Source organism: Rattus rattus, chromosome X (genome assembly GCF_011064425.1).
Source record: "Rattus rattus isolate New Zealand chromosome X, Rrattus_CSIRO_v1, whole genome shotgun sequence".
Classification (NCBI taxonomy): domain Eukaryota; kingdom Metazoa; phylum Chordata; class Mammalia; order Rodentia; family Muridae; genus Rattus; species Rattus rattus.
In genome coordinates this window covers 101,902,039-101,974,127 of record NC_046172.1, presented here as the reverse complement: position 1 = coordinate 101,974,127, position 72,089 = coordinate 101,902,039, and the positions used below count along the sequence as shown (strand labels likewise).

Genomic DNA, 72,089 nt, shown 5'->3' with positions numbered 1-72,089 from the left:
ATTAGTGACTCATGAATCCTTTGTCCTGCGTCAATACTACAACTACTGGACAAACTCAATTGAAAAAGAAATCAAAAGAGACATTTCTGTAATTTAAATTTGGCAACATTAAGACTTTTATATAGAACATAAAGAGCAAAATAGCCTTTATTTAAAATTTCATGTCTCCTTTTCAAGGATCAACTTCGATAACTGAAAAGGCTGAAATATAGTATTAATAGCACATTTATTAAGTTTCGCTGTAACTAATAAAACAAATAGTTACTGACTGCTTGGGTTTTAGCAATTTGGAGCTTAGGTTGCTCTATTAGCAGTATACATCATAATCCTTCTTGGTTAGAAGTTAGCTGAGCGACAAAATTAGCATAATTGGGAATACAAATTAGATCAGAAATATTTCTCTGTCATGGTATAATGTGGTCCCTAGGTGACCAATAGAAAGATTATCTGGATCCATTTTTGCAATCAGTTTTGGGGACAGCATGAAATAGATCTTCATGGACAGATTTCAGTGATCCAAACTGTTTTTATTAGTCTTCCTCTCAAGTTAGACAGATATAGGCAATGGCAAAGGTCAGGAAGGTGGTCTCATGAAAGCATGAGTAAGTTTTCCTCTCTTGAGGGTCATAGATATTTTCATGGCTTTCCAATCAGCCTAGCAGAGAAGATCACTGGGTTGTCTTGAAGAGAAAGTATTTGAACTGATGTTGGCTCTTCACAACCCTGAACTGCCCCCCATCCCATGCCTGGCCTGTCTGAAATGGATGAAGAACATCAGGGTCACCACAGCATTCCACATGGACAGCCTTACTCCTTGTGGGATTAATTAAGTTTAAGTAGAACTGATGTGTGGGGCATGCTTGTGGACTCCTCTGCAGAGGTGTGGGATTTGCAAGCGTTCTATTCCTCAGAATCAGTGGCTGCAAGGCATGAAGGAGCCAGAGTGGAGCTGGGCCTGAGAGGTTCAACTTCAGTTTGAACCTGAAGTGTTCATGAGTTGGGAAGGATCCTGCTTAACAGCGAGCCACTTTTGTCAGAGTGTTTGTGTTAATTAGTAATAGAGAGTACACTTGCCTGGTGTGTGTGTTCTGGGTTGGGTGTATTTTCAGAGATTTGGTGGATCCGTCTTCTCTGTCCTTTCTTCTTTCGGTAAGTTCAGTTTCATTCCTATTGGAATGCTCTCTTGTGATGATTACCAAGTTGGGCACCTCTGCTTAGGGCCTTCAATCCATTGTTTTCAACTGACCTCACTATCTGGTACTGCATGGGCCCTTGAGTGGGCATATCTGTTCCTGACTAGGAGACCTAGGTACTTCTGCCCTGATATCTGGGGACTAAGAACCCTTTGTAGGACAAGTCATTTTCCTGAGGTTCTCTGTAATAGCATGGTTTGTATATGCTCCAGCCCAGGGGGTGGCATGATTAGAAAGGTGTGGCCCACACGTGGGTGTGTCACAGTGGGTGTGAGCTATAAGACCCTCTCCTACTGCCTGGAAGACAATGTTATTGCTTCTTGTCTTCAGATGAGGTATGAACTCTCGCTCCTCTGCCATGCCTGCCCACCTGGATGCTGCCATGTTCCTGCCTTGATGATAATGGACTGAACCCCTTGTGAGCCTGTAAGCCAGCTCCAATCAAATGTCTTTTATGAGTTGCTTTGAGTCAGCCCAATTAAATGTTCTTTATAAGACTTGCATTGGTCATAGTGTCTGTTCACAGTAGTAAACCCTAACTAAGACACTGTGGTTCCCTAATATATTAGTAAATGGAAATATCTCTTGCTTTTCTGCCCCTACAAGACTCTTTTGTCCCCAAACTCACACATAATTTTCTTTCTTTCCTTTCATCTTTCCATTCCATCTCTCTTTCCATTCTCTCTCTCCTTCCTCTCTCTGTCTCTTCTCCTCTCTCTCTCTCTCTCTCTCTCCTCTCTCTCTCTCTCTCTCTCCTCCCATTTGTCTGTCCATTAAGCTGTCTCTGTAGCCCAGTCTGGTCTTGAATTCACTAGCCAACTGATGATCCTTCAAGAGCCTCTGGCCTTCACCTCTTGAGTGTTGGGATTATATATGTGGTTCACTAGTCCCGGGTTGTGACACTGAGGAATGTCACCGAACCATGCACCTTGGGTTCCAATGGAACTCCATCTCAACTCTCCCTACATATAAGCTTACCAAAGGTGCTTATGATTCTGGAAACAGCAGACTACAGACTAGTCCAAGAGAAAAATTCCATGAGTTTAGCAAGGCTGACTAGATATTGGGATAAGAAAGAGGAAAAGCAAAAGTGACCCTGCCTCAGCACGATCTTACAATTCAGATTTGTGATTAGTTATAGTTCTAAAATGCTAGAAAGGAGTCCACAGGCTATTAATCCCTTAGCTAGACTGTCTGGATTGGGCAAAAGTTCATAATAGTCTTGAATGCCCTTACCTCCATGGAAAATAGGAAAGACAAAATGATGAGACTTGGGAGGTCATGGTCCTTTTTAGTGTGACCATTATCATCGGGTTAATGGATGATTTATTTGTTGTAAATTCTCAAGTACTAGCTCCCACATGTTGACTCTAGATGTTCTGGATGTGACACCTAGTAGGCGTGTCCCAGATGCATGCGAAATTTGCCTTAATCCACAGCTTATGGAGACACATTGTCCTAGAGCTCATAGTTGCTGTTCATCAAAGTTAGACCTCCATTTACTCTGAAGAATACTTACCAAAAGCTATCTGTGTCTCTACAGATTAATGTCAATACCTAATATTATAGGATCTTTTCACATCAAAGTTGCTGGAATCTTTGACTAGACTCATTTACAATGGTTCCTAAGTCCCTCTTCTTCATCCTCTAGTCTGGACACATGAGGTAAAGATAGTAAGAATGTTTTTACCAATGGGAGCTGGACTATGAAGCCAAAGAATTGGGCTCAAAGGCTACTACTGTGCTCTGCAACCTCAAACGTGTTATTGAATATTTCAAGTCTCCTTAAGTATTTGGCTCCTCCATCTACCATTGGGCTGTTCTTTGTAACAATGTGGTAATGGTCTAGAGGAATAACAACTAAGGACTATTCATATTATTGAGCTTACTATCTGAGACCTTGTGGTTATTATCCTGTTGGTGGCTGCCAAGGTGAGGATGTTGTTTATCCCTCCCTGAAAGGTTTATGTTTGGACACTTGTTTCCACAGGGCTGAGAAGTGGTAGGACCTTTAAGTGGTAAGTCCTACTTGGTGGTTCCTAAGATATTGGGGAGCACTCCACAGGAGTAAACACTCTTCTCCTGGAGTGAGTTCTGAGGAGAGCACATTGTAAAAGCATGAGTGTGAGTCCTGAAAAACATTTTTTTTACTTCCTGTCTCAAGATGTAATTTCTACTTATTCACATGCCTGCCAGGTGATGTGGCCATGTAAGACCCTTAATAGAGTTGACCAGATGCTATTTGCCATACTTTTGGATCTTTAAATGAGAGACAAATAAACCTCTTTTTCATCATTTTTTCATTTATTTTTTGAAATTATAAATTTCTCCTTCTCTTTCCTCACACTGTACCTGCAATAATACCCTAGTACTCTTCCAAATCCATGTTTCTTTTTTTTCATTAATAGTTGTTATACACATATATGGATATGAATATACATATATTTCTAAATATAACCCTTTCCGTCTGTATAATGTTAACCCAATGTATTTTTTAGGGCTGATTGTTTGGTGTTGGATACCAATTAGCATGCTGTTCCCAAAGAAGACTCTTTCTACACTCTTAGTATTCTTTGGTTTCCTGTAGTTCTTTGTGTAGGGTTGAGACCTCCTGGGATTTACCCAATTGACAATGACATGTATATTGTTGTCCTTGTTCAGCTCTGTGTCATGGTAGTGAGACTTCATGGGTATAGCCTCTGGCATCCCTAGGAAACAATCTCACAGCAAATCCCTGATCCCCTGGCTCATAATCTTCTCACATCCTCATGTACAATGTTCCATGCACCTTAAGTATAGTAGTATTTTGTAGATATATCCACTGGGACTGTGTTCCACAAGTCTGTATTTTGATTGGTGTGGTCTTCTGGGATTGTTCTTATGTTGCAAAGCTTCCTTGATGAAGGGTGAGGACTACACCTATTTGTGGGTATAATTAGGGATTATGCTGTTTAGTAAAGTGGTGATTGTAGATTCTCCTCTAAGATCCAAGACTTCCGTAGCCTTGAGTTGTTGGCTAGATTTTCAGTACCAGGCATGGCATCCCTCTTGTTGATTAGGTCTTGAGTCCAGTTAGAGAGCTGTTGATTACCAGCAAAGTATGTATGCCACTTTTGCACAATTAGAGTTATTGGACCTTGCTGTTTGTTATCTTGGCTCATAGGCATCCTAGCTAACAAAGTAGGTACATTGGTTATTTCTTCCTTTGAAGCTTGTATAGTGCTTTCTGGTACCGTGGAGAGCTAGTCCTCAAGGAAGAGGCATTCAGGTCAGATCCAGCTCAGGATCTCTGAGCCCTGTGTCTGAAATGCACACTCTCTTCAGCAATAGGGACTTATCTTCCACCTCTTTGAGGCAAACCAAGGGCAATAGCAATAGGCTGCTTATATTAACAAGTGTCTGAGACAACCCTGACCAACCACTCAAAAGATTTGCTTTCTCATGCCTGGTGTTCAATTTCATTCCATTGGTCACCATGTCAGTTTTATCATTACTATATTGTTTTTTATTACTATGGCTATTTGTAATCTATAAATTGAACTCTGGAGTGATAATCACCCAGGATTGATCTTTTGTTTGGGATTGTTTTTGGATGTCCCAAGGCTTTTGTAGGTCCATATGAATTTTGGGATAGATTTTTCTATTTCTGTGAAGAATTAGATGGGAATTTTGATTGATATTACATTGGATCCTAAATAGTTTTTTGGTAAAATGGTTGTTTTCACATAGACCTTCACTTCCTTGGGTTGGTTTATTCCATTTTTCTTTTCTCTGAGGCTAATAGTGAATGGAGACATGTCCATGTTGTTCTCTGTGTATTTGTTAGTGGTATACCAAAAAGCTGTTGATTTGTGCAAAGGTGCTGTATCCTGTCAGATTGCTGAATTTGTTTATCATTTACAAAGTTTTCTGGTAGAATTCTTGGGATTTCTATAGTATTGTGTCATTTGCAAAAGAGGGATAGTTGGACTTCTTTTCCTCATTTATATCCCCTTAATTTCCCATTCTTGCCTTTGCTTTAGCCAGTAAGTACTTCCAGCACGATATTGAAAAGAATGGATATTGGATAGTCTTGCCTCATTCATTGAATCCAGGGGATTGCTTCAAGCTTTTCTCTATTTAGCATGTTGGCTATGGGTTTCTCATATATAGCTTTTATTATCTTGAGGCATGTTCCATCTATCCCTATATTCTCTTGAACTTGAATCATGAAAGAATGTTGGATTTTGTCAAAGCCTTGCTCTGCTCCAGGGGCAGGAAACCATGTCACACTGTCCCTTCAACATGGGCATGCTGGACTTGGCAGTTTACCTTCTCAAAGAACCAGCTTTTTTTTTTTTTTTTTTTTTTTTTTGCAATCAGCAAGAGGGTTTATTGTCTGGATACACAGGTACCTGCGGGCGTCTCAGTCAGCTCGGAAGGACTGGCGTGCCCAGCAAGACCGGGGAACGGTTTTTATAGGGTTCTGGGGAGCAGAAGCAGGCATATAGAAGCAGATGCATGGTTACAGGGACTTGATTGGTGGATTCAAATGAGTCGCGGATGCATGGTTACGAAGCAAAAGAGTACGTGCAGGCGGGGTGTCTGGAATGTCAGGGGCTAGGGGCTTATCCCTTCCTGCCAGATGGCCTATGAGTCAGCACTGAAACTTGGGCTAAAGAACCAGCTCTTATATTTGTTTTTAAAAATGGTATTGTTTTTCCTGTTTCTGTTACACTAATAACTACTCTGATTTTCACTATCTTTTGCCATTAACTGGGTATGGATTTGTTCTTGTTCTTCTAAAAGTTCCAGTTGCATCACCACATCATTTATTTGTGTTCTTTCCTTTTTTGTTTGTTTAATGTAGGAACTGAGAACTATAAATTTCCCTCATAGACAAGAGATTTTTTTGTGCTATGTTTTCATTTTCATTTAGTTACAGGAAGCTTTTTCAATTTCTTTATTGATTTATTCTTTGGCCCATTCATCATTCAGTAGTGAGTTGTTTAATACGTTTGGGTAGAATATCCTATGGATATCTGTTAAGTCTATGTGATATATAATGTCAATTAATTCTGATGTCTATTCTTTCCAAATGACCTATTTATTGGAAAAAGTGGAGTATTAAAATCACCTACTATTAATGGATTGTTGTTAATCTCTTTGGTGGATGTTTAGGATAGTAATGTCTTCTGTGTTAATTGTTCACTTGATTAGAATGAAGTATACCTCTTTATCTCTTGCAATTAGTTTTAGTTTGATGTCTATTTTGTCAGAGTAGGCTATTGATGTATGCTTGCTTCCTGGTCTCATTTGTTTGGAATATTTTTGTCCATCCTTTTATTCTAAGACAGTGTCTATCTTTAATGCTGTGTTTCTTACAGAGAACACATAAATGAATTTTGTTTCTTGATCCATTAGTCAGCCTTTGTCATTTAATTGGGAAATCGAGGCTATTGATATTTGAATTTGTTATTGAAATGTGTGTGTTAATTATGTTCATCCTGTTGATTTTTGGCACTGTGTTCTCAGTGATACTTTGTGCTTTCATGCTTATGGCTCATTATTTCTTCCCATAATTTATCTGCTCTGTTCATTTTCTCTTCAGTGAGAAATAATAATACTTGTATTTTCTTTATGTTTGGTTTGCTGAATATAAAAAAACTTTTAAAGTATGTTTATGTTATGAAAAGTTTTTCTGTCTCCATCAGTATTGGAAGATAGTTTTAATGAGTATATTAATCTAGGCCTCCATCATAGTCTTTAAGGACTGGGAATGCATTGCTCCAAGCTCTTCTGGTTTTCAAAGTTGCCATTGAGAAATCAACTGTATTCTGATGGGTTTTCTTTTATATGTGTTACATTTATTCTTCTCTTTCAGATTTCAATACATTTTCTGTTATGTAGAGTTTGTGTTTTAACTATGATATGCTATGAGGATGTAGATATTTTCTTATCAAGTCTATTTAATGTTCATTATACTTCTTATATCTACATAGTTATATCTTTCCTTAGTTTAGGAAGTTTTTTTCTATGATCTTGTTGAAGAACCGGTCCATCCTATTAAACTTAGGATTCTTCTCCCTCATCTATGCCTATAATTCAAAGATTTTTTTTTCCTTTCATGGCATCCCACATTTCCTGTGTGTTCCTTTCTTATGGTGTTTTAAATTGTTCATATTCCATGCTTATTTGGTCTAGATCCTCTTATTGATCTTCATGTCCTAACATTGTATTTTCTGATTCTATGTCCTATTTGTAAGACTTTCCTTCAAGTTTCCTCGTTGAATTCATTTGGGATTTTCAATTACATCTTTCAGTGTTTCCATCTCCTCACTGAATTCTATTCTCAAGTCCTGTATTGTCTTTGTCATTTCCATTAGTCTTATGATTGTTTTTCTAGGTATCACTCAGACATTTATATTCCCTAAGCTATTTCTCCTTAATTTCCTTGAACTATTCCTTTCTGTCTTCTTTAAACTCCTTAAGTTCTTTGATGAAGTTTACAATTGTTCTTTTAAATACTATGCCCTGGGTTCATCAAGAAAATTGTCATTGGCAAACACTTCTACAAGACTGGCTTGATAGTTCATACTGTTGGTATTTTCATGATGAAATCTTGGCACATGGACTTCTTTTGTTAGTTTTCATTCTGATAATAGCAGAGCAGGTCGGGGCAGAATAGAGGAAATATAGGCAAGTTAGGCCTAGAAGTTGGATGACTTAGATGGAATAAAGTCAGGTGGACAGAGGGGACTGGACTGGTGTACATGATGTGCTTCCTGGCCCAATCCTGGAGTGTAGGAGTCGATCTGGGAAGGGCCTGTGATTTGGAGAGGATCTTGGCCAAAGCCTAGAGGTCATTTGTGGTGTAGGCAGGGAAGCCAGACTAAGCTCATGAGCTCAGTACCATGTGACTAGAGGAAATCAACAACAAAAAAGAAAGTAACTCTTCTTGTTAAAAGTGCTGTGAGATGGGGCAGAAGTCAAGGCCTTGTCCTTTCATGGAGGTAGGGTGTTATTTATGTGCAGAAGAGAAAGCCAAGGAGAATCTAAACCCACTCTGAGGAAATTATTTTCCCAAGGCCTTTCTCATTATCAAAGCAAATCTAAATTGAACAGCTCAAAGTAATGAAAGTAATTCATAACCCAAAAGCCAGAAGCAAGGTTTTTATAGTTTGATCTATTTACTTTATATGTATAAACACATACGTTTTTATAAACATGCATAGAAACTATGGGAATTTTTTTGTAGGCTCCATAGTTTTAGAAGCAGTGGCCCCAGCATGAGGGAAGATCCAGGGACAGGAAGGATGTTTGGAGGGATAGAGGAGTGGTGAACAGGAAGAGAGGTTTTCTTACCAAAAGAAAATGGGACATAGTTTTGAGAATCAATCTTATATATCCTCAGATAGCACTGAATTTGTTATGTAGCCAAAGATGACCTTGAGCTTCTGGTATCCCTGCCTCCAGTGCCTTAGTTACTATAACACAGACATGCAGTTCTGGGGATCAAACTGTGTTTCATACCTGCTAAGCAAGCACCCTACACACTGACCACATCTTCAGCCTATTATTATTCCTTAACAGACATAATCATATTGCTGTTCTTATTTGAGAATGTGATTTTAAATGGCTATATGATATCCTATCATATGCATGTTTCACAATCTATTTGTCAAAACAAGAATCCTCACTTTCACTCAGTATTACACTAGTGTGCAGTTTTCTGATTCACAGGCAAAAGTAAATATTATCACTGAAAAATATAACCAACCTAGGAGGCTGGTGAGATTGCTTGGTATGTAAAGCACAGTAGTGCAAGCCTGGTAATCAAGGTGTGAGCCCTCAGAACCCACATAAGTGTGGAAGGAAAGAATCAGTCCCACATATACTCTCACACATCACACACATGGTAATGTTTCTAACTTAACATTTACCCTGATAGTTATCTTGTTTTAACTTCCATTCCTCTGTGGCTAGGAAGATGGAGCATCTTCTCAAGTGTTGTCTGTTTGCAGCTTTTCTGCTTTGATTCACCTATTCAAGTCTTGGATGCAGTTCACTCATAGGAATGGCTATTGTCTCTTGTTGTCAGTATTTGGTAGAAAGGATATTATCCTAACCCATATACTTCAGGGTACAAATATTTTCTCTTGGTTTTGCTGTCATGGCCATGCTTAACTTTTTGTCTGGAGTTACTTAGATGATCAGAAATAATAAATTTTTATATATTGAAATATCTTTTTCACTGTCATTTTTTAGTTGTGTGTGCATATGTGTGCGAGTGCGTGTGTGTGCACTCACGCGCAAGTACTGCTGGGGATTATTTCACAGCCCTGTGCATGCCAAGCAAGTGTTTGTACCATAACATCCCCACTACTATGATCTTTGAGATAAGATATGTAGCTGCCTATGTTCAAATGGGATCTTCTGTAGTTTAAATTTTAACCTATTTAAGCTTACTTGCATTTATTTTACTGCTGTGAAGTTAGGTGTCTAAACCTATTTCCCCCAAAATAAGTAAACTATTGTTTTAATAGCTAAGCATTCTTTTCAATGTTCTACTCTTTCCCTACTGACTGAAGATAACAACAATTAGCAAACTACACATCAGCCAGGCAGTGATGATGCGTGCCTTTAATCTCAGCACTATGGAGGCAGAAGCAGATGAATCTCTGAGTTTGAGGCCAGCCTGGTCTACAAAGTGAGTTCCAGCACAGCCAAAGCTACACAGAGAAACCCTGTCTCAAAATAACAAAAAAACAAAACATCAAAAAAATCAAAACATCAAGGCTGGACCCCCAGTATAGGGGAATGTCAGGGCAGGAAGGGGGGAACACCCTCATAGAAGAAGGAGGAGGGGGATGGAATAGGGGGCTTATGGACAGGAAACTGGGAAAGGGAGTAACATCTGAAATGTAAATAAAGAAATATCCAGTAAAAAATAAAACTGAAAAAAAAACAAAAAAGAATAAATAAAAATAAAACCACATCATGCTGTATGGTTTATCTGTTGAACTGTTGGTCTACTAAAATCACTGAATGTTTGATTCTAGTTTTATAACACATTTCAATAAAAGCACTATTTTATTACTCACCAGTTCTCATTTTAATTCATCCAAATGTGGACTTTTAACTTATCATTTAATTTTATATATGATGTGTGTGTGCTCTACATGCCATATGCGCATGTCTGTATGGGTCTGTGTACCAGCAGAGACTAGAGGAGGACCTCAGGTTCCTCCTCTAGAGACATGGTCTCTCACCTACCCTGCTTCCTACCATTTCAACAGCCCACTGTTTCACCAGCAAGCCCAGATCCATCTGTCTTTTTCCCACAGCACTGGAGTAAAGGCACACAGGATGGCCTGGATTTTACATGGGTCCTAGGGACTCAAATCCAAGTGCTCATCCTTGCATTGTAAGCCTCTTACCCACTAGGCCATCTATCTCCTTGGCCCAGATTGTTTTTGTTATTTTGTCTTTTTTTTTTTTTTTTTTATTGAGCTGAGGACCGAACCCCGGGCCTTGTTCTTCGTAGGCAAGCGCTCTACCATTGAGCTAAATCCCCAACCCCCAGATTGTTTTTAAAAATGACACATAACTATACATAATAATGGGGTACACTGTGACGTTTTAACATATTTTGCTGTACATATGTAGTGATAAGTTCAGAGCAATTGATTTATCTCTCTGCAGCATGAGGATTCAAAGTTCTCCCTTCTTGTTTTTTAATGTTCAAAATTGTAATTTACAATAGTTATCCCACTCTGCTACTGCATTAGAGGATACTTGCCCTATCCAACTTTACCTCTGTGCTCTAAAATCATGGTCTGTCCATTCTCCTCTCCCCAAACATTTCCAGGACTCTAGGAGCCATGACCTAATATCCTACTTTCTGTGGGAACAACCTCTTAAGGTTGCTCATATCAATGAGAACATAAGGCATTCTTTTTCTATGCCAGATACATTTCATGTAACATAACCTCCAACTCTACCCACATTGCCGCAAATGACTGAGCTGCATTTTTTCCTCTTTCCACTTTAAAAAAAAATAGTATACATGCAGGTGGTTCACCATGTGAGGGAGCTGTCTGTGGAGGTCAGAGGAGGGTGAAGATACCCTGGAACTGGAGTTACGGATGCAAGCGAGCTGCTAATGTGGACAATGGGAATTGAACCTGGGACCTCTGGAAAAGTGGAGCCAGTGTTCTTAATTACTGGGCCATCTCTTCAGTCCCAAACTGCATTCCTTTGAGACTGAATAATGTTCTACTGCGCATCTGCACATTTTCCACACTTGATCTTAGCCAAAAGGCCGAGAAGTGATCTGCACATTTTCATCATAACTTCATTTGCCAATGGAAACATAGGGTGCTTACATATCTGGGCTCTGGTGAATAGTATTAACACTAACCCCTAAGTGTAGAATCATACTGATCTCGTTTTCTCTGGATTTGAAGCCAGTGGTGGGACTGCCATATTGTGTGATAGTTCTATTTCTGGTTGTGACGAATCTTCATGCTGTTTTCCCCAAATATATGTCCACACCAACAGTTTTTAAACCTTTCCCAGTATTTGTTAGTTTTTACCCTTTTAGTGGAGGTAAAGCAGTATGTGGCTTCTTGGTATTCATCACCTATGTATTCTCTTAGCTGAAGCTATAAAATCAAATTATTTATTCCTTTGAGTCTCATGTGTGTATCTTTCAAGTGGATTCTGCAACTCATTGCGTAACTTCACAATTTAGTCTTTTTTTAAACATGGTTTAAATAAACTTTCTCTGTTCATTTGGGTCTTATCTCAGCCCTATTCCCTCTCTACTCCCTCTTCTTATGATCATCTTTAAGGAAAAGATTCAGCCTGATATCATTAACTTGAAACCCATCCCATGGGCAACCACCAATCCCTGACACTATTATTGATACTCTGTTATGCTTGCAGACAAGAGCCTAGCATAACTATCCTCTGAGGGTGAAACAGATGCAGATACCCACAGCCAGACATTGCATGGAGGTCTGAAGAGTTGAGGGAAGGATTGAAGGAGCTGAAGGAAAAGGGAACCCCACAGGAAGACTAACAGAGTCAACTAACCTGGACCCATGGTAGCTTTCAGAGACTGAACCATCAGCCAAAGAACATACACAGGCTGGACCAAGGCCTCACAGCACACTATTTAGGAGTTGTGCAGTTCAATCTCCATGACTGCGTTGTCTGGCTTCAGATGTTCCTAATCTGGCAGAGAGACTTGATGTGCCAGGGTGAGGAGAACGGGAGGGGGCATGGAAGAAGGGACTCTGGGAAGGAGGGACCAGGACCAAGAGCAGCATTTGGGATGTAAATAAATAAAAGAGAAAATTCCAGAAGCTACAGATGCAGGCTCCTTTTTGGAATTAGAAGTGACACAAGAAGTAGTATGTTCTTCCTTTAGCCATCTGGAAAATGGAAATTAAAACTACAGTGAGATTCGATCTTATCCCAGACCACCACCAAGAAAATAGATAATGACAAAAGAAAATTGATAATGACAAATGCTGGAGAGGATTTAAGAACAGAGAAAGCCTTACACACTGCTATTGGGGATATCAACTGGTGTGGCCAGTACACAAATCAACTGTGAAGGGCCCCAAGAGACTAAAAAATACAACTATCATATGATCCAGTCATAACACTAAAGATACAAATTGGTCCTACCTACGAGATGTACTAGGGTAAAGGTAGAGCAGAAATTATGGGAGTGTCCCACCAATGACTGGTCCAGCTTGAGACCCATGCCATAAGACCATCCCTGACACTGCCTGGAAGGCTGGGATGCAGAAGATGGATAGCCAAGAGACCTAGGATAGACAATTATTCCTAATGATATTCTGCTATACTCATAGATTGGTGCCTTGTCCAGTTGTTATCAAAAAGGCTTCACCCAGCAATTGATGAAGACAGATGTAGATACCCACAGTCAAACATTAAGCAGAGCACAGAAAATCCTGTGGAAGGAGGGAAAGGCTATAGGAGCCATAAGGTTCAATGATATCACAAGAAAACCCACAAACTCAACCTGGGCTCATAGGGTCTCACAGAGACTGAACCACCAACCAGGAAGCCTGCATGGGTCTGACATAGGCCCTCTGCATATGTTACAATTATGTAGCTTGGTCTTCTTGTAAGACTCCTAACACAAGGAGCAGAAGCTATCTCTGAGTCTTTTGCCTGCTCTAGAGACCCCTGCCCTACTGGGTGCCTCATTCAGCCTCAATATGAGAAGAGGTGCCTAGTCTTACTGAAACTTGATCGCCATGGTAAATCGACATCCATGGGAGGCCATTCTTTCTGGGGGAGAAGGCAAAGGAGAGGTGGGGGGAGAATGGGAGGAGGGAGGAGGGAAAACTGTGGTCAGAATAGAGAGGGAGGGGAAAAGAAGAGAATTGTGTGTGTGTGTGTGTGTGTGTGTTTGTGTATGTGTGTGTGTGTGTAGAGAGAGACTGTAAGCCCTACCACAGAGACCACACATCCATGTATATTGCTGTACTCTTCATATTAGCTAAGAAATAGAATCAGATCAATGGATTAAGAAAAATTTTCAATATACAATGGATTTTTTTGTTGCCTCTTTTTTTAAAAATGAAATCACGGTGTTGGAGAGGAGGCCAACCATTAAAAGTACCTGCTACTCTTTCAGAGGACCTGAGCTCACATCCACCTGTAACTTTAGCTCCTGGGGATCTAACACCCACTTCTGACCTCCACAGATACCTGCATTCTCATTCATGCACGCACCACACAAGGGTACGCGTATACATACAAATAAAAATAAGTCTGTAAAAAAAGAAATACAATTTACTGAAAAATAAGTAGAACTAGAAATTATGTTAAGTGGCATAGCAAGCAATTATCCCACATACACACATCAAAAAGAAGCACATTTTCTCTCCTGTGGATCCTAGTAAAAGTACACAATTTAACTTTATATGTTTCTGGTTTTGGTCATGAAACTAGAAATGGGACCATGAGAGCGGATCCTCTGGGACTGGAGTTAAGGCTGGTGGGGAGATGCCCTGTGGGTGCTGGGAATCTACCCAGGTCCTCTGCAAATGCAGCCAGTGCTCTTATCTGCTGAACCACGTCTCCAGCTCACACATTCAGAAGAAGGTCGATGAGGTAGCTCAGTGGCTGAGCACAACTGGCACCAAGCCTGGCGACCTGCACTTGATTCTTCAGATTTTTTATGGTGGAGGGAGAACCAAGTCTCACAAGTGGTCCTCTGACCTCTGCACACAGATGCATGCATGTACACCAAACAAAAATGTAGTAACAAGTTTCAAAAGAGAACTGGTATGTTGTTTAATTGAAAGTCTGTAATAAGAGTATATAAGGACCATGGCTTGATCTGCTTCCATAATATAGACGGTATATTTATAGTTAGCTATCCTTTCTTTAGATAATGTTTAGTGGTGAATGACATAGTCTATGTAAAGTACATTCCATGGTGCCTAGAAAATATCAATTCTAAAATCCTTTTTATTTCAATTTTAACATCTTTGAAATCAGCAGGCCTCTTATGGCCTCATTATAATTGGCAATATTGATCTTATAATTGATAGATGTTAGACTTGATGGAATAAGGCATTTGGTGCTTAATAAATGTTTAGCCGATTGCATAAGATGATTGCTCAGTCATTCAATAATTTTTTTCCTGTGCAAATTATATACCAGGCAGTATTTTAGGGATTGGAACAGAATAGCAGATTCACCAATAATGCCTGTCCTCAGTAAATTCATCTTCTAGAGGGAAACACACTTGAAATACACATTAACGAGAAAGAGACACAGCATATCTGATGGAGTTAAGTGACATAAGGTAGGGGGAATGGAAAGTCATAGGAATGTCATCTGTGTGAGTGTGTGTGTATTTCCTTATTCCCGGTTTCTCTATTTTCATACAATATATTTTTATCATGTTTCTATTCTTCCGACTCATCTTTCTCCCTCCTTCAATCAAAACAAATAAAAAACAGTAAGATTAAAATTTTCAAAACAAAATGAAATAATACACACCCACACAACACAGAACAAAAATAACAAAAAATTATGGAGTTTCTTACTGTCCTGAAGTTTGCCATTTCAGCTCCACTGGCTGGCCAGGGAACTCTTCCCGTATCTGCCTGTCTCTGCTCTCCAGTGCTGGGGTTATGAGTAAGTATGCATGGACGTACCCAGCTAGGGCTTCCAATGCAGACCCTTAAGCTTGCACAGCAAGTGCTATTACCCACTGAGCCATCTCCTCAGCCCTGAAGTGCCATTTTAAACAGGCTGGGCAGGGAATGCTTTATTGACAAGATGACAGTTCAAAGAGACTTGACTGGGGTGGGAGGACAAACTATGAAGGGAGCTAGGGAATAACCTTTCCAGACAGAATGCAGAGAAAGAACAAGGACCTTGAGACGAAAGCACCCTTGGGGGTTGTGGAGGGTCAACATGGCTACAAAGGAGTTCAGGGATGTACTAGAGAAGATATGCTACAGATCAGAGCTAGAAGTTTAAATATGAAGGTAAGCATCTCTTGAAACTCTTTCAAAACTGCCCTAGATTTGGGAGTAGGAGCTGTGTATCAGGGCTCAAACTGCCAAGTGTCCTAGCTATAGTGCACTTAAATCCAAGGCATGACTCTGGGATAGGAGTGACATTAAGGAAAGCGAGGACAGAGAGAGTTCCATTTAGTTTCTTAAACACACTAATGCACCGTCAAAATGATTCATGATGCAGAAGAATCTGAGGGCAGAATGATAATGATACGTGATCAGAATAAATGGATGAGGCTAGCTTGGAAAAAATGGTGCCCAAAGCTTAACATGAGTAATAAGGCACACTGCAACCTGGCACCGCGCTTTCAAAAGGCATGCTGCCACAAAAGTCACCCACCCTTCCAAACTCAAGGATAATGAAGAGTATTTATGGATTGATTAACGGCAAGCTGGTAGAGCACAAAAGTCAGATTTCTGTGACTAATACAAGGCAAATGCTCTCTAAGCCTAAAGCTTCTTAGAGGAGGAGGATGTATAATGCTAAATGGCATGGGCTGTGGAGGCAGACGAACCTGAACTCGGATATCAGCTTGGCCGCTAACTTCAATGCTTCAGTGACCTCACTTCTGTGAACTGGGAACGATAATTCGCAACCTGAGGATTACTGTCCTGAATGACACAGTGTGGGTTGGGAGCTTAGCACTGGAGCTGCTCACTGAAACTAGAGTTGCTATCTGGTGGTGGTGGTGGTGGTGGTGCACACCTTTAATCTCAGCACTAGGGAGGCAGGAGAATCTCTGTGAAGTTTGAGGCCATCCAGAACTACATAGTGAGCCTTTGTATTGAGAAAAGTAACTGGTTTCTTTGCTATAAAAAAGGCATTGTGGGAGAAATAAAGGCAGGTGATGTCCATGCCACAATTCCCATTCAGGCAGCACAGACCTTTAATCCCAGCACAGAGTCAGATGGATCTGTGAGGTTAAGGCCAGAGGAAGTTCCAGGACAGCTAGTTTTGTTACACAGAGAAACCCTGTTTCAAGGGGAAAAAAAAAACACTGTGTACCAAAATTTGTTGTTCATTGTGCATTCCTCTTGAAACAAAGTGATCCAAATTTACAGTGGCCTAAAAATACATAAACAATAAAAGTAATGGAGAAGAGGAAATATTTCCTCAAAGTTCTAAAGACAGTAGTAGCTTTCAGGGATTACACACTGAACTTAAAGGGTGATCCTTCAAGTTGACTTAGATCCATAGGAACCCTTACAGGCAACATACATGGAGTATTCTTGCTAGCTGTGCTCTTAAGGATTGAATTGTGAATACATTCAGTACAGGGGATGAAACAAGAACTATTCTGTTGAGACTCCCTTCCCTAACGAGTCCCGCAAATCCTGTGTAGAGCCACTTTTCCAACTAAAGTTGCATGTGGCAGTGCTGCCTTTAACATCAGTACCCAGGAGTTAGAAGCAGGAGGCTCAGGGGTTCAAAACCCCAGCCCGGGTTATGTGTGATCATGTCCCAGAAAAGAACAGAGGATGGGGATAAAACATGTAGCAATCAATAAATGGGATGCTAACACTTAAGAACTGAGAAACAATGCTAAATTCCTTCTCCCGATATCCAAATTAATGCAAACAGTAAGAAATATATTTATGTATTATCTAATGTACTCATCCAAGTGAGTATAGGTCTTGTAAAGAATTTAAGGTACCTTTCAGCTCCTCTCCTACTCCTGCAGGAAAGCATCTATTCATGAGAATGTACTTCAGTAATGAGTACAGGTCATTGGTATTCACAAACATGTAAGTAAATTTATTAAGTTCTTAGAATTGTTGGTGCATACATTTTGTTCTGGGTATTTTCTTGGTATTTTCATGAATATGTAGGCTCTCATATCTTAATTGTTGATTTTAAAGGTTCTAGTAGTTTCCTTATAATGGGACTTGAGTTAAGTTGCAGACCTTTGAGATCATGATTCATGCGACACATCAAATGGATTTAAAGATATAAATCAATCTAAGCTCTTAAGGCTGTGCACACAGAAATGAGGTTATCCATGGTGGCATGGAATGTATCACCTTTATTAGCGTTAATGCATCGATCTAAAATCATACATATGAGATCAAACAAGAATACCACAGTATACTTTATTTTCCCTGGATCCATTAGTTCCTTAAATGGACAAATCCAAAACTTGAAAGAACAGCAAGCATCAGTTCTCCCAAAGAGGATTAGGTAGAAAATGATTCACCATCCATAAGTGTGATCAAAGTCTTAGTCTGATCCACTGTTACATTGGGATAACACGAACTTACAAAGCAAAGCTAATTGAACACTCCACTCAGTTCACAGACTTTGAACTTCATCGGAATTGAAGCAACTTTTTTAACCTCCTATAATTTTGTATTTTAATGCTCAGTGAATAAAAGACATGTCTGCTAATTGCCTAATATAAAGCCATAATACCTAATGAAGAATTACATTAGCTTCCTGCTCAAAAAGTAGAAGGTTTTGAATATACCCATATTTTTGGAATCTCTCTGAATATTCAAGCCATCTACTTAGCAAGCCAAAAAGTCCATTTAATTAATTAGGCTTCTAAATAATATCCAAAATATATATTGAAAGGAAGCCACTGTTCTTTACAGTACCTGAATTTTGGCTAAATGACTTTTGCTAAATAACAAATAGGCAGAAGCCTTTGGAGGACATTTTGTTAAAAGCCGTTCTGTATCTTTTAGAGCAAATGGAGCATTTGACTCTGCTAAAGGAGAGGGATTGAGTTACCCAGCATTCTACACAGTTGGGTGTCTCTGCTTTGGAGATGAACAGAGATAAGATAGCAGGAAAGCATCTTGGCAAACCTGCTTTCTTTTTAATAGGATTTTGTAACTGTGGTTAATGGTAAAATACCCTGGCAGCAGCTGGTGGCAGCAGCACACTGGTGAGCAGCTGCAGTGTGCTGAGAGGTAGATTGGGATTTGATTGTGGGATCTGCTCCCAAACTAACATCACTTAGCCCAGTGGTCCTCAACCTTCCTAATGCTGCGACCCTTTAATACAGTTCCTCATGTTGTGCTGACCCCCCAACCATGAAACATTTTTGTTGCCACTTCATAACCAATTTAGCTACTGTTACGGACTATAATATAAATATTTTTGGAGACGGGCTTGTTAATGAGTCAAAACCAACAGGTTGAGAACCACTGACTTGGACTTAAGATCAATATTTTAGGCTTGACTAAAATCTCTGAAGTGAAAGCAGATCTTTGGACTCCTCAGTTCTTAGTAGAGAGAAAATAGCTGGAGAAAATTCAATGTCTGCCTCGTGCTAGCATGAGGTGTGCAAAGCTGACATCTGGGACATAAACATGCACAGTATTTAACATCCAAAGTAACTCAGTGGCTAAAGAGCCAACAAACATAAGGATAAGTAGTGTCTACTACCTTACTCCAGAAGCCACAGCCACATATGGCTCCTACAGGGATACAAGTCTCTATGAAGATCAATACATTTGTAAGATCACCCCAGGCAAGCTTTGGTTAGGCAGCCACCTGACAGATGACAGTCAGGGTCCACTAGATTCCACAGTTAGCACTTGCCACTGTGAGAGGAAAAAGTCAGTGCATTAGAAATATCAATTTTTGAACTCACTGAGGCACAAAAAGTATACAGAGGGGTTTTTCTTTTTGTTAGTGCCGGATGAATTCACTTTCCGAACAAGTTAAACCCAGGAAACAATTCTAAATTATATCCTTAAAGAAACATAGCCTACTCTAAATCAACACCTTAAAAAACACAAACAGTATTGCTTCATCTTGCAGTAAAAATGTCAGGTTTAATATAATCAATACATCCCAAACGGCAGAAGCCAAAAAAACAAACAAAAAATTGCTTCTTAAAATATAGTAGCTCTAACAGTAATGGAGAAATAGGCAGAATTTTCTGTTGAGTGTAGTTTGTCTAAAATGCTACTTTCAAAGTTGGGAGGCCGGAATCCAGAACTTCACATATGCATGCAGTACCACTGGGTTACATCCCAGACCTCTTTTGATTTTTGGTTGTGAGCCTAGCCTTCAATGACTGAGCCATCTCTCCAGCCCCCAGGCCCTTTTTAAAGTAACAGAATTACACAGATTTAAACAATCCACCTTAGAAAGTGCAGAAAGTCATTCTCATTATGAGCTAAACTCATTATGTTTCAAAACTTATTTCAGGAAGCAAGTGACATTCTCCATCAGCTCTGATTTTGCAAATAACATCAAAGTAGCAAAATACAACTAATGGCAACATATAAAATTATACTTCAGTAGAAATGCTTCCAAAATTGGATCCAAATGCTTAAAATTATTTACTTTAAAAAGACAGTCTAAGTCGTAAGTTTTCTTTCAATTACATCTTAACGGATAAGAAAATGATGGAAATAAAGACTGGTCCTAATACATTTTTAAAGTTCTACTCATGCCCAAGCCAGCTTGCAACTCACTGAAGTCAGTCTGTGAATCCTATTTATCGCACAGCGATTCTTGGCTTTTGGCCAATGGAAGCACTAGACTGGTTTGATTATACAGACTGATAACCAGTACGACTTTTCCGTCTTCCAATCATGTAAGATATAAACACAGCAATTATAAGGAAGCCCAAGGCCACACCCACTGCAACAGGAATAAGAAAGTTGAGGTCAGAGTCAGCAGCACATTCTTCAGCTGTTAGAAAAGAACAGACAGACAGCAAAGAAAGGAAATTAGTAAAGGATACAGTGAGACAAAGACGCAAACCGAAGCATCGAGAGTGTAGACACACACTATCGTTTCCTTTAGAGCATTACTTATTTTCGCAACATCCACCTGAGCATTGCACAGCAAGATATTTCTTAACATTTTGTGTAAAAAAAAAAGTCAGTGCAGAAAGCAAAACTGGGAAAGGGTTCACATTCTGAACTTAGCTTAGACAATATGGAGTTATACTACTAGCTTACACAACTTTCCAGTTGCCTGATGGCACTGGGGAAATTACTGCCTCTGCACCTCCCCAAGCTCTTTCTCCCTCGCCACATGTAGACTTGAAAGTTTTAAGTGGGAAAGGGATGGATGCTAGCTCAGTGCTAGAGTGCTTGTCTATCGTGCCTAAGGCTCTTGGATTCCATACCAAGCACATTTGGAAAAGAAAAAAAAAAAACAAAACTTCTAAACAAGATAGACACGATCAAGTTAATGTGCTACAGCTTTTAAAAGACTAATGTATTTGTATATTATGCAGGTCGTTTGCCTTTGTGTGTGCTATATACCACGTGTTCAGTGCCCTGGAGGCCAGAAGAACTGGCAACGGATCCTCAGAACTTAAGTTACGGGTGGGTGCTGGGAATCGATCCCAGATCCTCTGCAAGACCAACAAATATGCTTAGTGACCTCTCTAGCTAACATTTTTTCTTCACACAGGCATCAGGTAGCTCACAAGTTACAAGTAATTCTTTCCACTTACTGATGGCCATGGTGAAGAATAGTAGTATCAAAGGCATGCAAGTCCATCACGCGAAATCACCAGAACAAGTATGAGCAATGTGGACACTAAACTCTACGCAAGACATAACTAGCTGAATTGGAAATCAGCATCTTTGAAGTAATAACTTCTTGAAGAGTCTGTCAGGTTATTTAAGCTGGGCCTCTCCTTCCTTCTACTAATACTTACATTATGTGGTACTGCAGGACTAAATAGTGATCCACAATTACTCAGTCCCTCCCCTTTTCCTCCTGTATGTCTGATCCAAAGAGGCTTGAGTTTTGACAACACGGGAATCCTAACAGTTGTGTCTCAGTGGACAACTGAGAAGGCCTATATTCCTTATTTCAAAACGACTGAAGCAAAACAAAGGACACCTCTCAAAGTGCCAACCTTTGAATTTAGAAGTTCAAGTTTTAATCAATCATCATTTTACTACTGAGTGATTGGATTATTTAATCCAAATACTGATGGTTTCATTGCTGCTGAACATGTAACAGCGAGGAAGTCACGTCCCTCTCCACACAGCTCCGGACTTCAGGAGTACCTAATTGCCAAGGTCTTTTCCGTACAAGGCTAAAGCCATGAATAAATGAAAATGGTTTTTGTTATCTGAGATTTTCTCTTACACTTTTGTCACTCACACAAACATTGTCATGGTTCTGAAAATACATAATGTCGATTTCAGTAACTACAATTAGCCTTTTTTTTTTTTGGAGGACTACTGTTTTCCAGAAAGCTCCCTAACAGACACTGACAGCTGGAAACCTAAACACATTTTCACTGTTAATTAGTACGTGACAGAAACTCTGAGCAAGTCAATATACACATTAAAATGAATTAATGATCATTTCAGTGTGTACATGGTCTCATTTGTTAAATCCTCTGATTTATTTATGGATTCCTTCAGCACTTCACTTTTACCAGGAAAATGTTTCAATCTGGACTAGCTGCCTGGCTCATTTGAATGCCAACAGCCTCTCTCTCCACCCCTCTCAGCGCTGTGCCCCACAGCGGCTGTCTTAGAGAAGCAAGAGCATAGCCGCTGTGCTTCAGTGCCTCCCTTCTGAGATTGCTGTTAGCTTACATTTCATAAGTACCAGTCTGATGACAACACTAAATAGATTTTAATGCTCCAGAGATCAACAAGATGAGGTAGAGAAACACAACACAATCTGTCCTAATTAGTTCATAGAATCCGCTATCCTTCAGTGCTAACCAGGCATCCAAAGAGAAAGAGAGCGAGGCAAGTGGTTAACTGTTTGAATCCTTTCAGTCTATATTGCTGAAAAAGAAACATTTTTCTTAAAAGCCCAGGATGGGAATGGTCAAATGCCTGTGACCTTAGCATTTGGCCAGCCAAGGCAGTTGGATCTGAGCTTGAAGGCAGCCTGGACTACATAGTAACTACCAGATCAGCCAGAGCTACAGAAAGACTCTTTCACACCACCAACCACCACCACCCCCTCCCTAAAAAAACCCTTCTAATTAAGAAGTCAGTCCAAGCTCTGTTCTAGCCTCCTGAGCCTGTTTTTAACCTATGAAAAATCACAAGTTTGAGAATCAATTTCATATTTAACTTGAACTCAAAAGGCATCAAGTCATAATCTTTTCAAAAATGTAATACTTAGCTGGGCAGTGACACCACATGCCTTAATTTTAGCATTCCGGAGACAGAGGCAGGTGGATCTCTGCCAAGTCCAAGGCCAACCTGGTCTACAGAGTGACTTCCAGGACAACAAGGGCCACACAGAGAATCCCTGTTTCAAAAACAAACAAACAAACAAACAAAAGCCCTCTGGTTCCTCTTAAGATCTTATTTTTTAAAAAATGTGGATGGCCCTAAGGGCTCTACTTCACCCCCCTAAAAAGCAACTCTGGCATATCTGATAGGTATCTTAAGTATATGCAAAGGCACAGTAGTGGTGAGTTTAAATTAGGACAGCTGTTACAAATTGAAACAGAACACCGGTGGTGAAGCAGTGTTTATTAATTCCAGTAAGATACAACTCCATATATCTTTTCTTATAACGGTCATGTTAATAAGTTTAAGGCATTTAGGTTAGGATCCCAATTTGGCCAAAGCTTCTTAAGACAGACCTTAAAACATCACACACGTGTGTTCATTTTCTCCTTTTTTTAAAGCCAGTCTGCATTTTAAGCAGATCAGAGAATGATTTTTTTGTTTTTTGTTTTTTTGGGTTTTTTTGTTTTTGTTTTTTTTTCAAAAAAAAAAAAAGCCTTATATCAAATTGTGGGGACTGATTTCCAAATAAAAGTTCCAAGGAGTCTGTCTTAAGTAGCAAAGTGTTTCATAAACTGACAGGTAAGACAACTTTGTTATTTGTATGTATTTTGTAATATATTCAATCAGATTGTAGGTGCTAAAATTGCTCATATCCAGTATGATGGCGCTTGAGACCAATAAAATAAGCCAGCAACACTAGAATAAGTACTCCTCCCAGGGCTGCTCCCACCGCTATGGGCACAAGGAAGTTGTCTTCATCTGCACTGCAGTCTTGAGCTGGATGTGGAGAAAGGACAATTGAGAACAGACACAATGGCATTTCATATGTCTCAATTTTAAGTTAAACTGACAGCCCTTCCCTCATATACAGAATTTTACATCAAAATAACAAGTCATTGGCATTCATTATCAGTAGTGACATATGATATCTAATGAGTTGACCCTCAAAAGTTTTTTTTTTTAAAATCAACAACAAAAAAAACCCCAAAACAACAAAAAAAACCAGTAATTTCATGCAGTTCCCCTTCATAAAAAAGCAGTCATTGGGGGGAAATACGTATAGTGATCACACACTCCCAGGCTTCTTCTAGAAATTTGTTTGCCCTTGATCAGCCTAGAACTTTAAGAGCCAACTATCACATTGCATCCTGAATGTTAGAGAGCACTAACTCAGCAAATAAACAGCTGTATAAAGCAGATACAGAGCTCAATGCATAGGATGTGAGCTCACTTAATAAAGGAAAGATAATCTGACCCTGTTGGCATTAACTGCTGGCTTCATCACATGTATGTAGTCGAGGAAAAAAGTAGTATTTATCATTACTGGTAGGAATGTTTGGTTTAGCAAGCATGGAAATCAGTATCAAGTTTCGAAAGAAAGAGAGAGAGAGAGAGAGAGAGAGAGAGAGAGGGAAGAGGGAGGGAGGGAGGGAGGGATGGATGGATCTGGAAAAGGGACAAGTCAGGAAGGGAGCACGTTGATAGAAATGGGAGGGAAATACAAAGTTGCAAGAGAGTTCTGATGAGAAGACAATATATAAGTATATCAAATTTTCAAAGAAACAATCTAAAAATTAAAAAGAGAAATGCCACATATACATACAGTGATCCAGGAATTTCACTACTGCTTATGTATCCAGAGAATATAATTTAGTATATAAAAACAAAACAAAAACCTTAATAACAGGATTACCATATAAGGCAGCTATCCCACTCCTGAGTAGGTATCCAATAAAGGAAATCAAAGTCAGAGATTCTTGTACATTCATATTTACTACAGCACTGTCACAAGATGTATTAAGACCTAACTCAGATGTCCAACAAGTAAATAGATAAGGAAACTGAATGAATATATATATATATATATATGAATTTTATGCAGCCATTTAAAAAGTGAAATTGAGGGGGTTGGGGATTTAGCTCAGTGGTAGAGCGCTTGCCTAGGAAGCGCAAGGCCCTGGCTTCGGTCCCCAGCTCCAAAAAAAAAAAAATAAATAAATAAAAAATAAAAAAGTGCAATTGTGTCATTTGCTGGAAAATCTGCAACTGAAGATCATTATCTTAACCAAAATAAGCCAGACTCAGTAAAATATTACTTTTGATATGCAGATTTAAGTGTGTGTGTAAATAGAAAGGAAAGGAGAACACATGAGGGGTGAGAAAGCTTCTAAAGAGGAAGGAAATGGTAAGATGTGTGGTCTATAGGTAAAGGCTAATCGGATGCCATGAAAGCAGGAGAGCTATTTGTCAGAAGGGCTCAGCAAGAGGGAACAGGAAGGACAGGAAGGTACTGGGAAGAAGAAATGAGAACAGCATATAATGCAATCTATGTATGTAATGCTATAATAAAACACAGTATGATTACTTAAAAATAAGATATGTAGTATAGTGTGAGAGTCAAACACAGAAATCAGTAGTTAGAAATTCAAGATGTGCTACGGTGGGACAAGCAATACCCAAAGTATCATGGAAATATTTCAGGGACCTAGTCAACTCAGTTTAGTTAAGTAAGACACTTTGGAAAGGCAGAATTTGATGTGAGTTTTTAAGACAAAGAACTAACCATTAATTGTAACTGACTATGTAGATAATGGGAGGGCATTGCAGGTGTAAGAAACAGTGCAGAGAGCCAGGTGGTGGGGGCGGGGTGCACACTTTTAATCCCAACACTCAGGAGGTAGAGGCAGGTGGATCTCTTGAGTTTGAGGCCAACCTGATCTACAGAGTGAGTTCCAGGACAGTCAGGGCTATCCAGAGAAACCCTGTAGAGAAAAACAAAACAAAACAAAACAGCAATAACAAATATAAGCAGACAAAAACGTGGACAGTAAGAAAACATAAAAACTCCAGGAGCAATGCCAAGGAAGGTGACATACAACAATGGATGGAAGCCAGAAAAAGTGTATTTAAGACCAGCTCACAAAAGAACACTCTTCGGTGGTTCTGCCTTATCCCACTGGAAAAACAAACAGTAACAGGAATTCAATCAGGGTACATTCCAGAATCGCAGATGGAAGACTAGGTAGTAAGCTAGGAGCCGCCTCTATTGCCAGCATCCACGAGATCAGTAACATAGTCCCGAACTGGGTTCATGATGTGTAGGTGCAGTAGAGAGACCACTGACCCATTTAGAAGGTAAAATTGGCAAAAATGGATATGAGGAGCTTAACAGGCCACAATAACAGGATGCTTTCAATGCCACACGAGTGTTTACGCCAATGCTGGTGCCCTTCGCTATAGTGGTGGATTTTAGTCTTGTTGCATTCATACTTATTGAAGATGAGTGGGAAAGATTGTAAAAGGGTGATATGTAGAAAAGGGAGATACTCAGTTTGGGGTTGAATTTAAGATGTTTGTGTTCCAAGCTAAAGGGGTCTATCCTACACAAATACCTGGACATCTGCATTTACTGCTGCACCGTACATAGTAGTAAACACATTCACAGTAGGAACCAGCCTAGATGTCTATGGAAAGGTGACTAGATAAAGAAAATGTGGTGCATATACCCAATGGCATTTTATTTGGCTATAAAGTAGAATCATTTCATTTTAAGTCTAATTGATCAAACTAATGTTAGCATGTTGAGCAAAATAAGACAGGCTCGAGTTGGGGATTTAGCTCAGTGGTAGATGCTTGCCTAGGAGCGCAAGGCCCTGGGTTGGTCCCCAGCTCAAAAAAAACAAAAAAAAAAAAAAAAAAAAAAAGACAGGCTCAAAGACAAACAGCACAATTTCTTTGATACTCAGATACTATATTTTAGTTTGTATACAGTCATGAAACTAGACAATGAGAGGGAGAAAGCAATTTTTAAGGGAGAAATGTAATGCGTGTGACAAGAAAGCATGAAAGGGGGAGGGGAAAGAGCGGCAGCAAGAATGAGTATGTGGGAAACCATCACAAAGAAAACCCTTAGTCTGTGGAGCATATTTAAAATACCAAGAAAACAAGGTGTTTGGGTCCCAAACAAAATGTCAATTAACTGGAATGAGTAAACTGAAAAGGGACCAGAGAGAAAACTCCTAGGAATACTAGTATTTGAGGGACTAAGTTATAAAAATAGAAGTAGGAAAAGCGGTGGAAGATGGAGTCACGGCTCAGGAAGGAGGCTCCCATTGTCGTGAAAAGGTTAAATATATTAGAGGAATTTGAAAACAATGCCTATAGAATCCTAACGTGGGCAGGACCAGGCATGATTCAAACTGCTGCAGACAAGTGAACAGCGAACTATCAGTCACAACATCAAGGACTAAGGAGAGAGTTCTTTATAAATTTAAGATTAAGAAAAAGACAGCATGGGGTGCTTAGAATAGGGACATAAAGAAAAGGTAGCATCTGGGATAGATAAATATGTTTGTTAAGATGAGATAAATGTTCATAAAAAGAACAAGGCTAATGAATAGCATTATACATTATACATTATAATACCAAGTGTTATACATTATACATTATAATACAGAGTAATAGCTCCCTTTATGAATGCAGACTTTGGAGTTTTTTTGGATTAAGGTCTTTTCTTCCATCTCCAGTTTGAAAGAAATACTTTATTTATTAAAACAAATTTAAAAGAGCAAAGCTAATGACTCTGAAGATGTTCAATGGAAGGTTTCCCTAGGACCCAGGAGCGAGAGTCCAGAAGCTGATTATAAAAAATCTACTATGACTGCAGGGAGGGATGGAGAGCTAGGACACTTGGCAAGAGAATCAGGATGCTGAAACACCATTTAATAGTATTCCCCACTCTCCACTCCCTGCCTTGTGTTGCTTAAGTTTTCTTTCAGGGGTTGAACTCTACCAGAGGTAGATAAGTCCATTAGGATTAAATAAATCCATTAGGATTATGCCAAAATAAGAATGATGGGAATTAGAGTTAAGAGCAGAACTACCTGTTCAGAGGATCTGGGTTTGATTCCCTGCATCCACATGGTAGCTCACAACCATTCATGACTACTGCCCCAGGGGATCTGACACCCCCTTCTTTATTCCACATTCAAAAGACACACAGGTGGTACACATACATACACATAGGCAAAAACTCATATAGAGAAAAAAGAAAAGAAAGAGAAAGAGGAGGCTGCAATGCAGTGCTGCCTATGCTCTGCAATCACAAAATCTACCAAGCTCTACTCTGACTGCCAGACTCTGGGTCAGTAACTGGAAACAAGATGCAATCTGGAGTTTATAAACATCTTGACATTGACTTTGGCTGCCAACCGGATGGTCATTTTAAATTGCCTTCTATTAAGAATCCAGAGAGTTGATGATGCTGGATTTGACTTGAGAACAGATGGTACTAAAGAGTCCGCAATAACTCCACCCCTTCAATTTCCCACATTACCACCCAGGCTATATACTATTACGTGACACATATCATAAAGTATTAAGCCTTGGGTTTAATACCCCTTGAATTTTAAAAAATTCATTAGCAGATTAATTTCTTATTTTGGCAAAAAGTCTCAGCAGTCTTCTCTTTTCCAAATTGGGTGTTTGACCTAATACTGAGATGACTTTCATAAATACTGCCAATAAGGCTTTCATGTAAGACAAATATTCCCAGAGCAGATCAAAAAGGCAATTCCACTAATACAAAGATCTTTCTAGATGCACTCACTTACTTAAAATGCCCAATTAGTATATGAAATACTAATTTACAATAGCTACTGATTGTATAAATTCAACTTTAAGAGAATCTGTAAGTAATTGAAACAAAATCTGATTTTTAAAAAAGTTGTTTTACTTTATTCTTTGCTGTTTTTGAAACAGGATCTTATGCAGTCCAAATTGGACTCAAATTTGCTATGTGGCTACAGATGACCCAGAAATCCTGATCTGCCTCCACCTTCCAAGGGCTGATTCTGGATGTGCTGCTCTACCACTGAAACAGTTGATGTCAATAGGAGTGTGTCCTGAAGGAAAGAAATACTCCTTATGTAGGCCAGTGTTGAGTTCAGCTATCCGACTAATGTAGACTTAATACTACAATGAAAATGTTTCCGAGTAAAGAAACTGTATTTGGGGAATGTTTTTTTGAGACAGGGTCTCACTGTGCCATCTTGCTTAACTTAAACTCACTGTGTAGTCCAGGCTGGGCTTCAACTCGCAGAACACTGTTTGTGTCCCAACTGCTGCAATTAAAGGACTGTGTGGCACGGGGCCTGACTGTTGCGAATCCCCACAGCCAACCTGCGCCCTCACCTCCATCACTGCAAACTGATCTCAGGGCCTGATACATGCTAAGGAAACGCTCTATCACTAAAAACACCCAACCTTGTGAAAAGGTTTCAGAGCCACAGGAGCAATAGGAAATTTAAAGATTGGGGGTGTGGGGGGAACACATTTGATCCCAGCACTCAGGAAGCAGAGGCAGGAGGATCTCTGAGTTCCAGGTCAGTCTGGTCTACAAAGTGAGTCCCAGGACAAAAAACACTGTCGAGAAACCCTGTCTTAAAAAAAAAAATAAAATAAAATAAAACAAAAGCCAAGTAAAGTAAATAAAATAAAAAAGATTACAAGATGTCATGGCCATATAGATAAAAAATAAAACTTCACTAATCTTCAATTTTGTACTCAGAAATCTTCCAAAGATAATTTTCAGTCTAAGAATTAGACATCTATAATGAAACATGAAACTCCTTTTAAATGCTAATTAAGATGCGTTTTTTAAAGAGTAACCCGTTGACTCACCTTCTAATGTAACTTTACTTATATTTCTTTTAGATCTACATTCAAACCATTTCAAGTACATCACTTGAAGCTCAACAGATACTTGAAGACCCTGAAGAGACAGCTCCGTGGGTAAGGTGCACGTTGTATAAGCACCAGGAGCTATGCTCACATGCCTCGCATCTACTGTGCACATTGGCAATCCCAGGGCAGCACTGAGGAAGGAGGAGGTCACTGGATCCAACAAGCACTCTGGCCAGTCGGTCTAGCAGAAATAGCAAGCTACAGATGAATGAAGACCCTGTCTCAAAGAATAAGGTGGAAACCACACAAGAAAGCTAACATAGATGTGTGGCCTTTACATGCATACACAGTATACACACATGCAAGTACATGCATGTGCATACAGAAAATATTTGAAACTATTCGGTTTAACTTATGTCTGTACCAATTTCAAAGACAAGACATAATGATCACTGACAGGATTTTGGTTTCCAGGTAGAAGAAGAGATGTGAACCCAAAACAATTGAATTTTTTTCTACCTAAACAAACAGATGGTAATGCTATAATCTTCAAAACAGATGAGTCTTCTAAGAATTCTTCCTGACAATATGCAGGAAATGTAAAATGGTACACTGTTCACTGAATTTAAGTTTGGGTTTGAAATAAAACATGTGGCTTCTTATCAGGCTCCTTCTAAAATATTCAAAGGTGTGTTTATCATTTCTGAAATGAAAGGCAAAGGTGTGTTTATCATTTCTGAAATGAAAGAGGGAAGAAGAATAAGCAGAATTTGAAAGCCCCCACGATCCCTAGATGAAGAAACCTGTGAGACTAACACCCTAAAGCAGTTCAGGAACTTGGCCAATGTTTCCCACATTAGCTGTGTTGAGAGCTGTGGTAACTAAGTGCACTGTCATGGCACCTCAGGATCTCCGGAGAAACCTGCCAGGTGAACTGCTATGTTGTCTTGCATAACATACTAATTAATATGACTGGGAAAATCCATGGCGATTGAAAAAGCCAGTGTGAGCTAATCTAAGAGACAGGTTGTGTTATGGATATGAAATGCTAGCCCCAATTCAGGAATTAAGAAAAGTGTACCAAAAAGATTTACTATGAAATAAATATCCTAGATTACTATTTACCTCACTAGCTATGACTGAGATTCCACAAAAGTGCTTATGCTCGCCTGCTTACACACTCTCACTCTCACACTCACACACATATATATTCATTCTCATTCTCTCTCTCATATTCTCATTCTCTCTCTCTCTCTCTCTCTCTCTCTCTCTCTCTCTCTCTCTCTCTCTCTCTCTCTCTCTCTCAAAACAGACTTGCCAAATAAAATCACGCAGACCTGAAGCCTAGGCAAAGATGCATGTCTCAGGGAACCCTTATTCTGCAGTCATCCTTGAGCCACTCAAAGCTTACGAATGGGGCTATTGTTCGAGACAAGAGTAGCACACAGACAACATATATGGAAAACAATCTAATTCTATTCTTAAGCACTTCTTCTAAGGTTTTTTTTTAAATTGGCATCATGTAATATACAAAATCTTCACTTTAACCAATGGGAAAAAATGTGAGCAAATTTCCTTAAGAAATAAAAGAATCTTTATTGATTTAGAAGCAATGTTGGGCAAACAGACAGGCAAATATCTGAGAAGCACTTTAAACAGTTGAAGAGAAAACATGGAAAGTACTTACATGGACCAGTTTCTTATACAAATACTAAAGTGTGGAAAACATCCCAAACCAAATAGAGTATTACCATCAAGAAGCAAAACCAGTAAAACAAAACAAAAATACAAAAAAATACAAAGATAGTGTGTATTGTCTATAGGAAATAATAGTGTAAATAGCAGACATAAACTGGCCCATGTAAAATACAAAAATATTTATTGAAATCAGATCTTTCTATAAAACAGTGCTTTGGAGGTATCTTAATATGAATCCAATATATGATCTAAATGTAAATTCGTTTAGAAACATTAACAGCATTAAGCCAGTGCCACCCACTTGTTCCAATTAGTCCTTTTTTAAAAGCTGTTTTGTTGATTCATGACAAATACATAAGACCTATGTTCTTAAAAGCACAATCCATTCTTTTAGGATTAACAAGCTTATGCTAAAACACAGTTAAAATGAAAAATGTATTTTAAAAATCAGATTTCTGGTTCGTTTATAACAAGTGTTTTAAGTTGGCCATGCAGTGCCCTGTTGCTCTAGAAGTCAGTCAGGACTATGATTCTGAACGAGTAAGGTTTTCAGGCTAAGTAGACAGCAAGTTAAAGTGACACAAACTCTGTCACTCCTATATAACTCAAAAGACAGTCACAGACATAAACATGCTAACATGCAAGTGCCTATATGTGTGCATATATATCATGTATTCAACATCAGCATTTTGGAACCCAGATAGCTCTTCACTTTCTTGAGAATGAAAGGCATTTAATCTGCCCTCCCAATAACAAGAACCTTCTATATATGGTTGCAGATCAATATCTTAAGAAATATTTGCTGGGTCATACCAGTATGGACACATGTACGCATACATGTATGGAAGATGTCCTAGAAGCTGTAAGGAATACATGATGTGTTAGGCATCGGGCTGAAATAATTAACTCTCTCATAGAAGCAGTAGGTGGTGCCATCTCTGAGTACAGAACTGAATGGAAAAGTACCACAGTGAACAGTAACTAAGTTTTGATTATCACAGAACCATTTAAACATGAAAGCCAAATGAGTAAGTGTTATAGCAGTCAATGCAAACCGGAAATGAAGACCATGTTAATGAACTAAGGCAAGACCATGACTTTTGGATTAGGTGCAAGCAATTTTATGAGCGTAAGTGCACTTCATTATTTAGGACATACTAACATTTCTTCTTGAGGAAAGAAAAAGGAAAAAACAAAGCACATTACCACCAACATGGAAGACTGGAAGGTTCAAGAGAAATCTGTATTAATCTTAGTGCTGCATATAGAGGCCAATTTCTGGGTACAAAGCACTAATGCCCTCATTTGGCATTGCCTAGCAATTATCTCTAAAGCACCTAAAACCAGATTGAAATGCCCAGTTGGAATTGCCTTGTGTCTTGCAATTTAAAAGATTGAAACATCCAGTTTTTTTTAAAGATTAAATAAAAAGATTAACATCTATTCTAAAATTTAGGACTTTTGTGTTTTTGTCATTTCAGCCACATTAAATACAAATATATTCAAAAAAAACATGGGAAAAGAATTTTACTGGCAAGAGCATGATACTTCTGGGCTCTGCTCAAATCTACTGATACCTTTTTCATAGGTCAAACATGGAGCAATGCTGAAGTAGCTAAGTCAACCTGCAAACAAAAGTCACAAGAAATGCAGAACGAGCAAGTACAAATCCACTGGAGATCATGATGGTCACAGTCAACCTCATGCAGGCAGAAGAAACCTGCTCTTTTTCCTACACTGGACGTTCTCATCAGAATTCCAGACAGTGAGACAGAACCTGTAGTCCAGATAATTTTGTCCATGCATTTTGCTATAGTAGTTTTAAACTCCTTAGTCAGGAAAACCAAAATCACACGATTCATTTGAAGTGGATCGCATTTGGGAGTCTTTGTTTTAGTTTGAGGTCTGCCATACCACCCAACCTAAGAGCAGGACTGGAACTAAATGTACCTTCAATAGTATTACATGCGAGAACTTGTACTTGCTTTATTGTTTTATAACAGAGATCACATTGGATTAGTGTTACAGAGTCTGATATCCAGCATAAGTCTTTCTTCTGCCAATTAGGTAAGCAATCACTATAACGATAATCAAGCCTGAAAGACCAGCACCAACTATAATTGGTATTAGAATGGTGTCATCATCCAGCGAACATTCCTGGGCTGTAGGTGAGAAAAAGTGTGTAACAAATAATGAGTATAATCAAAAAGAAATAGCCAAAAGTAAAAGATGTTGATTTAAAAGTCAGAAATGCTCTTATAAAATAAATTTCAAATTAGCAAAAGCAGGCATATTTTTATGATAAAGTATAGAAAGTGATGACCAGTTAAAGCTACAATCCTAAAGTGTATTTGTCCTTTCATTTGTGAGTACATATGAAGATATTTTTATGTATGAATACAGACTTTTTATAGTTCAAAGTAAACAATGTATCACGTGATATGCACACAGTGTTATACATACTTCTAAGATGGAGAATTACTTTATCATCAATGAAGAGATCTAAGCCAGCCTATGTCTATAGAACCACTTTAACCTCTAAGTGGGAGAATGTGCATCTCTGGGGAAATAGAAAACATTAGGGTATTGCTGGACTGAACTCAGGCTGGCTCAGGAGTTCATTAACAATTGGGGTCAGCAAATCTGGCTGAAGAGCTAAAAATAAGATGAGTAATTTTAAATGACTGGAAAAGAAGACAGTCTTTTGTGAAACATGGGAGTTACATGAAATTCAGATGTTCATATCCTTCAGGTTTTACTAGAACACAGCCACACTCATCTGCATGAACTGCCTAGGGTGGTTTCCAGGCTGCAAAGGCAGAGTTAGAGTCACAACAGAGACCGTATGACCTCAACGCTTGAGAACTCACTGTCCAAACTGTCTCACAAAAAGCTGCTGTCCCTGACTTAATATACGTGATTTCAGTGGGGGGAAGAGCTAAGAAACTAGGACCGCTTACTAATTTGAGTGTGTTTACTACATGTTTTATCAATCTGGCTCAGAATAGCAGCCCAAAGGGGCTATTTTTTTCTATTTATAGCAAGTAGTCTGATCTAATAAAATCCAATCAACACTCTTCAACCTGACTGCAATTCTATTTCCTCCCTGAATACACTTAAGTATTACCTGGGTATGATATTTATAGTTACCCACAACCAAGAACCTAGTTCCATAAATAGATCATGCATTCAATATCAGTATTAAATGTTATATATCTCTCTGGCACCCACACTTCAAATTAGGCAAAGAGCATTGGCTCATTTCGGGCCACTGCCATCAAGAGAGAGACCTGAACTGAGAATAGTACTGCAGGTGATTTTAAATTTTAAACACAAAACCGGACCTCAAACTAGGATAATAATGTAGGGGAGCTAGATGAAGATTCAAAAATAAATCTATTGTAAGATCAAAATAATTAAAGTAATAAGCAAACAAACGGAGAAAGAAATTGGATTCTGTTTTTGTTTCTTTGAAATGGGATCTCATATACCCCAGGTTAGCCTGGAAGTGACTGTTCAGCCAGGGATGACCTTGAACCCCGGATGACTGCTTTGACCACCTAAGTACTATGATTATAAGCACGTGTCACTTCTGGCAAAGGAAATGGAGTCTTGAATATATTTTTAAGTTGTGATTAACCTTTCTACCCACAAGAATGGTAAAGTCTCTTTTGGACGGAGCAAGGCCAAGATGGTATTCCATAGCACTGCAAAGGCAGCCGAATCGTTCACAGCATACTCACTTTAATCATAGCATCTCTGTTTACTTATAAGCCTCTAGATTAATTTTTGGGAAGGATGGGAACGACTGGAAAGCTCTGCTCAGCAAAGCTCTGCTCCACAAACCTCCTATTTAAGTAATTGGTTTAAAAGCATAAGTCACTTAAGGAATTTGCCGTACTTTTTTTTCTGTCATGCAAATCTTAATCGTGCAATGCCAAATCCATCTTCTGTATTCATACAAATACAGTATATGAGGATTTCATTAAAACTCAAATAAAGACCATCATTTGCCCTTCTAAAGTAGGTCTTCAAAAAGCCTTACTTGAACTAAATTATCCTTACAGATCTCCCTATGTCATTCTGGCAAGCAAGATGAATTCACGGGCTGTGAGGCTTTGCTACTACCCTGTATCTTGTGTCTTAAGCAAATCAAACCAAATTGTTTTCATATGGATATGAAAATGTTCCCCCAAGAAGAGGGTCCAAGGCGGCAGATATAAGGTACTTAAAGCTGGTGCTCCAAGTGCCATCCCCACCCAAACAAAACCCCAGGGGAGTACCTGTTCCTGAAAAAGGATCCTTAAATACTTCAAATTATTTTCAGGTTTTCAAAAATGAAAACTGATGACCAAGTGAAGACTTACACAATTGGTTCCAGGTTGTAAGAACTTCCCATCAGAAGCTATTTCTCTACGCTCATGTACAGAATCACTTTAACTCAGAGGAAAAACCACCCAGAGGGAGATAGAAGAATGTAGTGGATAAGGTTTCTTTGTTTCTTACCTGTAGAATACTCTCCTTTCGTCACATTAAAAGGTTGCACCTTCAGGTTAAAGGTATTTATCTGAAATGTTCGAGACACGGAAACCACCTGCTCTTTGTTGCACATATAAGAACTTCCCAGAGGAGCATCCCAGAAGCTAAGGTTGTTATTTGAAACATGGAAAGCTGCAGAGGAAAAAAGGCAGGTCAGTAACTTCTTAGCGTATCACCAGGATTGTGTCTCATGTGTGAGGGAGGGGGTGTGTGTGTGTGTGTGTGTGTGTGTGTGTGTGTGTGTGTGTGTGTGTGTGTGTGCATATTTACCTAGATGTGTGCATGCATGTGGAGGGTTGGCCAGAGGCCAGCCTTGAGTATTGTTCCTCAGGTGCTATCCATCTTGGTTTTCACTGGCTTAAAGCTTATTTTTGGCTAAGCTTGCTCCAGTGATCCACCTGTCTCTGCCTCCCCAGCACTGAAATCACAAGTGCACATTGCCGCATCTACCTTTTCTTTATTCAGATCTTTGTGCTCTGCCAGCACTTGAACAACTGAGCTCTCTCCCTAGCCCTTCCTCAGGGCTTTTTAGTAAAGTGTAAGGTTTGGAGTCAGGCTCTGACCCCCAAAAAACAACTGTTGCCATTACTAAGTTTATTTTGTTTTCTGAGACAGGATATTGCTAAATAGCCCAAAGTGACCTAGGGCTCACTATGCAACCCAGGCTGTCCCTCATCTTTGGATCTTTCTGTCTCTGCTTCCCAAGGCTGTAATCCCAGGCATTCACCACCTCATTCATGTCTCCCTAATCTTTCCATAGATGTTTCAGTAGTCTAAAATTCAGTCACTTCCTTAACAAATATCCACCATACTTTGAAAAGATGACTCTGCAAGGGATAGGACACTATAATTCTACATTAGATTTTAAGTTGTGATCAAGAAATATTTTACACAGCATCTTCTATTTCATAAGACACAATCTGGCCATAAGCTAATTGTATTTCTTCTCCTTCCATAAAACCCACTCTTGTCCTCCAAGCCTATGCTGTGCTTACCTGAGCCATTAGCCAAATACATGTTGACATTCACTTCCTTCAGATAGAACCGTTTTTCATTTTTCTGTTTAAAAAAGAGCTTCTAGTTAATAACATATCACAACTATCTTTAAAAAAAAAGAATTGACATCCACAGAATAGAAATCTAGTACCATTATACAGATGAGGAAAAAAACCATAAGACCTGGGCCAGCAGCATAAACTACAACTAAGTCCTGTCACTAATAGTCACAAAATTATTTTCCAATGCATTTCATTTCTAAACTCTTTGATCGCAGCAGTCAGATGTTTCTGGATATATGATAACTCATCTTCTCCTCTGTTTTATTCTTCTTGTCCCCTTCTCAGTCCTTATTATCTAGCCTAGGTCACAATGTGATCATTTTTTATTTTGTTTTTTGTTTGTTTTGTGTTTTGCTTTTTTTTTAAGATTTATTCATTTATTATATATAAGTACACTGTAGCTGTCTTCAGATACACCAGAAGAGGGCATCGGATCTCTTTACAGATGGTTGTGAGCCATCATGTGGTTGCTGGGATTTGAACTCAGGACCTCTGGAAGAGCAGTCAGTGCTCTTAACCGCTGAGCCATCTCTCCAACCCTGTGTTTTGCTTTTTTGAGACAGGGTTTCTGTACATAGCCCTAGCTGTCCTGGAACTCAGCTCTATAAATCAGGCTGGCCTGGAACACAGCGATCCTCCTGCCTCTGCCTAAATAGGTACGTATATACAATAGAACTTTATTCAGCTAAAACCAAGGCAGCTGAAACAAAGATATTGTGAAATGTTCAGGTAAATGGATGGAACTTGAGAATATCACTGAGTGAGGTAGCCGAGACCCAGAGAGACACACATGGTATGTACTCACTGATAAGTAGATATTAGCCATAAAGTGCAGGCTAACCATGCTACACTCCATAGACTCAAAGAACTTGGGTAATAAGGAGAGCCCAAGGGAGGATGCATGATTCTCCCCCAGAAGGAAAAACAAAATAGTCATTGGAGGTGGATGGAGAGGGAACTGGATGAGAGAGGTGGTGAGGAGGGAAACAGGCATAGCAAACAAGAGTGGGATGAGGGGAACAGTAGAGGGCTGGAACTGAGAATGGAAATCTGTGGGGGCACCTCTGGGACGGGCTGGAGGCTTGAGACAGTGGAGGCTACTAATAGTCTGTGTGTGGTCCTAGCTGAGGATTCCTACCAGAGGGGGATATAGAGACTGAAGTGGCCACCTCCTATAGCCTGATGGGACTTCCAGTGGAGGGAGGGGGTCATCTATCCCCACACAGAACTTTCAATCCAAAATTTGTCCTGCCCATAAGATGTGCAGGGACAAAGATGGAGCAGAGATGGAGGGAATGACCAACCAATGACTTCCCCAACTTGAGACCCGTCCCATGTGAGAGAGTCAATCCCTGACACTGTTAACGATAATCCGCTATATCAAACAGGAGCCTAGCATATTCCCAAGAGGTTTCATGCAGCAGCAGATGAAAACGGATGCAGAGACCCACAACCAAAGATCAGTCAGAGCTTGGGAGTCTTGTGAAAGAGTGGGAGATAACACTGAGTGAGCCAGAGGGGTCAAGGACACTACAAGAAGACCTAGAGAGTCAACTAACCTGGGCCCAGGGGCTGGTGCTCACAGAGACTGAACCACCAACCAAAGAGCATGCATGGGCCAGACCTAGCCCCCTACTCATTTGAAGCAGAGGTGCAGCTTGGTCTTCATGTGAGTCCCAGGACAACTGGAGCGGGGGTTGTCTCTGACTCTGCTGCCTGCCACTGGATCCCCTTCCCCTACCTGAGTTGTCTGGTTCAGCCTTAGTGGGAGCGAACAGACTTAGTCCTGCTCAGACTAGATGTCCTAGGATGAGGTGGTACCCAAGGAGGAGGGTGGTTTCCTCTTCTCTGAGGTGAAGAGGAGAGGGGGTAATGGGGGGAGGATTTGTAAAGGCAGGACTGAGAAGAGAGGAGGAAAGGGGCTATGATGGGATGTAAAGTGAATAAAAAATAAATTGGGGAAAAAAGTATGTGCCACCATGGCCAGCTCTCCATGTGATCTTTTAACCCACTCAGCTCTCTGCTTTTCACTACTGTTATCTCTCGTTTGCTTATCATCTTGATCTTCTAATACATTACCTGTGCATTTTGCTTTGTTTTCTAAATGTTGTGGTTTGGGTCTTAGACCCAAGGCCTTATTGCATGTAACAGGCTTGAGGGCATCATCAGGACAATGTTTATTAAAATTTTATTATACTTATTTTGTTTGTGTGTGTACATGCATAAATTCCTGTGTGTGGAGATCTGAGGACAACTCATTGCTCTCTCCCTCAATCGTGTTGCTTCTAAGGACAAAACTCAAGTCATCATTAGGCTTGGCAGCAAGCGCCTTTACCCACTGACCCATTTTGTCAAACTTTTATCTGTCTGTCTGTCTGTCTACTAGAGGCTGGGTATCTCTCTATTATATACCCTCTTGCTGGAACTTTCTCACACTCAGAGACTCACATGCCTCTGCCTCACAACTGCTTGGAAATTTACTATTTTACTAACATATATTTTACTTTTATTTTGAAACAGTATCTTACTATGTAGCCTTGGATTGTCTGGAACTTACTATGTAAACTAGGCTAGCTCAACTCAGCAATCGCCCTGCCACTATCTCCCAAGTGCTGGATCAAAGGCTTGCACTACCACATCCCACTAAACATGTTAATTGTATGTATTTTGTTTTGGGGCAGGGTTTTTCTGACATAGTCAGGACTGTTCTGGAGCTCACTATGTAGACCAAGCTAGCCTAGAACTCACAGAGATCTATTTGCCTCTGCCTCCTAAGTGTGTACCACTACACCCAGCACTTTGTTATATGTATTAATAGAGTTCAGTGTGATATTCTGACACATGCATACACCACATACTAATCAAATAAAGGGTAACTGCCATTCCTCTTGCCTTAGAACTGATAATATTTTAAACTCTGAAGCCCCCTTTTCTAGATCTTCATAAAGTACAACATAGGATACTTTGAACTAGTCATCCTATTATAGTATGGAACATTTACTGTCCCTCTATCTAGTCTACACTCCCTATTATCTTTCTTAAGCATTTAACTGATCAGCCAGTCATTTTAATAGTCTACATGCTTAGTATACACAAAGTAACATGTCTTAAATACTCCGTAGGACTAGCAAGATGAATCGGACTTGTATCTTGCCCTCCCAGTGCTTGCAATCTGCCAGGGAACACAGATATATACATAAGAAATTGAAGATATAGCTCAATGGTGGAGGGCTTGCTTAGTTAGCATTTATGAGTCCTGGAGTTGTAACCCCCTTGCTCCTTGACTTGAAAGAAAAGATATACAAATAAGTTAATCCTGTTAAAAATGAAAGTGACAAGTTAGAAATTTGACAGGAAAGAAATTATCTTCAATAAGGGAAGATGTAAAAATCATGCTAGCTGAGGGATGGGGAATTTGGGGTGGGCAGGATTTGGTTAGGAAATAAGTGGACCAAGGATATCTTCAAGAAGGCAAGAGCATAAAGCAAAGGTAGTCAGAAAGAAACATTACCTAAATAAACACCTAAATAAACTAAGTGCTAGCCGTTATTCGTTCTGTATGTGAGACACTGGAAACTGACCCTGGCATTCTGCAGGCGTTAGACAAGCATACACTGAGCTGTATGTCCTCAGTCATTTCATTTGCTATTTTGAGACAGGGTCTCCCTAAGTTGCCCAGACTAGCACTAAACTCAAGTAGTGCAAGCTGGCCTTCTTCTCTCAGCCTCCCAGGTAGCTGGAAGTATAGAGCTATGCCACAGGCCTTGGCTCCAAACCCCCTATACTACCGATGTTGTTACTATGCCCAGTTTGGGATGAGTCATTCCAGCACAGAGTTGCTAAGTGACCTCCCCCACTGCTGCCAATTAGCAATCAGTGAGCTGGAATTAAAACCCAAAGTCTGGCTCCAAACATATGGACTGGTTACTTCTATGCTCTTAGACATCACAACCTACTGCATGAAAGTCAGAGTTAAGGAAGGTTCATGGAGTGAAAGAAAAGCTACCAGAGCAGATTTCACCGCATGGAGGAAAGGGCTTGAGCTGCCCTTCTGTTGTTTAGATGTTACCTTGTTGGCAAAACACAATCACTGAAGATTTATGGGAAGAGCTGTGCTTTGGGAAGATTAATCTAAGGGAGATAAAGGGGGAGGTTAGGTAAGAGGCTTTTGAACAACCCAGACAAGAGAAACCACAGCTGGAAGCAGACCTGAGGCAGAGAGAGTGGAATGAAATGAAGACAGAGAGAAATTTCAGCAGCGAGTGTACCGGAGGGCTTGATGTTTCCTCTTACTAAGTCCTTCCTCTGTTCAGTCAATGCCTCTGCCTGGCACTCAAGATGTGCTCCTAACTTTGTTCTAACTCCATTCATATACCCAGCTGAAAACACAGCTTGCCATCATCCTCCCAGCTGGTACTGATTATGTTCCTTTATCCAGAGCCAACCTCTACTTTCCCACTTCTCCTTACCTCTATATGTACAGATCTGACCTACCCTTGAATGCCCTCGAATGTCATCTTTTCCATTACACCTTCACCTCTCCTCCAGTCACAACTATGCTCTTCGCTTCCTCTTTGTGTGAACATCTGGCCTGGCACTAGGCATGTAGCCAGGTAGCTGCATGCTTCCTTAGCATTTGTGAGTCCCTGAATCCAACCCCAACTGAGAGAGAGAAAAAGAAAAAGAGAAGGGGAAGGAGAGCAAGAGCAAGCCTGTCCTTGACACATCAAAGAGATTAAGTCTTTTTTGTTTATTTTGTAATTCACAGTGCTGGAGATGGAATTCCAGAGTGTCACACTTGCAACACGGACACTTGACAACTGAAACTCCAAGTATTTGGACATGTTTAGTGGCCAATGGGTGGTCACATACATACTGTAACAAAGGATTTATTTGAATACTGGGGGAAAGTTTTTGTCGATATTTCTAGAATAAGACTTTAATATAGTCATTAATTACTCAATAGTCTGTGAAGAAAAGGTTATACTAGAGATAACAAGGTCAAATCTGAAATACTGTTCTGACATTTTTTGTTGTGTGTGTGGTTGTGTTTTGGGGTTTTTGTTTTGTTTTGTTTTGTTTTTGAGAGAGCGCCCCACTACAAAGCCCAGGCCGGCCTTGAACTCAGGATTCCCCTGTTTCACTCTTAAGTATATACCACTTTGCTGGGCCATAGCTACTTTCTACACATTAGATGCCGAGACCATATTCCCATACCTATATATAGTAATATGAATTGAAAGCAGAAGTGGCTTTTATACAATTACCCACTACTTCTGCACAAGAAGAGAAGAGTGGTGGCTCCCTGTTTCCCTCACCTACAACTATTTCCTACTCTTCTTTCCCATTTGCTACTATTGTACACATAGATCTAATCACACAAAATTAAGACTAGTAATTGCTTCTGAAATGCTAGAAATTAGGGTCCCCAATTAGTAATAGATGGTCGTAAGAAGTAGAACAAGTATATCTAACTTCTTACAGTTCAGCTCTTAATATAAGCATGAGCAAAAGAAACTTGAATGCTGGCACTGCAAAAGATCCTAATTTAATGAATCGATGTATGAACTTACACATAGAAACAAGGGAGCTGTCCCTCAGATTCTCAGAGGACTAGTAACCAGGACCCACTACAGACACCAAAATCTAGGAAGTCCAAGTCCCCCTTTCAAAGTGCTGTACTATTTGCTTATCATGTGGGTCCTGTATACTCTCAGTCATCCCCAAATTACTTATAATCCTTAAATATGTGTAAAAGAAAGTGTATTGTTTATATTTTAATAACAGAAACAAAACCTGGGCATGTTCACAGTAAATGTCTTTTTTTGGTTTTGGATGGAGATCAATTGCAGGGTTTTGTGCATTGTAAGCAAGAGTGTCTGCCACAGACAGTGAACTTGAGACATTTTTACCTAATACTAATTCAAGGTTGGTTTAATCTGTGTATGCAGGACCTAGAGAAACAGACAGCTAACAATGCTTATTAATGCTAGCTATTACTAGCATAGACACTACTATACAGAATGTTAATGGGGCTAAAGAGATGGCTTAGCAATTGGGAGCACTGGTGGCTCTTCAAGGACCCAGGTTCAATTCCCCACACCCACATGGCAGCTCACAGCTCTCTGTGATTCCATGGCATGTGGCACCTTCACTCACAAATACATATAGGCAAAACACCAATGTACATAATAAATGTATCTTTATAAAAAGAATATAACTATAAAATATTTAAAATTTTGTGTTAGCATGAGAATTGTCTAATAAGAGAAAATAGTATAAAAACTATACTTACTTTTCTTTTTATGTGAGTTCATTCTTGTTTCTACACTGAAGTACATATAATAGTACAATAGCCACTTTCTATAATTATTAATACAAGAGTCCAGCCCATAGATAGTCCAGCTGACTCAGAGATGAGCAGGGATAAGTAAACCGAATATCACCCCGCCCCCACCCCGGCATACACCTACCACTCTGGAGACTTGCAGGGGCACTTCTCAGAGAAAGAACTTAGCTTTAGCAAACAGTCAGTACTCACCACAGCAAAGATAAAGTCGAGATACTTAATTTGGCTGTTGTTCAGCCTAAGTTGAGCTGTTTGGGGCTGACAGCTGCCGGTGAAGTTGGTTGTGGCAGGGTTGATGTTAAAAATGAAAGGCACCTTCAGGAGAATAAAGAAGGAAGGTGCAGATTAACTGTAAAAGTCAACACCAAAGCCCATTACACTGATAAAACCAAAGTACAGCACAACCTCTTTTAATGTAGACTGCTTGTTGTCTTTTAATGTAGAATGCTTGTTGTCTTACTTTCAAGAAAACTTGACACAAGCTTCAAGCTATGACTCAGCCGACTTCAACAACAACAATAAGAAGAGGGAAGTTTCCTCAGTAATGAGCCAAAATGAAAACACATTTTTTTTTTTTTTAGAGCACAAGAACCATCTGTCTGGCTTGTTTCAATCATAGAAAAATGGGATTTGTTCACTGGCATGCCCTCTGGTGTCCGAATGAGGTATTGCAACTCGACAAGTACTTGGGCATAACTCCTCTGTCTGACTCATCAAATAGCCTTGCACCAACCTACAGTGTGGTTCAAACAAGAGGCTGAAAAGGCTATGGTTTGATTTTTCATTTTTGGCAGTGTTGGAATGGTACCCAGACCTTGTGCATGGGATGCAAGTGCTCTACCCCTGAACTTTACTCCATCTCTAACTTAACTACATATGCTGAGCCACTCCTGAAGGCTTATAAAATCTAAGCTTGTAAAGAAGTCTTTAAATAAATTGGCAGGTTCTCTGCTGGCCAAGATGCCTTGATGGTGATATTAACTATTCGCAGATATCGTCTTCCCAAACTAGTCAAAACTCAACACCAACTGTGCATTTAAACTTGCGTCAGTCTAGTTCTTAAGTGCATGTACGCTATACATTACAAAAAAGGGTTCACTAAACCCTACCTTCTCCTCGGTGATGTTCAGCTGCAGCCCCATGGTAGCCAGCAGACAGGTAGCATTGCCATTAGAAATGGTGTAGTTTCCAACCGTTGGAGTTGGAACAGGTATTGAAGTTGGAGTAAGTGTCGTAGTAGGCAATGGCACGGTGGTGTGAATGGTGGGTGCTACAGTGGTAGCAGTTTTGTCCTCCTCACACACTTGTTCTAAAACAAAGGACAAAATAAGCTAGGGTGATCTTGCTTTACTGGGCCAGGGAAGAGAACAAACTACTTCTCCAAGTCAGGTTCTCACAGTCCAAGAGGGTTAATTAGGGCAAAAGAAGACCTCGGTGGTACATTTTTTTTTATTAACTTGAGTATTTCTTATGTACATTTCGAGTGTTATTCCCTTTCCCGGTTTCCGGGCAAACATCCCCTTCCCCCCCCTTCCTTATGGGTGTTCCCCTCCCCACCCCTCCCCCATTGCCGCCTCCCCCCCAACAGTCTAGTTCACTGGTGGTACATTTTAAAGTGGATGAAGCAGAGGTTCCAAAACTACTTTTTAATAGACAGATAATTTCTTATGAGTTATAACCAGAGTAAACAAACTCAGAACATATCAAAAGTTATAGCTACTCAAGTATAGCCACATACTCTTCTTTCTTGCACTCGCAAAGGTCTTTATTTCAAAGAATTTCACCTGTCTCTGATCTGATGAGAAATTCAGAGCCAAGTCTAAAAACAACGCCCCCCTCCTCCAAACTAAAATATCTTTTTCCTTCAAACATAACAACCACTGTGAAGAAGTGCTTACTAAAACTAGCTTGGAAATCGTTGAAGGGTTTAAATTCAAAGGAACCTTTTATTTCTATCACTCCTATAGTAGGTTATGGGAATTAAAATTCCTTCTTAGGAAGTATTAGTAGTTTTCTAGTAATGAATGTGAAATTTTACATTTTCATTAAATGGTTCAGTGGGGGCCTCTAGTGCATATAATCATTCTCTTAATCTCTCTCTCTCTCTCTCTCTCTCTCTCTCTCTCTCTCTCTCTCACACACACACACACACACACACACACACACACACACACACACACACACACACACACACACACACACACACACACTGCATACTAAAAACAAAATGTTTCCATGTATCATAAGCTTTCAACTGAAATTATCACTAAAAATGGCTATCACTTTAAGCCTATGCTTTGATCCTAGTTCACATCTTTGATCCCAGGATGCAGAGGCAGAGGCAGGTGGATCTCTGACATGTGAGGCCAGCCTGATCTACAGAGCGAGTTCCAAGATGGCCAAGACTACATAGAGAAACCCTGTCTTGCAAAAAAGAAAAAGAAAAAGAAAAAGAAAAAGAAAAAAGAAAGAAGAGAAAAAGAAAAATCACTTTAAAAATATTTAGTCTGCACCTTAAGAAATGTTCTCAGACGATGATCTCAATGAATGGTACCTGATGTAATCTGCCCTTAAAATAAGAGCCACATATATAAATTTATACTTTACGGTCTCATGGTTTTTGGTCAGGAACTGGGGGCAAATGTGTTTAATGCCAGCACTAGGGAAGCAGAAGCAGGCAGATCTCTGGGAGTTCGAGGCCAGCCTGGTCTACAGAGTTACAGGACAGCCTGGGCTGTTTCATGGAGAAACACTGTCAAAAAAGAAAGAAAGAAAGAAAGAAAGAAAGAAAGAAAGAAAGAAAGAAAGAAAGAAAGAAAGAAAGAAAGGAAGGAAGGAAGGAAGGAAGGAAGGAAGGAAGGAAGGAAGGAAGAAAGAAAGAAAGACAAACTCACCATTTTTACTCACTGTACCATTTTGGACAAAAGCCTGCAGGTGAATGCCCCAATAGTGCTGAACAACAGGAGGCAGGTTGAAAGTTAAAACACTACTGCACTTAAAGATGACATCCAATGGAAGCTGGAATCTCACAGGAACGCTAACAGTAAGAATTCCTATGAAACAAGGTGAACAATGGCATTTCCAGGAAGACACGAGAAACTGCTAATATATTTACATTAACATAAATACAGCCTTTCTTTTCTTCTAGGCCTTGCCATGCCAAAAGTAATAAACTGTGGTGCATTGACAGGAATGAAAAATTCACTGTGACTGGAACTGTAGGCATAGGGAAGACAAAGCATGAGGGTTACAAAAAAAAATCAGAAAGCAATGACTGGACAGATAACTTTGTGGTATAGCACGCCGGCAGCTATACCAGAATAAGCACATTCAGTTCTTGGCACCCATTTAGTGGCCAAAAATCCCTGTAACTCCAGTCTCATGGGGATGTCACACCTCTCTGGCTTCTGTGGACAGTAGGCATACACATGATGCATAGACATATGTGCAGGCAAAACACCCATACACATAAAATAAAAAGTTAAAATAATAAAAATCATTTTTAAAAAGGTGTATGTAGGTGGTGGTCCTCTGAAACTTCTCACATCTAAGGACAGTATGTGCTGGGTTGACAATGGAGGACTTGCTTCTGTTTTTCACTATATCTGTTGTTATTGTTATTGTTTTGGGCGCATGGACACTCGCATGCATGCTGGTTATCAAGAGTACATATGTGGGGGACGGGGACAGAGGATAAACTGTAGGAGATGCTTCTCTCCTTCTTCACAGGTTCCGGACAGCCAAACTCAGGTTGTCAGACTTGACAGCAAATACTCCTGAACACACAAAGTGATCATGTTCTCCCTCCCCCAATCCCTCCCTGACCCTCCCCATTCCTTACCCACCCAATTTCAAGATCCTTCCCCTTCCTACACCCTTGCTCTCAAAATAACCATGAGCGTAGCAATGAAATTTGAAACAAAGAAGACAAAAAGTGTCAAAACAAAAGGTGTACACACAACAACAACAGCAACAAGAACAACATAGCACAAGGGAGTCCATTTTTGCTGGAGAAAAAAAGATCTCCTTTACCAGCAGGTACCAATCTTAGGAGTGGGCCTTAGGAAATAAGGCCTAATTTATTTTAAGGAATGTTAACAAATATGCAGCCATAGGCAGAGAAAAACTCTGACCCTAACTTTTAATTAGCAGTGGAAACAGAAGGCCAAGGGGCTACTTAGGTGAACAGTGACGGGCAGGAAGAAGAAAGCCAGGGTTAAGTTCAAACACCTTTCTACAGTAAACAGATGGGACTGTAAGAAAGGCGGAGTGCTGAGAATGCAGCTTAGTGAGTAGAGTACTGGCCTACAAGCATGTCAGAGGCCCTAGGTTCAATACTCAGCACCCCATAAAATGAGGTGGTAGAACCACATGAGCCAGCACTGAAGTAGCTGCTGCTCCCGAGATAGAGAGGCTGGAGGACTGGGACTTCAAGCTCATTCTTGGATTCAGCTAGCTAGAGTGAACCTGAGCTACATTAGAAATGATAGTCCTCTTTCTGGGACTAGTGAGGTGATTCAGAGACAGGCCTGGTGACTGTGTCCCAGTCTGGCACTGGTGACACATGCCTTTAATCCCAGCATTCTGGAGACAGAGGCAGGCGGATCTCAGTGAGTTTGAGGCCAACTTGGTCTACAAAGTAAGCTCCTGGACAGCCATGGCTGTTACACAAAGAAATTGTCTCAAAAAAAGTAATAAATAAAAATGTAAAACAAATGATTCCATTTCAGAAAATCTTCAGGTAAAAAGTTATGCCACTGTGAACAGAATTTTTACTGGAATGCCTATAGTGAAACTGCAAAATACTGAAATCATGTAGATCTAAGTGGCTTGGTCTCTTGGAGAAGCAGAACAGAATGTATTCATGATCCTTAACACAGGCCTTCTATGCGGCTCCATCATGTAACAAGGCAGCCACTTAGTGCTGTCTTGGCACCCCCTAATGGACAGATGAGGTTTGGGGAATTTTTCAATTTGAATGTTTTCCTAAAATTGTCTCCTTGTTATCAAAAAGGAACAGATGTGAACTTGCTATATAAAGACAGACCTCAAAAAAAAAACAATGAGCGGAAGTCAGAAGTTGTGGCGCGTGCCTTTAATTCCAATACTCAGGAAGCAGAGGCAGATGGATCTCTGAGTCTGAGGCCAGCCCTACTCTACTACATAGCTGAGTTCCAGACAAACCAAAGCTACTTGGTGAGCTCTGTTTCAAAAACAAAACAACAAAAAAGATGATAGAAAAAAACAGTTTCTAAACATTTTAGGATTATACTATGAAACTATATAAAAGTTAAAACAATTACCTATGAATACAGACAGGAATATTACACTCGGGAGTTATAAGGCTGGTTGCCTCTAGCAGGCAGGGAGGAAAATGGAGCCAAGGAGTACCTCAAATTTATCAGAAAAGTTTTCCTTTTTTAAATAATAAAGCAGCCATTTTAAAATTACATTTATTAGTCTAGGCATACTCCTTTAATCTCAGCACCCAGGAGACAGAAACTAGCAGATCTCTGTAAATTGAAAACCAATCTGGTCTACATAGGGAATTCCAGGATAGCCAGGGCTATACAATGAGACTCAAAATTCAAAAAAAAAAAAAGAGTTGGGGTAATAATCTCTATAGGTCTGCAGTATTACTCTGAGTTTTATATATATATTTAATCATGAAAACATTTTTTTCAGTAGCAGCTTCAAAGACACTTCAATTATTAAATGACTAAAAATTAGTATTTCAGGGCTGTGGTAGCACATGCCTTTAATCCCAGCACTCAGAAGGCAGAAGCAGGAGGATCTCTGTGAGTTGAAAGTGTGTCTAGTCTAGAGTGAGTCCGAGTCAGCAAAGGCTACACAAAGAAACCCTGTCTTGAAAAAGAGACAAATCAAAACAAAACAAAGCGAAAGCAGCATTTCAAAATACTAAATTATTTCAAAGACAATTCCCTGAAGTGCACGTAAGGAAAGTATTTTAAATTCCAAAGTTTTGATAAAATATTATACAGAAGACAGTCACAGAAAAAGTCAACCACTTGTTTAAAATAAAGAAGAGGAAGGGGGTTAGCATGTTAGTGATTTTATCTAACTTGTCTGACCAAAGCCATCTTCCTTTAACAGCTGCCCATGTGGCTGAGGGATGAGTTACATCATCCCCTGATTATTATAACAGACTTTGAAGCTGGCTTCTCTGCTTGTAGTCTCCTCACTTCCAAATTAATCCAGCAGTATATTCTCTGGAAACCATTCTCTCTGCTTTGCTTATATCATTTTCTGGCTTAGAAAAGCCTACCACAGTTTCCCTAGTGCCTACCTTCATCATGCTAAAAGCCCTTTCTTGGCTTCCCAGGCCCCTATAATGAGGTCCACTGCACTGAGCCAACTGGCTTTGCCTCCTGCTACACAGACAGCCTGGATTTTAATCAGGCAACTGTCCAATGACTGCTGTGCGTCCTCTGACGCCCCCTGGTGGAAGCATTCCGCTCTAATCCTTCCACTTATAGCCCACCATTAGCCAGCTGCTCAGCACTTCTACCCCTCTATCATAAACTGATTCCTCACTGTTCCCAATCCCTCGTCTCTCTCTGCTCCTCATCAGGACCCCTGTGAGACCACTCAGAGACCCACAGGTGCAAGTACAGAATGCATCTTACATTCTGAATTTACTGTGTGCCTTTTGTTGATGTTGTTGTTGAGAGGGAGGATCTAGCGCTTTTCTCACAGGGTCGCAAAGGATCTATAAGCTGTCTACCCACTTAAACAGAAAATACGAACAAAGAAAATTCAGAGTGGGCTAAATGTTCTTCATATCACTTGGGAACACAATTAAGCTTTGTCTCCCTCAGTGATTTCTAAACTTGAAAGTCAAGGACAAATCTTCTCCTAGTAGCTAAAGATAATACAACCATGCCCTAGCCAGAGATAAATATCTAAAAATAGCCAATAACCTCTTGCCTCGGTTCTCCTGTCAAAATAAGAGATTAGTAGAATTAAAATTTGAGTTTGATTTTTGAGTAGACCAGGATGGTCTTGAACAAGAGATCCATGGCTTTAAAGTATGATTTTTCCATCCACAAGTCCAAAGGTGGTAATAACCCCAGATCTTGGCACCTGATGTCAACCTGCCAGTGCTTCTGCAATCAGAATGGCACATTATGTGTAAGAGATCTAAGTACTCCAGACACCCTGCTAATCTAACATCACTGATGCGGTTGAAAAGGGAGAGAATCACATCCCTAATAAAATCAGCATCACGAACTGAGCATGACGGTGTATAAACACCAAGGATCTCGATCCTCAAGGAGGAGTACACATTCGGGTCAGCCTGACAAAAAAACCCTTAAATTCCCTACCATACACACTTTCAGAATATTCAAATGCATAATTGTTGAAGAATGACAAGACTGGCCTAATCATCTAAGTTGTTGTTGAAGTTGTTCTTTGATGTTGTCTCAAAATAGCAAACGTTTAGTTACTTTATCATTTACTTTGCAAGTAAAGGTTCATCTTAATAGTAAAATCATTTGAAGGTGAGGTACTTCTTCTACATTACTGAACATGTACACTTTCAATTAGTAAAGAGTTTTCTCACTCAACATTTGTTGAGGGCCCACTACCGAATAGATAACAACAGTTAAGTGCTGGAAGTCGCCATCTCTGGGAACTTATTTCAAACACTAGCTCTTCACTCACTCACTAAATTTAGAGTGAGCCTTTGGGGAAGTCACCAAGCCTCATTCCCTTTATTTACTTCCCAGGGTTGCTATAAACTGTATACTCTATGGTATAGAGTAAAGGAGTCCAGACAAGACACTCAATATCACTTTGTGTCCAACACTAGTCTATGCATGCATGGATTCAGGCTGAAATGAAAATGAGGATTTGATTTTTCACTCTTATTAGGATGGCAGATAGGCATAATAATCATTATTTTAGTTGACACTTTTTGTTACTAATGAAAGCAAGAGAATATAAAACAAATCCAGTTGGGGATTTAGCTCAGCGGTAGAGCGCTTGCCTAGCAAGTGCAAGGCCCTGGGTTCGGTCCCCAGCTCCGAAAAAAAAGAAAAAAAAAAGACATTTAAAACAAATCCAATTCTTAAGGTTACCTTTATGTACAGCATGAGGAAATGTTTTGGTATCATTAGTGTTGTAAGAAAGCGTGATGTTGTTAATAAAATACTGAGATGCTTCCTTGGTGAAATCCACGGCCCAAGAGAGAGTGGATCCATATTGTATCATTATTTTGGCACCATTCTTATCATCGCCACAACTGCTTCCATCGTGTGTCACCTTGTCAGGCACTGTAATGGTTACAGTTTCCTAAAAGACAAAGAAAGTTTAGGAGTGGGTAAGAACAAAACAGACATCAGTAAGCCCACCCCTGGAGAACTGAGTTAGGTGTACCACTTTTAGCTAAATCACACTTTCCCCTTAGCCAAGAGGCTCTTTGCTTGGTGTGCTATGAGAGCCAATCTCAGATTCCTTAGCTGCAGACCAGTTCTCTGGGCAAGCAAACTTGCCTGGACTCTTTAGCTGTTTGTTCATTTCAGCAGAGCTGGGGAGAGAATCCAGGGTCTCATGCACAATGGACAAGAGTTCTACCAATGAGCAAGTTCTCAGCTTGTAGACTTTTTTTTTAAGTCATGTTATAAATAAGGCTTTAACAAAAGGAAAATAAGGTAAAAAGACCAAAAAGACCAACAAAAAGGTAGATACAGCTAACTACTTCTTAGAAGTTGGGAGCTTAACAGATGGCATTGGTTAAGAGCATTGGTTACCCATCTGGAGGACCTGAGTTGCATTTATAGAACCCACATTGTAGACTCACAATGGTAACTCTAGTTCCAGGGGAGGCTATACCCTTTTCTGCCCTCCTCTGACACCAGGCACACAAATGGTGCACAAGCACACAGAAAAAAAATTACACCCACACAACCTATATACACATAAAAAACTTTAAAACAATTTTTAAGATGGAAAAAAAGAAATTCAAGTTTTTTTTTTTTGGTTCTTTTTTTCGGAGCTGGGGACCAAACCCAGGGCCTTGCGCTTCCTAGGTAAGCGCTCTACCACTGAGCTAAATCCCCAGCCCCAGCAATTCAAGTTTTAACATTAGTATATTCTATTATTACAAAAGTAGTTGTAACTAAAATACCATGAAGTCTTTCCTCATTTGCATATTACCATCCCCAAGGAAAACTCCAAAGAATCAATGAATTCAAAGTATCCCCTCCAATCTTAAACAAAATACTTGTAAGAGTCTAATCCTTTTATAGTAAGTATTAGGCCAATTAACATGAGATCTTATTTGTATGCAGTATGAAAGGTAAAAAAGTAGGGGCTGGAGAGATGGCTCAGAGGTTAAGAGCACTGACTGCTCTTCCAGAGGTCCTGAGTTCAATTCCCAGCAACCACATGGTGGCTCACATCTGTAATGAGATCTGATGCCCTCTTCTGGACTGCAGGCATACATGCAGGCAGAACACTGAATACATAATAAATCTTTGTTTAAAAAGGTAAAAAATTAAAGTAAAAAAAAGTCTAAATGTCAAGCTAGCCATGGTAGCACACACCTTTAATCTCAGCACTTAGGAGGCAGAGCAGGTGGATCTGAGTTCCAGGACAGCCAGGGCCACACAGAGACCCTATCTGGGGTGGTGGGACACAGACCAAAAAAGGCTAAATGTAAATAAATCCCTGATAGGAAACTCAAGACAAATATGGGACTGGAAGTAGTACAGTGCTTACCTAGCACCTACTAGACCCTGGGTTCAAAGCCCAGTACCATCACCACACACCAAAAAGCCTGCTTACTCAAGTGGACTAGAAAAACTGCTCCCTGGTTAACAGCATCAGCTGCTCTTCCAGAGGATTGCCAGCACCAACATGGCAGCTCACTGTCAACTGTACTTCCAGTTCCACAGGACTGAATCTCCTCTACTGACCTCTCAGGGCAGTGTATGCATATAGTGCACAGGCCCCAATTCAGGCAAAACACCATAAACATAAAAACCAAACAAACCTTTAAAAAGGCAAATATGTTTACTTACATTGACTTGTTTTGTAGTTTCATATGTTACTGTGAAATTCATCTCCCATTCTGCATAAAGGCAAATTCCCTTTGAATCTGTCAAATTAAGTTTCAATGCATTGGACCGAACTGCTCCTAAATTAAAAAACAAAAGTACAATATAAGATAAAATAAATCCAAGCCATGGCTGAAGTACAACCAGCTCTAAAATAAAACATGTATGTTTAAGTAGATGGTTATCTTGGTGCTATTTCTTTGTAGTTTTTAACAGGCTACTAGTAATACACGTAGAATTTTCTCTTCTGAAAATTGGTGAGTAGATCCTTGATGCTTAGGGAATGGCAGAAACTAGTGACATCTGATCCCGACATTCATTCGTGCCTTGTTAGTTCTGTTTTAGACATTACAGTTGTCTTCTTGCTGCTCTTATTTGGTTTTGCAGTGCTGTGAATCAAAGGCAGGGCCCCATACATCTGGCAAGGACTCCACTGTGCTGCATCCAGTGCTTTCTTTAGTTTTTGAAGTAACTAAGGTAGGGGCAAGTTTGGAAGGTGCATTAAACTCCTGCTTCTCTCAACCCAGTCAGTGAAACTTCCTCTGCAATGACAATTAATCACATGGCTTACATTCTTACGCAAAATTCTGTTGCCAAGTGTATGACCTGGGACACATAGAGATCTTGCCAAATCATTTTATTCTGATGTGATCAGGTTTAGCTTTTCAACACATGTATCACAATACCAGAGAAGCAACATCTCAAAGGGCTGTTACAGCCTAGATCTATAAGAAAAGTCAATCTTCATAACTTTCTCATTAAAATTTAACTGAGTGAAAAGGTTGAACCTTTCTCATGGACCCACAATCACTTCCTCAATTCTCAACCTATGCCTTCTATAAATGGAGAAATTTTCATGCAGAAATGCTTTGGCACTTTTCATCTAATCAACTCTTAATCCTCTGTTCCTTAAAGGTTGCTGAAACATTGCCTATTAAACTCGAGCCCCTAAAGCTTCCTATTTTAAGGAGAAGGGGGAAATAGGCCAGCAACTATACCTGCAACATAAATAACGAGCAGCCTTCTGAGAATTGTCCTGCCTGTCTGATACATCACCCAAGGGGAAGCCGCTTCCTGTTAAGATTGCTGCGCACCCTTTAATGCTATCCAAGCAAGGCAGTATCAGTACAGGCAGGAACACGTTATCAGACTAAAGAGAAAACTCCTAAGAGGAAAACCAAGCCAGCATGCCTCAGCAACAGCTTCCAAGCTGTACACAAAAGGCTACCTTTCATGCTCCAGAGACCTAGCTGCCCTAGCAAGCCCCAACACAATGCTGAAGCTTGGAATGGCGGACAGTGACTAAGTATTGACAAAGATGCATTTCGGAAAGACCTTGTATGATGCACATAGGTTTTTGTCACCGTTCTTTTCTTCGTGGACATGAAATGGAGCTGTCAAGCAGATCCAAGTCTACTGGAGAGTGCTGCTGAGGACTGAAACTTACGATTCCTAATGGGCTGGAGTTTTGCTGCACCTGTGCTGGATCTCAAAGCTTGGCAGAAAGTCCCCAGCTTGTATCCCTGGTATAAAGACTACTTAGTCATGATAAATTATCTTTTTAATATGTTATTGCATTCAATTTCTTATGGTTTTAAGAGTTTTGCATCTATATTCATACAGGATTGAATATACATCTCTCTTTTGCTGTAGTCTTTAGAAGTTGAAAGTTGAATCATGGCTACAAGAAGCTGGGCAGAGTAGACGACAAGGGATGGAGAAATGCCAATCAAGAGAGATTAAGTTACAGATAGGACATTTAGGAGTAAGCATCCCTGATATGTTTCAACAGCAACACACTGCACAGGACAGCAGCAGTGTACTGTACACTTCAAAAAGAAAGGATTTTCAAAGCTTTCACAAAAAGAAATGAGCAACACCAGGGATCAATGTTTAGTTTGATTCTTTAAAATTAGACAATATTTATATGCATCCAAAAATTATACCTCATTTATTGTATATAATTTTATGTTTTATGTGTTACTTAAAATCATTTTAAAAATAAAGGATACTCTTCTTCTATGCAAACCACTCAAAACTATTATGAAAGTAACTGAGAAGCCAGCCATAATGGTTTATTACAACCCCAGCATCCAGAAAACTGAGGCATGGGATTCGGAAAGCTTAGGCATGGGGCTGCAGAGATGGCTGAGTGGGTAAGAGCACTTGTTTCTGCAAAGGATGGGGGTTTGATTCCCAGTAACCACATGGCAGCTGACAATTGTCTAAAACTCTATTTCCAGGGAATCTCATATCCTCTTTTGACTTCTATGTGTACTAGGCACCCACACGGTGCACAAACATACATTCATGCAAAATACTGATGCACTTAAAAAATAAATCTAAAATACTTGAATGAAAGAAAAAGAGGGGGGATGCAAGCTGGGCTAGAGAGACGACTCAGTGCTTAAGAGTACTAGATGCTAGTCCAGAGGACCTGAGATTGATTCCCAGCACCACATAGTGGCTCACAACCAACATTACCTCCAGTTCTAGGAGATCTGATCTCCTGATCTAGGCTGGCACTGGAAACACATGTGGTCACAGATATACATGCAGGCAAAATACCCATGCACATAAAATTAAAATAAATATTTAAAAAGACGATAAGGCAGGTAAAAAGCTAACCTAAGCTCGTCTCAAAAAAAAGTATCTCAAGTCAGGTGGATCTCTATGAGCTTGAGGCCAGCTTGGTCTACAGAGCAAGTTACAGGAAAGCCAAAGCTACAGGCAAAACCCTGTCTTAAAAGAAAAAAAAAGAGAAGAAGAAAAGGAACAGGAAAAATTTAAGAAGAAAATTGTGGAAGATAGTAACAGAACCAATTTGTCCTGGTAAGAAAGTAAAGGCTTTAAGAAGAGAATCCGTGTTGTAGTTCACATTTATTACTTTGGATCAAATTCAAGATACCTAATCTAAGTCCTGGAACAAGACTGAGAACAGAGGGATGCCCTGACGACCCAGACACACCTATCCATCCTTCTTCAAGTCCACCTGCATCAGAACTGCTTTCACTCATAGGTTTATCAACTCAAACTAATTCCAAACTCCAGATTCATTTTTACTTCTTCCTCCAAATGAACTCCCTTGATCCCATACTATCAAATACAAAGGCAAAGGCATTTTCTTCCTCCCTACACGTCTATTGCCGATCTACCGCCCCATCCTTACACTACTATAGACCCCTCTGAGCTGTCCCTAGAAAGCACTGCCAGATACCACTTCTTTCTCCAACACACAGGTTTAAACTTTTTAACTGGTTCCCAGACTCCCAAATTAAGTTTAAATTCCTGTCTGACTTTCAAAGTAACCCTTAATCTTGTCCCACCCTATTTCTTCACCATCATTCAGACCATTTTCCCAGAACACACCCTTTAATCTGGTTGAACTGGTTTCCACTGGGCCCAAAGGCTATAGTTCACTCAGCTTCACTTCTATTTTCTCTAGCACTTGAGACCTACTTCCTTCTGTTGGCTTAAATCTTCACCTCAAGGACTTACTGTTTTGGGGCTGAAAAGGTAAAATAACTGTACCCTTTGACATGATTGTAACTACTGGTTCCATGGCATCATTGGCTGCTATGGAAACTAGAATTGCTGGACACTTGCTTTCCCAACCTCCCTTACAGCTAAACTGTCCCTAACAACTCCACCCAGACTTAAAAGTAAGAGCTGAGGATGGAACCAGCTATAGAAAAAGCATCCTATGGGCAAGGAAATAGCTTAGCAGGTTCAAGTACCCAGAAAAGAAAAAGGTATGCTAGCCAATGGTAGAAGCTTAACTTTTTGTACTTGGTCACAGCATCCAGTACCATGACCTAGGGTATTAGGTTTTGGTATGCATGACCAGAGTTCTTCCTCCTTCTAAGTAACATGATATACTACGCACCTTTTTTTACACATTATTTTGTGATTTGGGTACAAGAGATTGAACTGGGGAGCAAGTGTGCTACCGCACAACTACATGCCAGCCCTTGCTCACTTTAAAGCAAAATATGTTATAGAGATGTAATATATACAGCATAACATGTAAGGAAAAGGTATACACAGCTCAGAGCTTTTTTGATATGGGCAGGTGTGAACTGTCCTTCAAGAAGCAGAACATTCCAAGTAGTGTCTACAGGAACAGCTTTCAGGACACTCAGAGGATACTGAAGTTCACAGATGCTCTAGCCCCTTACATAAAATGCTGTACACAGTATTTGCACATAAACCATCCGCATCCTTCTACAACCTCCCTGGATCACTTATACAATACAGCATAAATTTGATGTTAAAAAAGTCCATAATATTAAGTATGCTCTTTTTCTCCCTCATCCTTTGATCTGTACCTGATTTAATCTGTAGATATGGAACCTATAGAAGACAAAAAAAGGCTGACTATACACTCAAAGTTCCTATAGCTTCTCCATTCAGTTAATATTCTTTTCTAAAGTAAAATGCCATCCTGACTTGTAACAGATGAATACTGCCTCTTCATTAGCTTGATATAAACAGAAAAATGGACTGTGCTCTCCTTCGGGTCTGTCTTCTTTTACTCAACATTATCACCTATGAAATTCACTGTGGTGTGTCGTTGCAATTTATTCATTCTATTCTACTGCTTATGATTATGGGGTGAACCTTTGCTATTTATCTGTGGTATTATTGATGGACAGTTAGAAAGGTCCCAGTCTATCCCATCACAAACATTGCTGTAAACATTCTTTCATGTTTGTAAACCTGTATATTGAATATTTATCTAACAGTTGAATTATGGTTTCAAAGACTATATAATATGCCCCACTATAGTTTTCAGATGTTGTTGTTGTTGGTACCTGGGGGGGAAAGCTGTTTGATTTTCTAGTTTGTCTGTCTGTTTCGAGACAATATTTTTTCTTCCTTTTTTCCCCTTTCTTTTTGAGACAGTGTTGTCTCACTACATAGACTAAGCTGTCCTTGAACTCAGAGATCACTTGTTTCTGCCTCCCAGTCCCCAGGAATCACCCTGCCCAGTTGGACAGTCTTGCTATATATCCCAGAATACCTTGAACTCACTATTTTCCAGGCTGAAAACTCCATTCTTCTGCCTGAAATTACAGGTCTGTGCTACCAAACCCTATCTTAATATGTTTTCAATAAATTCTCTTTTTGCTTAAAATCCATCAGGTTTTATTTCTCATGCTTGTAACTGAAACTGAAGCTGGGCATGGTTACACATACCTGAAACCTTAGCACTCAGGAAGCTGAGGCAGGAAGATCATGAGTTCAAGGCCAGTCTAGGCTAGATAATAAGCCCTCTACAACCAACCAGTTTCAAAAACCAAAAAAAAAAAAAAATACTTACATGCTATCCGGTTTTAAGCAGATATTTCTCCACAAAGTTCCCTTGAATATAAAAGCCCTTACAGAAAAGTCCATAAAACATATTTGTACATCTCAGTGGACTTTACACTATCTTGAATTACTGATATTTTTAATGCTCTTTCAAGATTTTTTTATTATAGGGACAAATGACAGATAATTTTCAAATGAAGAACTACAACTGGCCAATAAATGCATTTAAAAGTATTCGACATCATGAGCTCTCAGGGCAATGCAAACCCAACTTATTTTGTCATTTAATCCTGTCTCTCCTACTGGCAAAGGCTCCAAAATACAGCATTTCTCAACTGCTACTTCACAACAAACTAGTATGCTGTGGAAACTATGCTATAGTTGCTATAATTGCTATAGTAAGCAATTTTTATTAATAAAGTACCAAAGTCTGCGAGTGGGTGATATATGTGGATAAAGATTCCCTTTACAAATATTCCCGTCACTCATTAGACTTCCAATATGCTCCTTTAATCATAAGATTTTATCTAAGTCACAGTCCCTAAGAGTGTATCTTTTATATGAATGTCATTTATCTTGTCTGTCACACTGGAAAACAGGTCCATTACTGTTCCTCTATCTCTAGTAATGCTGAGTACATGTTAGGTTTTCAATAAATACTGATCGATTACATCCAAGTAAAAATACCCTGCATTGTGGACCTGATTATGGCTCAGTCTTATGACAGGAGGCCAGTTCTTTTGAACTTCAAATCATGAAATTAATCAGTGTTCTGGATATTGCCACAAGGTTCATGTCAATTTTCCATAAACTGTGACTCAGATCTCAAGCAATGAATAATGCTTTTTCCCATAAAGGGAGAGATTAATTTTGAAATGTAATACTTGAGTAGAGTGTCTCTAGCAAGTGATTTCCACACATCACTGTTATGCTTGATGTGTAAAATAGCCAAACGATTTTAAAGGCTGTATGTGGATTTTAAAGGCTGTGCAGCCTTTCAAAGGCATAGCTGAATATCTCCTAGAATGTGTGATTATGGAGCTGAGACTTTATTCTCAAAAGAAAAGAACAAAGATCATGTCTCAAAAAGCAACATTCTTAAGTGCAATGCTGCTCTCAGGGCTGCTCCGAAACGGCCATGTATAGCTTTTCAGAACTTGGCTATCCAAACACAAAGCATTGCAAAGAAAAAAAGTGGCTGGGTTTTCACAGGTCTGTTTGGTCCAAGATATGCCTGAACGGTACACAGACTAAAACAAAGCACTGTGCCAGCACATGCCTTTGATCAACAGACCTAGGCAAACTTCTGAGTTTGAGGCCAGTCTGCTCTACAGAGCAAGTTACAGTCAACCAAGGCTGTTACACAGAAAAACTCTATTTTGGGGAAAAAACAAACAAACAGAAACTAGAGATAGAAGAGAAATAAAATCCGTACAACAGGGGATGGGGAAATGGCTTGATGATTCCAGAGGACCCAGGCTGGATTCCCAGAACCCACATGGATGCTCATGATAGTCTCTAACTCTAGTCCCTCCAGACCCAAAACCCTCCCGAGGTATCCTCAAGTACCAGGCATAAACATGGCAAACATACAAGCAGGCAAAGCACTCATAGAAATACAGTGCAAAGGAACCAGAATAAAACAACAGTGACCTCAGAAACAATATAATGAAATGACGAAATGACAAAGAACCCTTCACCCATCTGTGGGGCTGAAAAGCTAATTCCACTCAGTAAGCCAAGCTTACTAGCTGTGAGACTCTGGGCCAGTCACTCTTACCAAGAATTGCAGGATTGGTCTAATGGGTTTCTCGATGGAGTATAAACACTCCATCACGTTAAAGATCCTGTTTCCAAGCCTTCCTCTCGGTAAACGCAGGACTTAAAGAAATTCTCAATGTACCTTCACCTTCATCCCATGAACTCCTATCCTAAACTTTACCCATTTACCATGAGGTTGGCCAAAAAGCGGGCTTTGGTGGGGAGGAAGGCATACAGAGCTGGAGAGATGGTTCAGTGTTAAAAAGCATTTGCTGTTCTTGCAGAGGACCTGGGTTCCGTTCCCAGCACACTTATGGCGCTCACAACCATCCATAACTCCAGCTCCAGGGCAACCAACTCCCTCTTCTTGTCTCTGAGGGGCACTAGGAGATGAACATAGAACACAGACATGCATGCAAGCAAAGCATGCATACATAGAAAATAAATATTTTTCTTAAAAAGGGGCCAAAGAGATGGCTCAGAAGTAAAGGTGCTTGTACCAACTTGACAACTTAGAAGCTAGGAAGCAAGTTCAATTCTCAAACCCACAGGATAGAAAAACTGACTCCTACAAGTTGTCCTGTACTTTCCACATGTGCAACATGGACATATGTACTCATACTTGTACACACACACTCTTTACAAACAGGGCATAGCCTATAATCTCGGAACTCAGGGGGTTGAGGCAGGAGGACTGCCATGAATTCCAGGCTAACCCAGGCTACACAGTATGAGTTGCAGGTGAGCATGGGCTACAGAATGAGACCACTGAAAAACCACAACAGGACAAAAGGCCCACAATTTCTTCTCTGTTTTCTTCTCTGTTAAGCGATGGTTTTCCCATGGGTTTAGAACCGGTTAGCTGTTCTCATGTTTATCTGTGGCTCCCTTGTTTACATTTTTCTTTTTGTTAGGTCTGCTACAACATCGAATGAGACTTTAAGCTATGAATGTTGGTGTGTGAAAAGCAACAGTTAAAATTAACAAAACATACTGTTCTAAACCATAAAATGACTTCCTTGATTCTTCTTTAAGGCCAGAGAGTAGGTAAGAAACTGAGACAACTTTACTGACGTAATCAAAGTGCCTACTGCTGAGCCACACTTGGCAGCCTCCAGAATGCTTTTGCAATGCACACTGGGATACCAACAAAGTACTCATAAAATACACTTCTGGAATGGAAGAATCTCTGACCACTTTAGAAATTGTGATTAGGAAGTGTCGCCTTCCTGAAGCAGGGTCACAGAAGCTCTGTCCAGTGCTGAGACAATGCTGGGTTGTAAATTCCAGGTCAAGAAGGCTAGATACACAGAATACTTAAATATTTAGAACCCTATCGGTTGCAATAACCAATATGACTCCTGACTCGTAGACATTTTTTAGAGTGTCTCTACAACAGATAGATGAATTTCAATTGAACCATGACAATCACAAGTTGCTATTTAAACAAACTGTGGTAAGGCTACAAGAGGAAAAACAAAAAAACAAAAAAAAAAAAGAGGAAAAACAAACCAACAGGAAAATGGTGTTAAACGTTTTGTCTTTCTGAAAGAGAAAGAGAAAGGAGAGGTGCTGGTTGTTTGAGAACATTCATTCCCACCATGACCTTAGCTCTCCACTTTGGGCCTCAGGCCTACCCATGCGTATTTCAAGTGCCCAATGTGATAGTGTAGGCCTTACCCCCTGCTAAAAAAGCTAGGGTGGTGATCTCCTAAAATGTAAATCTGAGGTTGGCCTGGTTTTACATCCCAGGTTGTTCCAGGGCTACACACAGTGAGACCGTGTTTCCCTAACCCCTCAAAAAAGGAGGCCCAAGGAGGAGCTAAATTATCATGTGAGACAGCCTATAATGACCTGTACTCTTACTGCTCAATCAAGGACACAGCAGAGCTGTTTGTAAAGCATCATGTAAGAGTCAGGGAAGACAAAGAGAGATCACGTTTGACCTCATTCACCATCCTACCTACCGAGCCTGGCCATAAATACCCCCAGCAAAAAACGTACTGACCTTCAGCCACTCCATAGTAGGTCTACTGCTAGCTACAGAAACACCAGTCACTTCATCCGCTCAGGGACTAAGACCATAAAAACAGAAAATAAGCTACTACACCTAGGCACAGAAACACTCTTGTTTTAAGTAAGTTTTTGTACTTGACTGAAAATTCATACTAGTCTGATCATGATTTCCCACCTCCCATCCTCCCGAAGCCTCCTCACCCACACTGTCCCAAATGCTTACAGGTGTAGTGGGCATCCTCCCAGCACCAAGGTCTCTACCCAAATGCCATTCAGCATTAGAAAGTCTTTTACCACATAATATAAGCACACACACAGGTCAGCCCAGCATGCACTATCTCAGCTATTCATTTTCATTCCCTGTTATCTGAAATGTTACTGACCGATGGAGATAGCTTCACCCTCTACAATGTAGGCTCTAGGACAGTGGACCATCCACTGTCTACACTGCTGTCCCCTTCTGTCTGGCTATGATGGTTAGCCTACAATAGGCAGTTAATAATTTATGGGAGGGAGTGGCCCCAACCTGAACTATACTCTAAGACGGTTAGCAAAGCTGGTTTTTTTTTTTTAAAGTCTCATTCAACCCTTTAAATAAAACTAAGAAGTTAAGTGGAGCATGGTGGGGACAAATGTTTAGTCCCGGCACTAAAGAGGCAGAGGCATGTGGATCTCTGTGAGCTGGAGGCCAGCTTGGTCTGCAGAGTGAGTTCAAGGACAGCCAGACTATTTCACTAAAAACCCTGTCTGAGGAAAAAAAAAAAGAAAAAACAGAAGTTAGGCTAGTTATAAAAAAATCGATGAGCACACCGGAAATGATGGCAACCCAATTAAGCAATGATGTTAGGAAAGGACTTTCATCTGTTGCCTTTTTCATGTCTCTAACTCACAGGCTTTTCTCCCCAAAATGGTCGTCTTTCACTGTTCATAATTCATTCAAATGAAAGCCAACAAAAGATTTTTGCGAGCCATTTGTAGGACTCCGGAGGCAAACACAGCCTGACCTACCTACACAGTGAGTTCCAGGACAGCCAGGACTATACAGAGAAACCTCGAATTGAAAAAATACAAACTAAAAAATAAAAAATAATTTAAAAAAATTTTTTAGAAGTCTGTGGAAGACACCAATATAAAGTTTAAGAGTATCTCCTGTATTTCCTTTAAAGCAAGGGATTTTTACAGAACTGGCTGGAGAGTAAACCTAGGAGGGCCTCACCTACTCTGTGTAAGTGCTCTCTAAAATGGAGATATAGCCCCAGCCTTAAAGTAGATTGTTGTTTGTTTTTGTTTTTCAAGATCAGGTTTCTCAGTGTAACAGCCCTGGCTATCCAGGAACTCACTATGTAGATCAGGCTGGCCTCAAACTTACAGATCTGCCTGACTCTGTCTCCCCAGTGCTAGGATTAAAAACCTGCATAACTACTGCTCCACTAAAATACTTAAGAGGCTACTGAGAGAGATGGAATAAAGTTATGAAGTTGCAAAATGAACCAGAACACCAATGAGAGTACACATTCAGGACTGGTACCCACTTAAGCACCAGGACACATTTATGCCTACAGTTTTTCAAAACCCTATTCTTGGGTGTCCATTTTGACATGGGAATGTAAAACACAAAATCGAAAAACAATTCTTAAGTGAAAGAATCTTCTTCAGCCTCACCACAAACCAGGAAATGACTGAAAGAACAGCTGTGTAAACTTAAAAACTAGATCCTGGGGCTGGAGGTGGCTCAGCCATCACTCTTCCAGAGAAGCCAGGTGACTCCCTGTACTACATGGCAGCTCATAAGTGTCTGTAAACTCCTGCTCCAGGGGGATGTGAGACCCTCCTCAAACTGCCATTGGTACCAGGGACATGCGTCATACGCAGACATATAGGCAGAAAAAACACATACATAAAATATAGATAAATCAAAAAAGTAGTTTCAAAAACTTGCATCCTACATTGCTGCTCCTGTAACTTCCCTTTCTGAATGCGTGGATGGAGGGAATCAACTTCAGAAAACATCCAAAAGGATGGATCGAATTAACTCCAAATCACTAGGTCTGAGCTCTTCTGTGTACTGAGTCTTCTTGTCTGTTTATTTTCTGTAATGAGCATGCACCGCTTTTTTAAATGCAAAAGAAAAGAGCTCATTAAAAATATTTTAATGGCACAAAAGCCAGCACACAGGTCAAGTATTTTTCTCACCCTCTCTGAACAATAACAGCGTTGTGCTTGTGCAGATTCAACTGGCAGGGAATTACTGGTTAATAGGCCTTTGTCAGAGGTTTTCTTGTCACTGATAAGGTGTTTTTCCTGCAAACAAGCCTCTCTTTGGGGACAGCCAGCCTTCAGTAAGTGCCTCACAGGTAAGGCTTAGAATTAAGTGCTCATGCCAAGCCTAGTGACCCAATTTCAGAAGTGTTATAGGAGTTTCTTACACATATGGTCAGCTAGATCAAGGGCCTGCAAATGTAGTAGAGTCAGAACGTTTGGCCTATGGAAGACTTCACAGAGTCTTGTCTTAGGTGAATTATATCTCCTGGCATTTACTATATTAAAAATGAAAGTTGATAAATTAATAAATAGCCAGAACACTAGAATCAGAAGGGTGGTGATATCAGCATAAATTATGTATACAACTTCTAGAAAATTCTACTGTACATAAACAAAAGTCTAGGAGGGAAAAGAAGAAAGACCTTAACATCGGGGAAAGTTTTGATTCCAAAGACTCCCTAGTAAGCTCCTTGGGAATTACTGGATGATCTCACTGAATATTATGCTCTCAAGCTGTACTCCTCACATTCGGCACTCTGACATGTTGAGAGAGAGAACTCTTTATTGAGAGGGGCCATTGCTGTTCTTGCAAGCAGGTTAGCAGGATCCCTGGTTTGTACAGAGGGACAAACGAAAATTCCTCTAGAATACATAGATATATACAAATTTATAAGCATGCAATAACAATAAATGAAGACAGAGTTCATGCATTTGAAGAAGAGCAGGGAGAAGTATATGGAAAAATTCGGAAGTAGGTAAGGGAAGACAAAATGTAATTGAAATACAATCTCAAAAAATAAAAACCCCTCAAAAGCTATTAAGGGAAAAAATATAATGCCTCTGAGAAGATATTGCCAAATGCCCACTGGGTAAGAACACACCGTTCCAGTTGATTCTATTCCACCAACATGTGAATTCCAAATGCAATTCTTTTGCCTTCTCAAAGCCCCCTCAATATACCTATCCCCAGTCCATTCAGATCTGGGTCTTTTCCTTCTATTCCTTTATTAAAGCCCAAACAGCAGGAGGCACTAGGTAACAACCAGCCGAGTTAATCAGGTCAGGAGGCCACACTGGGATCAAAGTTCAAGTTTTGGCTGTTATGGACTCTCAAGTCTATTGAGGCAGATCAAAAACAACATTATTACCCTGGCTACTCTTCCCCTAGTAACAGCACAACTCTTAGGCTGTTACCTACCACTTTAAAACCACGAATAAGCTGATCGTGGTGAGAAAAAAAGAGAGAGAGAAATCCAAGAGGCTGTGAAGAAAATGGATTAAAGCTCAGATGCACAATTACCATCTTGGAAACTCCCGGGCTTTAGCACCTAGGGATATTTCTGTCGAAGTCTGGCTGGGAGGAAGTAGCGAAAGTTATAGGAGAAAAAGGAAGAAAGAAAAAAAAAACAACAAAGGAACGAACAAAAAACAAGATCCTCAACACCTTCAACTCAGATACTCTCCCCACCAAAGTTAATCACTCATCCCTTTAGTCTCCAGAGGTTGGGTATAAGTTTTCTTTTCGGGAAGTTAACTCCAGTCACCTTAGATAGAAATCCCTCTACCCACAAAACTCCAAGACCATTCCTTATCTCTTCAATCACCTTTTCTCCCAGCCTCAAATCCTACCTCGGAAGCTCCCTGAAGGATGTCTCTGCCCCGTAGGCCCTCCTGTTCTATCTACCTAGCCCCTGTGCTCTTCCCCCCAACAATTTCACAAGGGTGCAGTGCCTTCCGTTCCAAATGTCTTTTCTCACTCTATACTGTTTTCCCCCACCATCTTCAAAACTCTTGCCTGATCCAGGACACCAAGACTTTCCGGTGTCTGCTCCTCGACACTTTTTCAAGTTGCTCTCTCTATCCCAGAGGTCTTGAACTCTTAGCTCCTCTTGCCTAATCCCTTGACGTCCTCCTCAACCCTTTACTTGCCCCGTTGTTACTCTCAAAGGCCCTCCTTACCGGCCATGCCATGGCCAGGCCTTTCTCTGGTCGAGTCCCCCCACACAAACGCCCGCCGCCACCACTATCCCCCCCCGCCACCGCCTCGGGCCGCCGCTGTGGCGGCCGCCGCCGCCGCCCTGTGTCAGCTGTTCAGTCTCTCAACGTCTCCTCAAAGACCAGTCTTTCAGGTTGTGGCCTTTGAAACTCCCCGATCCCCGGGCCCAGCTGAAAGATACTAAGGAGGGGCCCGAAAACTCACAGGAACAGAAGAGCAGGACGAGCTTCAGCCCGTAACCGGAGAGAGGGAGGCGCATCGTGATCCCCTCAGGACAAGTGACGACCGGACCGGCAATTCCAACGAACACCCTCACAGCCCTGAGAAAGCGAAAGCAGGGGCGACCACCGACCAGAGGCGCCGCAGAAGCCCGGACTCGCTGCTTCAGCTGGAGTCATAAGACCAGGGGCGGGACTCTTTATTCCTTTCAGCCAATCAGCGTGCTTGAAAGCAGAGCGAGGGGCGGTGATGTCCGGGCGGTGGCCACGCCCTGGCTTTTTGGTTCACAGCCATTATTACGTTAGGAAGAGATGTGCGAGGAGGGCATTTTTTTAAGGCTAAGAGGAAAGGAGGAACTTTGATGCTTGTAGACAGTGGGTTTTCTATTCTACGTCCTTGGGAACAAACAGAATCATTTTTCTGGCAACAAAACCGTTGCTAAACATCTTAAGATAATGTATGTAAAAATAATACACCATTCATTATTTAAGTACAGAGACCACCTACACAGTTTATACTATAAGTGGACCGGGAAGCTAGCGGGTAGTATGGAGTCACTGACCACGAGATCAGACTATGTTCTTGAAGTTCAAAAAGTTATAACACTCTCTTTCCTTGATGGGGAAATTGAACCCAGAAAGAGGAAGCATATTTTTAAATAGAGGAAGGAAAGAGAGAAATAAGAATAGAAAGAAATAAAGATCATTCCCATTACTACCCAGAGACACTCTTTACAAAATACATAAACTTCCAGATGTTTTTCTATCTGGAATACAAATACACTAAAGTTCTCTAATGAGTTCATACTAAACAGTATTCTGTACACTTGCCAAGTGAGTAGTAAACAAACATGACTTAAAACAACTGAGGAGAACATTAACATAAAACCCCAGCGTTGGAATAAAGGAATGGCCCTCAAATTTTACTTTCCAAAACACACACACACACACACACACACACACACACACACACACACACACACATTCGTCTCAGGGATTTTTAGAAGTTTTTGTTTTGTTTATTTTATCTGATGCCTTAGAAATTCTGAAACAAATGGCCTTTGTCCTAGAAGCTCACTGTTCTTTGCTTGTTTGTTGTTGAATCCTCACACATGCTAAACAAGCACTGAGTCCTTTTTTAAATTTTTTAAAGATAGTCTCACTAAGTTGTCTAATAGTTTGACCTTAAACTCATACAGCTGTAGCTCAGGAAGCACTTAAATATATGATTCCCCTGTCTCAGCATGCCAAGTAGCTGGGATAGCGGGCCTTCTCCTCCAATCCTGTCTTATTCCTTTCTTAAACAAACACCTGTAGTGATTCGGATGCTGAGGTCCATGAACTGAACTTGAGAAGTATTAAAAAGCATGGTGGCTCATGCCTTTAATCCCAGTACTCTGGAAGCAGAGGCAGTTAGGTCTCTGTGAGTTGGAGGCCAGCCTGGGCTACAGAGCAAGTTTCAGGACAGGTGAGGTCTGTTTACACAGAGAAACCCTGTCTCAAGACAAACAAATAAACAAAAAGATAAGAAGAAGCTCTAAAATATAGCTTCAGAGTCATGCAGTCTAGGAGATTTTAATCTGAGGTTCTATCTAAAAATAAGCTTGAGAAGAGATTTGTGGGGGCAGCTTAGTGAATTCTCAAGAATTACACAAGACATTAATGAGGATTTTTCTGTGGAACTTTACAGATTTAGTTAATTCTCTAATGGAACTGGTGACTACCCACCCCAGTTTCTTACTCCAACCCAAATATTAGTATTCACAGATCTGCATTCACGATTATTTCCTTTAATGTGATCCATTCCTGAAAGTAAGAGCACTTGCTAATGAATGTGTTCTATCATGAGTGAAAGTAAGTCAGGAGCAAACGCTTTGCTGAACATGGGACTAACATACATTACAGCATTAGTCATTAACTTTAGCAAAATGTCATTTGACCATTCTCCCACTCGTAATAGTCCGCTAGAGCCATGTCCTGTGTCTGTCAAGAACACATGACTACATCAAGCCCTCAGAAGTTGCCCCACCAATCCTTACTAAAGAACTCTGTCCATTTCTTTAACTCACTTTTGTTGTTTTGTTTTGTTTTCTTTGGGTTTTTTCTTTTCGTTCTATTTTTGGGTTTTTTTTTTTGTGGGGGGGGGGGTTGTTTGTTTGTTTTGGAGACTGGGTCTCCCTATGAGGCCATGGCTGATCTGGATCTCATATAGACCAGGCTAGCCAAGAACACACAAAGATCCTCCTGCATCCATCTCCAGTGCTGGGATTAAAGGTATGCACAATCAGGCCTGGCTAGACGAACACTAATAGTCCTTTTCCCCAGTATCAGGACAATGAATGATGTAAAAAGACCCTGTGAATATGAGTGAATATAATCAAAGTGTGCCCTACAAATGTATGAAAAAGATCACACTGAAGTCTATTAGTGTGTATAAATCACAAAATGTTATTCATAATAAAAAAAAATAATGACTGGATGTGGTGGTAAACAACTTTAATCCCAGCACTACACAGTCATAGGCAGAAGGATCTCTGTGAGAAATCTTTGAGTTTGAGGCTAACCTGGTCTACAGAGTGAGCTGCAGGACAGCCAGGGTCGCTGAGGATGGGCTTGAGTTGCTGTTCTTGCCTCTACCTCCCAGGACCCCTGTGTTTAAATAGCTCTGTGAACTGAATTTGTATAGCTTTATGACAATTTATTTTAAAAATAAATAAACATTCTCGTCAAGCATGATAGCACATGCTTGTAATCCCAGAACTACAGAGTCTGAAGCAGGAATATCAGAAATTCAAGGCTAGCCTGGGATATACAGTAAGGCCCTGCATAAGTAAAAAAAAGCTTAATAAATACATTTTTAAGCCACACTCACTAGACGCATATGGTTAGTATGAAAACTGTATCTCAGAATGCTTCATTTTATTTTATTTTGTTATATATTTGAGACCTGGTCTCACTCCATTGTCCAGACTGGTTTTTGAAAGGTTAGATAAGTCCAAGCAATCCTCCTGCAGAGAGCCTTGACTAGCTGGTACTCCAAACACACCACCATTTCCTGTCTCATCAGGATTTTCTTTAACACGGAATTTTAACCAACAACTTAGATTTGTCTTACTGTTTTGGGCATTTGGAAAAGTGTCAGGTAAGTGTCAGGCAGTGAGGCAAGAGCAAAGTGGATTTGGGCCTTTGTAGTGCTGAACTAGACTTCTGGGGCCCCTTCCACCATCAGATTATCACAGGAGCTTCCATTCTCAAAATCCACAATGAGTCAGATTCAGCCTACCCGCTGTCTTTCTTCTTTAGGGAGCTGCAGTTCTAGTCTAAATACCTTTGAACTAGTTACATTATGACCACACTTCACCTGGCAAAACTCCTGTTCCTTAAAGTCAACACATTAACAAACTTCAGGAACAATTGAACAGTCCCATCACAGTAACCCGGCTAGTTTTAGGCTGATTAATTAGCCTTGCTGACACATCAAAAGATCATCAAAAAGGAGCATGTTTTTTTTCATTTAGAAACATCTTCATAACAGTATTGTCCCAAGGACAGTCCAGTCCACGGAACAGAATAGACAGTTTAAAGATAGACCTGTGTGCATATGTGGGACCATTTATTTTGGGTTGGGGGTTGGATGTGATGTACTGGGCCTACAGAGCAAGCACCATATCACTGGACAATAGTCCCAACTCCTTCTGTTTTTGTATTTTTCCTTTGAAACTGAGTCTTACCGGGTTGCCCGGGTTGCCCTTGAATTCCCTTTGTAGTTCTCACAGGCCTGAAATTTACAGTTTCTGCCATGGCATCCAAATGCCTTGGGAGCATGTGCTTGCCCCACCAGGCCTTGGCTTTGGCGATGTAGTATATCAGCGCTTCTCAACCTTCTTAATGCTGCGACCTCTTAATACAGTTCCTCATGTCGTGGTGACCCCCAGCCATAACATTACTTCTGTTGCTACTTTAGAACTGTAATTGTGCTACTGTTATGAATCATAATGTAAATACTTTTGGAGATAGAGTTTACCAAACAGGTTGAGACCCACAGATTGAGAATCGCTATAGTACATACTAAAAATACCACTACAAAGGAAATGTAGGGGCCTCGGCGTAATCTCTCACACGTTTATTCCCAGCTCTTAGAAGATAGAGGTGGGGGATCTCTGTTAGTTCAAGATCATCCTGGTCTGTATGCCAGTTCGAGGTCAGCTAGTATTACTTAGTGAGACTTGCCTCCAAAAGCAAACAACAACAACAAAATTGACAATTTAGTGCCTCATCCTGGAAAAATGATTTTTTTAATTATTATGCAATGTCACTTTCTCTCTCGGTGTATCTTATCCTCTCCACATATAAATTATTACAACCAAGTTGACTTTCATATTTTATAATTATTCTCTACAAACTGTATACTCATTGAATGGAGATAGTTTCCCTTAGGAACCCCTCTTAAGCCAGTAAAAGAACAAACGGGTTGAGCCTATGTGTTGCCCCAGCACCCTGGCTGTCCTTCCAAAGCTTGTGTCTTCCATGATCGTGAGGCTGTTCCAGCTCTAAGTGTCTTCAGGGCAGAGAATGCGGCCGTATCTTTCAATATTCTGTTCTCATAATCTGTACTCATAAATGTTTAATGGTTGTTTGTTTGTTTGTTTGTTTTGCCTTTTTTTGAGGCAGGGCTTCTTTGTGTAGCCTTGGCTGTCCTGGAACTCTCTCTGTAAACCAGGCTGGCCTCAAACTCAGAGATCCACCTGCCTCTGTGGAGTATAGGAGTGAAAGGCATGCACTGCCCTGAACAGTTCTTGAATTAGTAAGTAAACAGAGGATACAGGAAAAAGTAGAGAGTATATAACGTCAGCACGGAGCAGGAGGAATTACCTCAGCCTACTTCCTGTTTTCTCCATCTGTGTCATGTCAGGGAAAGTGGAGGGTTGGTTCTTTTTTTCCCCCAGTTGACTAACCAGCTATAACAATCTTCTGACCCCTACTTTGACCACTTTCTCCTTGTATATATGTCTTTTTGTTGTTGTTGAGTTAGAATCTTAATCTATAGCCTAGGCTGGCCTTGGACTTTTTGGTTGTTGTGTTCGGGGTTTCAGTGATTTTCTTTTTCTTTGAGATAGGGTTTCACTGTGTAGCCTTGACTAGCCTGGAACTTTTGCTGTGTACAGCAG

The 72,089-nt window shown here is 40.2% G+C and overlaps 1 protein-coding gene across 1 annotated transcript; it reads right to left on the bottom strand.

Moving 5' to 3' along the window:
• Positions 1-23,429: 23,429 nt before the first annotated feature.
• Lamp2 (lysosomal associated membrane protein 2) lies at positions 23,430-60,502 on the bottom strand. The gene is made up of 9 exons (XM_032889469.1): positions 60,449-60,502; positions 53,320-53,547; positions 51,376-51,589; positions 46,168-46,326; positions 44,383-44,582; positions 43,466-43,588; positions 36,862-36,925; positions 35,834-35,998; positions 23,430-23,722 (listed from the first exon to the last, which is right to left on the bottom strand). Exons 1-9 carry the CDS (start codon positions 60,500-60,502, stop codon positions 23,583-23,585), a joined length of 1,347 nt encoding a protein of 448 aa, XP_032745360.1. The 3' UTR covers positions 23,430-23,582.
• Between the last annotated feature and the right edge of the window lie 11,587 nt (positions 60,503-72,089).

Excerpts from the sequence above, each read along its gene's own strand:
- Lamp2 (XM_032889469.1), bottom strand. The coding sequence starts at position 60,502 with ATGGAGTGTTTATACTCCATCGAGAAACCCATTAGACCAATCCTGCAA. Across the intron at positions 51,590-53,319 it reads AAACTACAAAACAAGTCAAT|GAAACTGTAACCATTACAGT; the intron begins GTAAGTAAACAT and ends TTTGTCTTTTAG. Across the intron at positions 43,589-44,382 it reads TGAACATCACCGAGGAGAAG|GTGCCTTTCATTTTTAACAT; the intron begins GTAGGGTTTAGT and ends ATTCTCCTGAAG.